Raw genomic sequence first — 72089 nt, 5'->3', positions numbered from 1 at the left:
CTAAAATAAATAAGCATTTGGAAAGCTACACAAGCAAAGTTAGTAATGATTTGTATGTATATGTATGTGCCAGTGTATATACTTTGTGTGTATATTTGTGCATGAGTGTGTATACATATTTAATGAAATAATAGAAGAAAATTTTCCCAACCTAAAGAAAGATATACCTATGAAGGTTCAAGAAGCATACAGAACACCGAATAGGCTGGATCAAAAAAAAACATCCCCTCGCCATATAATAATCAAAACACAAAATACACAGAATAAAGAAAGAATATTAAGAGCCGCAAAGGAAAAAGGCCAAGTTACTTATAAAGGTAAACCTATCTGACTTACACCTGACTTCTCTATGGAAACCATGAAAGCCAGATAGATGTACTGCAAAAACTAAGAGACCATGGATGCAAGACCAGACTACTATATCCAGCCAAGCTTTCGTTCACTATAAATGGAGAAAACAAAATTTTCCAGGATAAAAACAAATTCAAACAATACGTAGCCACAAATCCAGCCTTACAGAAAATTAGGAAAATCACTAACCAAGGAGTCCAACAATGCCCACAATAACTCAGTCATCTAGAGACCTTTCACCAGCGCAACTCAAAGAAGGGAAACACACAAACCCTACTACTAAAAAAGTGACCGGAGTTAACAACCACTGGTCATTAATATCACTTAATATCAATGGGCTCAACTCACCTATAAAAAGGCACAGGCAAAGAGATTGGATACGAAAACAGGATCCAACATTCTGCTGTTTACAAGAAACACACCTCAACCACAAAGACAGGCACCTACTCAGAGTAAAGGGCTGGGAAAAGGCTTATCAAGCAAATGGACCTAAGAAACAAGCAGGTGTGGCCATACTAATTTCTAACAAAGTTGACTTCAAACTTAAATCAATCAGAAGAGATGGAGAGGGACATTTTATACTCATAACAGGAACAATTCATCAGGATGCAGTCTCAATCCTGAATATCTATGCCCCGAATATAAAAGCACCCACATTTCTAACTCTTATGTATTGTTTTTGCCCAAGTCACTTTACGATGTAAAATAAATCTCTAGTCCTGAAAATTACTATTACAAGCTATTTAAATTGATAAAATTACAGGTTAATAGTTACATATTATAATCATACTTATGGTCATGTTAGGGAGTCTTTCAAAGTGAAACAAAAATACATTTCATTTCCATTCTTTTTCATGATAGGGTTCCTTTGTATTACTGTGGTTGTCCTGGAAATCACTTTGTAGACCAGGCTGGCCTTGAGCACACTGAGATCAACCTTCTTCTGCCACACAAGTACTGGGATTAAAGACATGACCATCACTCCCTGGCCAAAAAATACATTTTAAATAAGTCATCAAACATTTCCTATTCAAAATATGGCATTTAAGATGTTATGATTATATAAGGCTTTTATGGCAAGGCATGTCTGTTCCTGACAACACCAACCTATTTCAGAGATATGATGGCTATCATAGAAATGACTAAATGTAGTTAACTTTCTTGCTGGCAAGACTTAGGCACTGGCAAGAAACTGCCCTTTGAGTTGACTACTGACAGTAGACTGTCTAAATTAGATAGGCAGGACATGAAAGAAAGTGACAGCTGAGCATTGCCATGGCAAAGCAGGACAATCCTTCAAAATTCCTGCCTCACAGAAACTTGGTCAGATCTTCTAGGTGTATAGGCTAAAGTTAAAAAAGTCCAACAGTACAGTGGAATCTTGGGTGACTATCCAGGCTAAAATTGTTTTTTATTGAGGTATATATTTTTCTCTGCTCTCTTCCCTTCTTCCACTCTTCTACCTTCTGTAATGATCTCCATGCTTGCAATTAGTTCAGAAGTTTCTGTCTTTTTCTACTTTCCATGTAGATTAGATCCATGTGTATTTCACTTAGATTTCTCTTTGTTATCTAGGTTCTCTGGGGTTGAGAATTGTAGGCTGGTTTTCTTTACTTTAGGTCTAAAAGCCACTTATGAGTGAGGACATTGTATATTTTGTCCTTCTGGGTCTGGGTTACCTCACTCCATATGATGTGTTGATGCATAAATTTGCCTGCAATTTCCAAATGTCATTATTTTTTTTCTGCTGTGTGGTACTCCATTGTGTAAATGCAGCACATTTTCCTCATCCATTCTTTGGTCAGGGAGTGCTTGGGTTGTTACCAGGCTAATAGAAATAGTGCTGCTAAGAATATCGCTAAACACATGCCCTTGCAGTATGATTGAGAATCATTTATGTTATACCCAAAGTGGTATTGCTTGGTCTTGAGGTAGGTTGTGTCCTAATTTTTTTAGAAATCACCATTCTGATTTCTAAAGTGATTGTACCAGTTTGCATGCCCACCAGCAATGGAGATATTTTCCCTTCACCCCACATCCTCTCCAGCATAAACTGTCCTCTGTGTTTTTGATCTTGGCTATTCTTACAGGTGTAAAGTGGAATCTCAGAATTGTTTTTACATTTCTTTAATGGCTAAGGATGTTGAGCATTTCCTTAAGTGTCTTTCAGTCATTTTATAGTCATATGTTGAGACTTCTCTGTTTAAGTCTGTACAATTTTTTCCATTGGCTTATTTGTTCTTCTGATGACCAGTTCCTTGAGCTCTTTATATATTTTGGATATCAGCCATTTGTTTGAAGTGGGGTTGAAGAAGACCTTTTTCTATCCTGTAGGCTGCCATTTTATTAAACATTTTCTCTGCTTTTCAGAAAGTTTCAGTTTTAGGTGGTCCCATCTATTAAATATTACTATTAGTGTTCATGTTGCTGGGGTTATATATAGAAAGCAGTCTCCTGTACCAATGTGTTCAAGTGTACTTTCCACTTTCTTTTCTATGAAGTTCAATGTGGTTGTTTTTATGTTTTGATCAATTTGGACTTGAGATTTCTGCATGGAGATAGATAAACACTATATTTTCTGTTTACTCAGGTAGTACTATAACCTACTCAGGTCTCTAAAGGACTTAAATACTAGATAATTGTAGTTTTTTCTGTTACAAAAGTGAAACAACTCAGAAACTAGCATGAAATATGTAAGGTTAAGAGATATAAAAAGTTTATTTTAGGTTGGGATAAATAATGATTTAGGTACAACACTTCCTGTGCGCACCTGGATACCCCCCCCCTTGCTCCATTCATCCTTTTGGCCCTGGATCATTGGGCTACCGGTGGCCCTGTTTAGTTGCTGAGAAATCCCATCTGGATGGGTGAGTGTGTGCTATCCAGGGCCGGACTGTCCCAGAAGAGAGCACAATCCCCCCTCCCCCAGCTCCTTCTGCAGGGCTGTCTTTCTTTCTCACGACCGACCCCCCCAGCACGCCTCCCCAACCCTGCCCTGCTGTATGCTAGGACCAGTGCTCAAGAACAGTTTTAAGCTCCTACACAAAGGCTACCCACCCAGAGCGGTGAGTGCCTGCCTACCTGGCAGGCCTCAGGGTCCCATGTAAGGGAGCCCGGGCACCTTCAGCTCCAGCGCCAGGCTTCCTGTGAGCTCCTGGATACCGCCCCCCCCTGCTCCATTCATCCTGTTGGCCCTGGATCATTGGGCTACCAGCGGCCCTGTTTAGTTGCTGAGGAATTCCATCTGGACGGGAACGGTTCCTGCTTCTACACTGAAGAGATATACCCAGAGAGTCAATCACAACAAAGACTGGACCAAGACACCAGGCCTCTCCTGGCTCCATTTGAAGGAAGAGATGGGAAGGCACCAATGCAAGAATTCCTCCAACAACCTGAAAGGCAACATGACATCACCACAATCCAGGGATCCCGAAATAAGAAGAATTGCACACCCTACTCCAGAAGAATTAGAAGAAATCGACTCAAAAGTGAACTATATGAAAATAATAGAGGACCTTAAACAGGAGGTAAAAAACTGCCATAAACAATTAGAGATTACAAACAAAAAGATAGAGGAAATGAATTAATCGCTCAAAGACATGCAAGAAAACCAAGAGAAACAAGAAAAAGCAATCAAACAGGTTAGGGAAGCGGTTCAAGACTTGAAGAATGAAATGGAAGCAATGAAGAAAGCACAAACCGAGGGAAGAATGGAGATGAAAAATCTGGGTAAACGAACAGGAACTACAGAGACAAGTACTAAAAACAGATTACAAGAGATAGAAGAAAGAATGTCAGACACTGAAGATACCATAGGGAAAATAAACACACTGATCAAAGAAAACAGCAAAACCAACAAATTCTCATCACAAAACATCAGGAAATCTGGGATACAATAAAAAGATCAAACCTAAGAATAATTGGAGTAGAAGAAGGACAAGAAGGGAAGCTCAACGGTCCAGAAAATATACTTAATAAAATTATAGAAGAAAACTTTCCCAACCTGAATAAAGATGTACCTATGAAGGTTCAAGAAGCATACAGAACACCAAATAGGCTGGATCAAAAAAAAAAAAATCCCCTCGCCATATACTAATCAAAACACAAAATATACAGAATAAAGAAAGAATATTAAGGGCCGCAAAGGAAAAAGGCCAAGTAACTAATAAAGGTAAACCTATCAGACTTACACCTGACTTCTCTATGGAAACCATGAAAGCCAGAAGGTCCTGGATAGATGTACTGCAAAAACTAAGAGACCATGGATGCAAGACCAGACTACTATATCCAGCCAAGCTTTCATTCACTATAAATGGAAGAAACAAAATATTCCAGGATAAAAACAAATTTAAACAATACGTAGCCACAAATCCACCCTTACAGAAAATAACAGAAGGAAAATCACTAAACAAGGAGTCCAACAATGACCACAATAACTCAGACATCTAGAGACCCTTCACCAGTGCAACTCAAAGAAGGGAAACACACAAACCCTACTACTAAAAAAGTGACCGGAGTTAACAACCACTGGTCATTAATATCACTTAATATCAATGGGCTCAACTCACCTATAAAAAGGCACAGGCAAAGAGATTGGATACGAAAACAGGATCCAACATTCTGCTGTTTACAAGAAACACACCTCAACCACAAAGACAGGCACCTACTCAGAGTAAAGGGCTGGGAAAAGGCTTATCAAGCAAATGGACCTAAGAAACAAGCAGGTGTGGCCATACTAATTTCTAACGAAGTTGACTTCAAACTTAAATCAATCAGAAGAGATGGAGAGGGACATTTTATAATCATAACAGGAACAATTCATGAGGATGAAGTCTCAATCCTGAATATCTATGCCCCTAATATAAAAGCACTCACGTACGTAAAAGAAACATTACTAAAACTCAAGGCAGCCATCAAACCGCACACACTAATAGTAGGAGACTTCAATACTCCTCTCTCACCAATGGACAGGTAAATCAGACAGAAACCTAACAGAGAAATAAGAGAATTAATGGAGGTAATGAATCACATGGACTTAACAGACATCTATAGAACCTTCCACCCAAATAGGAAAGAATATACCTTCTTCTCTGCAGCTCATGGAACCTTCTCAAAAATCAACCACATAGTCGGTAACAAAGCAAACATCCACAGTTACAAAAAAATATTAATAACCACCTGTGTCTTATCAGATCACCATGGATTAAAGTAAGAATTCAACAACAATGCTACCCCCAAAAAGCCTACAAACTCATGGAAACTGAACAGTCCACTACTGAACCATACCTGGATTAAGGAAGAAATAAAGAAAGAAATTAAAGTCTTCCTTGAATTCAATGAAAATAAAGGGACAACATACTCGAACTTATGGGACACTATGAAAGCAGTGCTAAGAGGAAAGTTCATCGCACTAAGTGCCCACTTAAAGAAAACAGAGAAAGCTCACTTTGGAGACTTAACAGCCCACCTGAAAGCTCTAGAAAAAAAAGAAGCAGACTCACCTAGGAGGAGTAGAAGACTGGAAATAATCAAACTGAGGGCGAAAATCAACAAAATAGAAACACAGAAAACAATCCAAAGAATCAATGAAACAAAAAGCTGGTTCCTGGTGAAAATCAGCAAGATTGATAAACCCCTATCCAAACTAATCAAACGAAAGAGAGAGAACACGCAAATTAATAAGATCAGAAATGAAAAGGGGGACATAACCACAGACACAGAGGAAATTCAGAGAGTCATTAGATCTTACTACAAAAGCCTGTATGCCACAAAACTGGAAAATGTAAAAGAAATGGACACTTTTTTAGATAAATACCATATACCAAAGTTACACCAGGACCAGGTGAACAATCTAAACAGACCTGTTGGTCGCAAAGAATTAGAAGCTCTTATCAAAAACCTCCCTACCAAAAAAAGACCAGGACCAGATGGTTTCAATGCAGAATTCTACCAGAACTTCCAAGAAGAGGTAATACCTATACTCCTTAATGTATTCCACAATATAGAAACAGAAGGGTCATTACCTAATTCCTTTTATGAAGCTACAGTTACTCTGATACCAAAACCACACAAAAACTCAACCAAGAAAGAGAATTACAGGCCAATCTCACTCATGAACATTGACGCAAAAATCCTCAACAAAATACTGGCAAACCTAATCCAAGAAGACATAAGAAAAATTATCCATTATAATCAAGTAGGCTTCATTCCTGAGATGCAGGGCTGGTTCAACATACGAAAATCTATCAATGTAATCCAGCATATAAAAAAGCTGAAAGAAGAAAACCATATGATCATTTCATTGGATGCTGAAAAAGCATTCGACAAAATTCAGCATCCATTTATGTTAAAAGTCTTGGAGAGATTAGGGATACAAGGGTAATACCTAAATATAATAAAAGCTATATACAGCAAGCCGACAGCTAACATCAAATTAAACAGAGAGGAACTCAAAGCCATCCCGCTTAACACAGGAACACGACAAGGCTGTCCACTCTCGCCATACCTCTTCAATACAGTGCTTGAAGTTCTAGCAATAGCAATAAGACAACATAATGGGATCAAGGGGATTCGAATTGGAAAGGAAGAAGTTAAACTTTCGTTATTCGCAGATGATATGATAGTGTACTTAAGCGATCCACAAAACTCCACCAAAGAACTTTTACAGCTGATAAACAGCTTTAGTAATGTGGCAGGATACAAGATCAACTCCAAAAAATCAGTCGCCCTCTTATACACAAAGGATATGGAAGCAGAGTGGGAAATCAGAGAAGCTTCACCATTAACGATAGCCACAAACAGCATAAAATATCTTGGGGTGAATCTAACCAAGGAAGTGAAAGATCTATTTGACAAGAACTTTAAGGCAATGAAGAAAGAAATTGAAGAGGGTACCAAAAAATGGATGGACCTCCCTTGCTCTTGGATTGGGAGGATCAACATAGTAAAAATGGCAATTCTTCCAAAGGCAATTTATAGATTCAATACAATCCCCATCAAGATCCCATCAAAATTCTTCACAGATCTGGAGAGGACAATAATCAACTTTATATGGAAAACCAAAAAAAAAAAAAAACAGGATAGCCAAAACAATCCTTTACAGTAAAGGATCTTCTGGAGGCATTACCATGCCTGACTTCAAACTCTATTACAGAGCTACAGTAATGAAAACAGTGTGGTACTGGCATAAAAACAGAGAAGTCGACCAATGGAATCATATAGAAGACCCGGATTTTAACCCACAAACCTATGAACACCTCATTTTCGATAAAGGAGCTAAAAGTATACAATGGAAGAAAGAAAGCATCTTCAACAAATGGTGCTGGCACAACTGGATGTCAACCTGTAGAAGAATGAAAATAGACCCATATCTATCACCATGCACAAAACTCAAGTCCAAAGGGATTAAAGACCTCAATATCATCCTGAACACACTGAACCTGATAAAAGAGAAAGTGGAAAGTACCCTACCTCATATGGACACAGGAGATCGCTTCCTATGTATAACCCCAGCAGCACAGACATTAAGGGCAACATTGAATAAATGGGACCTACTAAAACTGAGAAGCTTCTGTAGAGCAAAGGACACTGTCACTAAGACACAAAGGCAACCTACTGACTGGGAGAAGATCTTCACCAACCCCGCAACAGACAAAGGTCTGATCTCCAAAATATATAGAGAACTCAAGAAACTGGACTTTAAAATGCTAATTAACCCAATTAAAAAATGGGGCACTGAACTGAACAGAGAATTCTCAACAGAAGAAGTTCAAATGGCCAAAGACACTTAAGGTCGTGCTCAACTTCCATAGCAATAAGGGAAATGCAAATCAAAACAACTTTGAGATATCGTCTTATACCTGTCAGAATGGCTAAAGTCAAAAACACCAAGGATAGCCTTTGCTGGAGAGGCTGTGGAGGAAGGGGTACCCTCATCCATTGCTGGTGGGAATGCAATCTTGTGCAACCACTGTGGAAGTCAGTGTTTCGGTTTCTCAGGAAATTCGGGATCAACCTACCCCTGGACCCAGCAATACCACTCTTGGGAATATACCCAAGAGATGCTCTATCATATGACAAAAGCATTTGTTCAACTATGTTCATAGCAGTATTATTTGTAATAGCCAGAACCTGGAAACAACCTAGATGCCCTTCAATGGAAGAATGGATGAAGAAAGTATGGAATATATACACATTTGAGTACTACGCTGCGGTAAAAAACAATGACTTCTCGAATTTTGCATGCAAATGGATGGAAATAGAAAACAGTATCCTGAGTGAGGTGTCCTAGACCCAAAAAGATGAACATGGGATGTACTCACTCATAATTGGTTTCTAGCCATAAATAAGGGTCACGGAGTCTACAATAGGTGAATCTAAAGAAGCTAAGTAAGATGGTGAACCCAAGGAAAAACATACAGTAATCCTCTTGGCTAAGGGAAATAGACAAAATTGCCGGGGAGAAAATTGGGATCTTGGGGGTGGGGTGGGATGGGGGTAAGGGAAGATGGGGAGAGAAAAGTTAGAAGGGAAGGAGGGGGGGGCCTTGGGGAAACAGGAGGATTTGGATAAAGGAAGGTTGGACAGGGCAGCACGGAACCACAATTCTTAGTTAAGGGAGCCACTTTAGGGTTGGCAAGAGACCTGACCCTAGAGGGGCTCCCAGGTGCCCAAGCTGAGGTCCCCAGTTAGTTCCTTGGGCAGCTGAGTATAGGGAACCTGAAATGACCCTATCCTAGAGCAATACTGACGAATATCTTGCATATCATTATAGAACCTTCATCTGGTGATGGATGGAGATAGAGATAGAGACAGAGACCCACACTGGAGCACTGGACTGAGCTCCCAAGGTCCCAATGAGGAGCAGAAGGAGGGAGAACATGAGCAATGCTGTCGGGACCATGAGGGGTGCACCCACCCACTGAGACAGTGGAGCTGATCTATTGGGAGCTCACCCAATAGATGGACTGTGACTGAAAAAGCATGAGCTAAAACTGGACTCTCTGAGCATGGCGAACAATGAGGGCTGATGAGACGCAAAGGACAATGGCACGGGGTTTGATCCTGCTTAATGTGCTGGCTTTGTGGGAGCCTAGCCAGTTTGGATGTTCACCTTCCTAGATATGGACGGAGGGGGGAGGCCCTAGGACTTACCACAGGGCAGACAACCCCGACTGCTTTTTGGACTGGAGAGGGAGGGGGAAAGGAGTGTTGGGAGGGGGAGAAGGGTGGGAGGAGGGGGAGAAGGGTGGGAGGAGGGGGAGGGAAATGGGAGGCTGGGAGGAGGTGGAAACTTGTTTTTTTTCTCCTTTTTTTCAATATTAAAAAAAAGTCTTGAATGTAACCAAACTCCAGATCCAAACAATCCATAAGTGCCTCCTATAATTTTATTTCTACAAAACCATTTTTTTCTGCTGTAGATGATAATTCTCTTTGACTTGTCACCTTTTATGGTTTGGTTCTAATTACTATTTTCAATTTTTTACTCCAATAATGGATTCCACATATAACCTCTCCAAATTTTTAATTTTTGGGCTCAAAATTTTATAACACTATTTTATATGCTGAATAATTAATACAATCACCTTTTTGTATATTTTCAGAAGTAATTCCCAGGGGACAAAGTTTGCTTTACTTCACCAAACATTTTCTTTAAAGTATTTACATTTGAATCAGCTAATGAAATTCCATATAATGTTGAAAACATACCTAACTTGAGTATAATTTCCATTGTAATAAATAACAAAGTACTAACATCCAGTACTTTATATCCTAATTGGTTTATAATAATAACTTTCAAGGACTAGAAATATTCATTACATGTTTAAGTGAGTTAAATTAGATAAAATGGTTTGAGTAAGAATATAAAAATCATAGACAGTATGTTTTGATAAAAATGTCAAGTTTATATCAAAAGGGAGCATCCATATCTATATCAATATAAAATATATAAATAAGTAGTTGCCTTTTTAAATTAATTTTAATGATCTACAGTTTTACATCATACACATATATGCCCCTTTATTTTTTTTTAGATTCAGTAATGTACACTTTTATCCTATCATTTCATTGGGTGCCTTTTGTAAGTGGATGTATATTTATGAATATATAGAGCTGGTTTTGGAGATGGACACTGGCTCTGTCCCTCTATAAATCCAAGCATGTCATTAAAATAAAAATTCAGAGTTTCTCTCTCAATGTCAGGATCATGGGACAGAAAGAAAAAAGAATTTAGAAAAATTTTCACTTTTCTACATTTCTACTTTCAAGTCTATTGTATATGTCATTGAATATATATGTCTGTATATGACTATAAATAATGTTTCAGTTTTCCACAATGAACAATGAATTTTCCTGCAGTAATTTCTGAAGTTTCAGGAAGAAGTTGGGGCCCCACAACAACAACTCAACCTGGTTGATACAATGGCATGATGATGATAGTGCTACTACCAGACGTGTTTCGCATACCACCTGCTCAAGATGGTTCCAACTTGGTTAGCTGAAATGGTCCACTTTTTACAATGTTCTGGACAGACCTTATAAGAGGAAGATCAGAAAACCTTTACAAAATACTCAGAGACTATTTCCAGTTATACCAGACAGTAATCTTGGAACTTAACCATCATTTTACTTTTGCAGGATCCCATAGAAAGAACATCGCCCCCATAACAGCTGGAAGTAATTCTAAAAGACTACAATCCCCTCTACCAACAAAGTTTGTCCGAGGGTTAGGGACATCATTTAGGGGTTGATTATAATTGGTATAGGGTTGCAGGTGAGAAGAGAAATTTTATGGGCTCAGGGATTTATTTTTATTCTTAAATTTTATGTATGATGTATGTATGATGTATGATGTATGTATGTCTCAATATTCTGCCTGCATATATGCTTGCGGGCCAGAAGAGGGCACCAGATCTCATTACAGATGGTTGTGAGCCACGATGTGGTTGCTAGGAATTGAACACTTGACCTTTGGAAAAGCAGGCAGTGCTCTTAACCACTGAACCATCTCTCCAGTCCCAGGGATTTCTTTGAAAAAAAGGGAAAATTGGATGGAATAATAGATTTGTGTGAGTTTACATACATTAATAATAATAGTGAGTAATAGAGTGAATGCTTGTGAGTTATAATTTATAGGCAATTGCTTTGATATAGATTTTTGTATATTGATATAATGTTAAATATTGAATATTGTATGCATTCATGCTTCTACCAATGCTTAAAACATTTTATATATTGACAAATATATTTATCAAATTGCAATGTACATTTCTTCCACTGATCAAGATATTTATTCATTGGTTACAATTTGAGCACATTGTCCTCATTTGTTGTACAGTTGCTTATTTACAATATTCTAATATGAAGTCTTAGTCTTTAAGTTATACAGGTATTAGAATTATAGATCAATAGTCATCTATGTTTGTCATACTTACAGTTAGAATAATCAGGTTTTTCACACACATAAAATATTTTTCATAGATAGGTAATCTTCAGCCACTTCAAAGAGCTGTAATATATGGAATTTAAATAACCTAGGGTACTGTTGAAGTGAGACACGATTACTACTGGTAGCATTGTCTATTTCCAGAGAATGTTGAGCACCGGAGACACTCAAAGCTTGTTTTCTTGTTGTCAAAACTGGCCTTTGGTCAAAGACATGTTCATGCCTCAACCTCTGACAAAATACATGGTATCCAAAAAATGGATAACAGTTCTGTTAAATCTTGACTGGCATTCATCTCAGAAACAAATATACCTACCTCTGTTTGCTGAGTATTGTTTTAAAGGCAAAATACACCAATATGCCCAGTTTGTCCATCTTTTTTTTCCTTTCTGTAGGCATTAATTTTCTCATGCATACAACATACTGTTGATCTTTTCTTTTTTTCTTCCCTGTGAATAGATACTGCTCTTATAAGGTGGTATCCTATACAAAGGACACAGAAATAACAGAATTGATTCTCCTTTTCAATTTCCTTCTAAAGTGACTGTCTATGTCATGGAACAAAAATGGGGAACACCAGAATCATAAAACTATACTTTCAAAGAAGTATGCATTTCACTGTCATACTTACATTGTACTCATGTATGGTATATTTTTGAAGGCAGTGACGTATGATGATGTGCACATCAACTTCACTAAGGAAGAGTGGGATTTACTGAATCCTTCCCAGAAGAATCTCTACAAAGATGTGATGCTGGAGACCTACAGGAACCTAACTATTCTAGGTGAAAAAGAATTTCTTTCATGTTTCAAAATATGGAGACAACTTTTCCTTGGTTTATGATTTTGTTCTGTAATTTTTTTAGAGAAAGAAGAATGAGGTGAATAACACAGTCACAATCCATAGGAGCACTTAAGATAATAAGCTAATTGTTGCACATTCTTAAATAATATGACATATATTCTGGTACTGTAGTATAGGATATATTTGGGAAGACCTTAACACCAAAGAGCATTGTCAATGTTCTAGAAGACATGCAAGGTAATTTTCTTGGGCAAGTTCATAACAATTTCCCTTGAATAGTTTGCAATGTGTTCTGGAACTTTAAAACAAAAGCAACAGTGTAAATAACCACAGCTTTAAATATATTGATGGTTATTAAGTTCTCACAAATCCATATACCTCAATTTCATGTATGTGAATTGCATCTGCAAAGCCTTCATTTAAGAAAAAGTCTAGGTAGCAATACCTAAGCAGATATCACCATTTGATCCATAGCACCATGAGAGCTATGTTGTAGAACTGCTGCTTCATTTGCTTCTTGCTATTCATGACAGAAAATGTATACATATTTCAGTGATGATGAGTATAGCTGCAAAACTTTCTACTAATTCAATAGCCCATGGTAAGCCTTGTATCACTCATATACTTTTTGTGACTGTGCTAAGTTTAATGAAATCAGACTAGTCAAGGGTCAAGGGGCAGTTGTTGTGGAGAAACCTTAATATCTATACCAAAAGTCTGTGAAAGTCGAACCTTGTAGATTCATTTTGGAAACCTTTTATACACTATTCTGTTGTAATCATTGGAGCGGCAGGGCTGCGTCCCCGGCACCCCCTCTGCCTGCACGGCTAGCTTTAGCTTATGCCCCGAAATAATTACACGGAAACTGTATTCTTTTAAACACTGCTTGGCCCCTTAGTTTCAGCCTCTTAACCCATTTCTATTAATCTATGTAGCACCACGAGGTGCGCTTACCAGGGAGATTCTAGCCTACGTCTGTCTGGAGTGGGAGAATCATGGCGACTCCTTGACTCAGCTTCCTTCTCCAAGCATTCTGTTCTGTTTACTCCACCCACCTATGTTTTAACCTATGAGGGCCAAGCAGTTTCTTTATTGCTTAACCAATGAAATCAACAGATTGATATGACACTCCCATGTCACTATTCTTTTTTCATATATATATACATATATATTTTTTATGTATATATATGATATGTCACTATTGACACAAGTGTATGAGCATAGGAATATGGAATAGAAATATGGAAATATTTAGCATACCTCTCTTTAAGAACAATTAAGAAGATAAACTGTAGTTCCTATGTAGAGTGTACATGTTTAATTTGATCCACAAATACAAAGTTAATTTATTTTCTATCATCATGGGTAATACATAAATACAAACTCACATTAAAACAAAAACAAACAAACAAACATGAGTTCTTGGTCTATGCAAATACTTCTGGGTGTCTTAGTTCACTTCCCAAATGTATAATGGTTCACAATATAGTAAAATTATGAATGGAGTAAAGTTGGTAAAGCACTCAGTATATGGAGTTCTCTTAAAATGTAAAAAATATCCTAGAAAATTATAGTTATAGTTATAGATGAAAACATAAACAATGACATAATGGTATTTTCATCACAAATATTTTTCTAGATGTAAAATGACCCCTAATGAGAGAACAAAAAATGATTTTAAACAAAGCTATAAAACCTTGATATTTGATTCCTTTTTACAATTTGAAAAAAAAGAAATTAATTCATGTAGATATGAGGTTCAACTTCTTTGAAGGTGGTAAAGCTTTTACATGTGTAAATTATCCTTGCAGGATTGAAAGAAATCAAACTGGAGAGAAGTTTTCAGTATATTCTCACTGTGGTAAAGTCTTGTTTTATAACTCTGATCTCCTAAGGAATGAAAAAACACATAGCAGAGAAATATGCTGTGAAATTAAGCAATGTGATGAAGTCTTTTCTTATCACAATCATCATGAAGTGCATAAAAGAACACACACTGGAGAGAAACCCTATGAATATGGTCAAAATGATAAAGACCTTCTTCCTCATGAAACTCATCTAAGTCATAAACGAACACATACTGGAGAGAAACATTATGAAAATAATCAATGTGTTAAAGCCTTTGCACATCTCAGTCATCTTCAATTGCATAAAAGAACACATACTGGAGATAAACCATATGAATGTAATCAGTGTGCTAAGGCCTTTGCATGTCACAGTGATCTTCAAAGGCATAATAGAACACATATTGGAGGGAAACCCTATGAATGTAATGAATGTGGTAAGGCCTTTGCACGACATAATCATCTTCAATTGCATAAAAGAACACATACTGGAGAGAAACCCTATGAATGTAATCAGTGTGATAAGGCCTTTGCAGACCCCGGTACTCTTAAATGGCTTAAAATGTAACATACTCTAGAGATACCTGTGAATGGAATGTGGTAAATTCTTTTTCACAATTATCTCCAAATACATAATATGAGCCCTTCTGTAGAGAAACCCTGAAGATAATTTGGATACTTTTCAAAAACATGAAAAAAATCATACTGTAGTTAAACTCTATAAATGAATTCAGTGTCATAATGTTTTGTACTTCATATAAGAGTAAGACTTTGTGTGTAGTCATCTAAGAAAACTTGTGCATATTATCATGATCTTTTGGACCTGAGGAAAAACTGGGAGCTTATTTTAAATTGTTCCTTCAGATGTTAAGCCACTTATAGTCAGTTAACCAAAATCAGTTATTGCATAGAAAAAAGTTTGATAATGTCAACAATTTGTTTATGCATCATTATAACTCTCTTTATTTTAGTTTGAACCAGCAAAGTAATGGATAAAACATTATTGGAAACAGGAGGGGTTTTTCAACTTTGGTCTTTAAACCAGAGCCAAAGGAAAGAACTTTGTCTCTAAATCTAGAACTAGATAAAGAAACAACATCTTCCTGAAAACAGCCAAAATATTAAAAAGGCCCAGTGAAAGAAACACAATTTGGCTCTCAAACCAGAGCTTTAAAATCCTAAAAGTTTCAACAATGTTTTTAAGCTCAAAGGATACCATTAACTGAAATATGAGAGACATGTAGAGTCAAATCTCTCATACATTTACTTGTATGTTTTGTATAAAAGTATCCTTAGAAGATGGGGATAAAATTATGGTTATCAGAAGATTGGGAGTGGTCATCAGGAAGGTAGGTAGGAGGTGATTACAAGAAATATTTTCTGAAAAAGAAAGATGGCTTGAAGTAATAAATGATGGAAAAATCACCCTTAACAGTGACTGCAAATAATATAAAATATTATGGAATTACCAACTAAAGAAGTGAAAGGACTATAGGAAAAGAACATTAAATCTTTGAAGAGGACAGCAGAGAATGGGAAGATGTCCCTTGCCCTTGTTAGGTAGAAATCAACATAGCAATCTACAGGCTCACTACCATTCCCATGTAAATATCAGAAAAATTCTTCACAGATCTCAAAATAAAAACACTCAACTTCATATAGAAAAGCCAAAAAAATTGCAGGATAGCCAAAACTATCCTATATAAAAATAATTTCTGCAGGCATCACATTCCTTGACTTCTTCAGATGAAAACAGAGCTGCAGTACTGACGAGAGCCTGGTGTTGGCACAAAAACAGATAGGAGGACCAATGGAACTGATGCTGGCTAAGACCCAGACATCACTCCACTCACCTACTACACCTGATTTTTGACAAAGCACCAAAAAATATGAAATGGATAAAACATATTTAACTAATGGTGCTGGCATAACTGAATATCAATGTGGGGAAGAATGAAAGTAGATCCACATCTATCATCATGAACAAACCTCGAGTCCCAATGGATCAAAGACTACAACATAATGACCTACACACTGAACTACATAAAACAGAATGGTGCCCGGGCGGTGGTGGCGCACGCCTTTAATCCCAGCACTCGGGAGGCAGAGACAGGCGGATCTCTGTGAGTTCGAGACCAGCCTGGTCTACAGAGCTAGTTCCAGGACAGGCTCCAAAGCTACAGAGAAACCCTGTCTCGAAAAACCAAAATAAATAAATAAATAAAAAACAGAATGGTGGAAGTACACTTGAACACATTGGTAAAGAGAACCAATTTCAAATTATAACCCCAGGCATCACAGACACTGAGAAAAATAATAAATGAGATCTCCTGAAGCAAAAGTTTCTGTAAACCAAAGGACATGATCAACAACACAAAAAAGCCAGTCTGTAGTATGGGAAAAGATATTCACCTACCCCACATTGGACAGAAGACTGACCTTCAAAACATGCAAAGAACTTAAATAATTGGTCATCAAATAAAAAATGGAGTACTCCAATGAAAATGGAGTACAGACCTAAATAAAAATCTTTTAACATATGAATCTAAAATGACTGAGAGACACTTAAGGAAATTTCCAAACTCTTTAGTCATTAGAGAAATGAAAATTAAAACAAATCTGAGATTCCCTCTTGCATCTGTAACAATAGGCAAGATCAAAATACTGATGACAACTTAAGCTGGAGAGGGTGTAGAGTTAAGGGAACACTCCTCCATTGCTGATGGGATTACAAACTGAGCCAGCCACTTGGAATATCAGTATGGTTATTCCATAGAAAATTAGAAAGTCACCTGACTGGTTGTGAGGCATGTCTTCATTCCCTGCACTTGGGAGGCAGAGATAGATCTCTGTGACTTCAAGGCCAACCAGGTCTACAAGAGCTAGTTCCAGGACAGGCTCCAAAGCTAAAGAGAAACCATGTCGTGGAGAACCAAAAATTAAAAAAAAAGACTGAAAGAAAATTAGGAAACAGCTTATCTTAAAACCCAGCCATGCCCTTTGAATATGTACTCAATGGATGCTCAATCATACCACAAGGACAAATGCTCAACTGTGTTCACGGCAACATTGTCAGAGCCAGAACCTGAAAACAACCCCTCCACTGAAGAATGGACAAAGAAATTGTGGTATATTTACACAATGGAGTACTACACGTGGATAAAAACAATTACGTCTTGAAATTTATGTGCATATTTATGGATCTAGAAAATATCCTAAAAGAGTGAGTTAACCCAGAACCAGAAAGAAAAATATATGTGCTCACTCCTAAGTGGCTTTTAGACATAAAACAGAGGACAATCAGCCTACAATTCACAATGCCCAGAATATATACAACAAAGAGGAAACAGACATACATAAATCTATTCTATATAGGCCATAGAGAAAGACAAGATCTTAGTAAATTTGAAACATGTGAATCATGGGAGAAGGGGAGGGGGGAGGAAGGGAGGATAGTAGACAAATATATAGTTGAATAAAAAACAATTAAAAAATCCTTGATACACAGCTGTTCCTGGGTGAATTATACAAAGTGATAGTATAAAATGAATAGCTAAAATATGGAACTTTGCTTAATTTTGTACCAGAATAAAATACTTCATCTTGCTAAGGCAGACTGATTTATGATATTTAATTTAAAAAAATCCTCACATTTTCCAAAAGAAAATTAAAGATTTGTACCATATCTCCCAATCTTCCCAAACCTATAATCACACATACAAACACACGAGACAGAAGTGTTTGATTTTACTTAATATAGCTACATTCATTCTAAGTTCATCATGTACCACTGAGTTCATGATTTAATGATGAATTTTGAAGGCTGTACAAGAGTGACAGACCCTGAACTATGTGAGTACTCATTGAATCTTTGACTTTTGAAAACACCAAGTTAGAGTGTAAGAATATCTTGGGCTTTTATAGGTCAGATGAGCACCTACAAAGCAATGGATCTTATATACAATATAGCTAGCATCCAGAATCAAGAGCTGGATTCAAGAAAGCAACCACACACTTTACAGATTCATTTACACTTGTAAGAGACCATGCCCAAGTGGATTGATATCTTAAAGCTATTGACTGAAGGAGCTCTCACAGCACCTACCCTTTTAACTTAATACGAAATTCCAAACCCTATAAAAAACTATGTACACAAGAAACAGATGTCAAAAGTAAAGTTAGAATTACAATTAGCATAATCAATATTTGGAAGGCATACATCCTAATGGTTTGATAAGCATTCTATCCTAAGGAGTCCATGTTGTAGTAGAAATGGCTTAACTAGATCATAAGAGGATGGTAAGTATGATTATCTCTTCTTCAACCCCATCAAAAGCCTGAGATTATCAATAATATTACTTGAGTAGGCAGGTAGTGCAGTCTAGAAGCTTCCAAAAAATGTAGTAGATGACAGAGACAACTGACTGAGCAATCAACCAAATTCTCATCACAGTGTTGAAGAATAAGACTTCATATCAGAATATAAAACAATCTTTAAAGAACTATGCAGTAAAGCAGGACAATGACCTCAAAAGGTAAACAATGTATAAAATTCTTGATCAGAGGTAGAGTTTTATAATGCAATATGATAAATATATCATAAAATTGTGTCAATAAAAATATGTTTTAAACAGAGGTAGAATCTTGCATATATACAATCTGACAAAATAACCTTGTATAGTTGTTACAAATATTCTAAACAAAAATAGAAACATTCTATATAATAAATATAATTTGAATTTGTGTCAATATACAAAAGTCTATGTTGCGGGAGGTCCTCCCACTCCTCCAGCCTATCACCGCTGAGGTACCAGCCCACTGGGGCGTGGTTTCTCTCCCTGTAAAAAAAGCGGCCACTTCCCTCCCCTCGCTCTCTTCACTTCCTGCTCCGCCTGCGACTAGACTCCTTTCCTGGTTGCGTAGAGGGCTGTTGCCTGGGACAGTGATCTGTAAGTTTTTTCCCCTTTAAATAAATACCACCCTAATAATCATAACCCCGAATTGGTGTGGCATTGTTTGTGACTTACGCCTTCATTTTTGGCACCCAACGTTTGGTTTTAGAACCTCTCCTTTCCCCACTCGCAGCCGCGAGTTCGGCTTGGCGGCCCCAAGTTCGGCTTGGCGGCTGCGGGCTTGGCGGGCGCAAGTTCAGCTTGGTGGCCGCGGGCTTGGCGGGCTCTAGTTTGGCTTGGCGGGAGCCCTCCCCTTCCTCAGCCGCCAGGGGCCTTGGACTCCCCACGTGGATTTAAACTCCACAGGCCCGCGTAGTCTCTGGCCGCGTGGTTTGCTCTTTTCTGAGTCATTTTTAAATCTCCCTTGCAAGTACAGCTCTTAAGTGGCACGAACCAGAGCACGTGGTTGCTGAAAGCTGCAACCCCTCAGGGTGACTCTCACGTGGAGGCATAAGCGGCTTCCAGATTGCTCTTCTCTACCCCTGGATTCTGGGTTTCTGGTTCCGTCTCAGGAATTGATTTAATTACATTTACTTTGTTGAGAAACTTGCATTTTCCAGTTTTTAACATCTACTAAGGCACTGAAACAGGACCATGTTTTCACCGCGACTCTGCAACAGCGCCACCTGCTGGATAATAGGTAATATTGCAGTTTTTGTTTCTAACGCAAATTTTACTGCTTTGTTTTCACTAATACAATGGATTAGTAAATTTATATTTACTAATACAATGAATTACATCATACAAGGTTTATATGATTATGGGGATACCTTAATTTGCTTGTTACTAGCCTTCAGTTTTCTTTTCCATATTCTATCATTAAGGAAGAATATGGCACTCCTAAGAATGATAGAATCTTTACGAACTAATAATGAACAACTAATTGACAGGATTAAAATTATTGAAAATCAGAGGTTATCTGAACAAGTGCATACTATGACAGACAAAATTGATTCCATATCCAAGGGTATTAGAAAGTTACCTGAAAGGGTTCAGGCTGTTGAATTTGACGTTCAGACTTTATCACAAAGTTTTGATAAGGTAACAGACAGAATGTACCTCCAAGATGGGAATCTACATGATATACAAGAAAAGTTTAAGGAGGACATGTTATCTTTGAAGGAAAAAATTAAAGCTTTGGAATCACAGGTGCAGAATGGGGACCAAAAAATTGATACCTCAGTGAAATCACTGGAAATATATACAGGTCAGGAGATTCAGGATTTAAGAGAGACAATGATAAAAAGATTTGAAAAGATTGGGGAAATTATTGCAGCTGGTGAACAGAGTAAGGAGGCACAAGGACAGGATACAAGGCCTCCACCAGCTATTAGAACTGGCTTACCCAGGGTTCTAGCGACATACCCTATACTTAATTCTGAAAAAGCATCAACTTCTAAAGGCTCAAAGGGAGTCAGAGAAGCTAGATGGACGCCAATAGCAATGAATGATCTGAAAGAAATTAAGCAAGCTGTTGTTAATTTTGGCTTGCACAATGCATATGTAAAGGAAATGATAAGGACTTGGGCTTCTAATGCTAGAGCTACTCCCCATAATTTCCATCAGTTAATGTCTGCAGTTTTAGATAATGGACCTTCCTTGATGTTTGGAATTTATTTCAGAGAAGAATCCAAACATATGGAACAGCAAGGAAGAGCAAAAGGTATTGAGGTTTCCCAAGATCAAATTCTTGGTGCAGGAGAATATGCTGATCCACAGGTCCAAGCTCTTTATGACGATGAAGTACTGTGTCTATGTCACCAAGCAGCTTTAAATGCTTGGAATAGGATACAAGATCCAGCAAAAAGGGTTGAATCATATACCAGAATTAGGCAGGGACAGAGAGAACCCTTTATTGACTTTTTGCAAAGATTAATTAAGGCTCTGGACATAGGGGTAACAGACCCAGAAGCTAGACGAATACTTCTTGAATCTCTAGCTTTTGAGAATGCAAACATAGAATGCAAAAAGATAATTGGGCCTTTAAAGTCTAGATCAGCACCTATGGATGAATGGATTCAGCATACGATGAATGTTGAGACGTTTAGCTATAATGATGAATCTTGGGTAGGAGAAGCGATTTCCAAAGCAATGAGGAGACATCAAACTGCCAGGTGTTTTAATTGTGGTAAATTAGGACATTTGCAAAGGAGTTGCAGGCAAAGAATTTCTAGGAATAATATCTCTTCAGGGAATGACAAAAATAGGAGACCTCGGCCTTCAGGTATATGTAGGAGATGCGGTAAAGGCAGGCATTGGTCCAACGAATGTAGGTCAACAACAGACAGACGGGGCAATCCGATATCATTGGGAAACTCCTTGGGGGGCCTCTTGCAGGCCCCCAAGCCAACAGTGGCCCAGTCATTCCCAGTCACAGTGGAGAACGTGCCTCACCAAGAAAATTAAAAGCTCCAATTTCTGCTGTAAAAAGTAATACTGGTCTAAATGAAGAATTACGTGTGGAGGATGAGTCAAAAAACCCAATAGGACAGAGTAAACGTATATTTTGGCAGACTCCTATTAATGATCAAAGACCAAAACTAAGAGTCTGTATAAATGGCACTTTTATTGAAGGCTTATTAGACACAGGTGCGGATGTAAGTATCATTACCCCAGAATCTTGGCATCCGAATTGGCCTCTTCAAGAGGTAGATGTTCAGTTCCTGGGAATTGGAACCCTATCTCGTGTAAAACAAAGCACAAGATGGGTTGAATGCATAGGGCCCGAAGGGCAAATAGGAAGACTAAGGCCATATATAGCCAATATTGCCATAAATTTATGGGGCCGTGACCTGCTACAGCAATGGAATACCCAGGTTAACATTCCTGTATTTCCAGGAACTCATAATTCTGGGAAGGATATGATGAGGTATTATGGAAAAAGGTCACCAGCCATTCAGGCTGTACAAGAACATACAGCAAATACCAAACCTTTAGAGGTACCAACGGCCCTACCTTTAAAATGGCTAACTGAGAGCCAATATGGACCAAACAATGGCCTCTAGCTGAAGATAAACTACAGGCATTGGAACAGCTGGTGCAAGAGCAACTAGATGCTCACCATATTGAAGAATCAACCAGCCCTTGGAATTCTCCTGTGTTTGTTGTAAAAAAGAAATCTGGTACATGGAGAATGGTGACAGATCTAAGAGCTGTCAACAAAGTAATTCAACCTATGGGCCCACTACAGTCTGGAATTCCTTTGCCTTCTCTGTTACCAAAAGATGGCCTCTTATAGTTATTGATTTGAAAGATTGTTTTTTCACTATACCGTTATAAGAAAAGGATAGAGAAAAATTTGCCTTCACAGTGCCTACTTATAATAATGCTCAGCCTAATAGGAGATATCAGTGGACTGTCCTCCCACAGGGTATGCTCAATAGTCCTACACTGTGCCAATATTTTGTAAGTAAGCCATTGGAAATAATTCGTAAACAATTCCCCAAGTCCATCATTTATCATTACATGGATGACATCTTATTATCTGATTCAAATAAAGATACTTTAGAAAGGATGTTTGAAGAAGTAAAGAAAGTCTTGCCTAGGTGGGGATTACAAATTGCCCCTGAAAAGATTCAAAGAGGAAATTCTATTAATTACCTAGGTTACAGAATAGGGTTAGAGAAAATTAAAACGCAAAAGGCACAAATTAGGAGAGACCGGTTAAAGACTCTTAATGACTTCCAAAGACTGTTAGGAGGCATTTCCAGTCTACGACCAGCTGTTGGGATAACACCTGATCTAATAGTTCATTTAAACAAAACCTTAGATGGTGATAAAGATTTGAATAGTCCAAGAGAACTGACAGCTGAAGCAGAAAAGGAACTGACAATGATTGAGGAAAAATTACAGGAGGCACATGTGGATAGGGTGAACCCAAATCTTAGCTGCATCCTAGTCATATTGCCTTCCAGAATTTCTCCTACAGGGATTCTAATGCAGAGGGAAGATATTATTTTAGAGTGGATATTTATACCTAATAAACCAAGTAAAAAATTAAAAACTTATGTGGAAAAGGTCTCTGAATTAATTATAAAAGGTAAGCTGAGACTTCGTCAACTAGCAGGTATAGACCCAGCAGAAATTATAGTGCCTTTTACTACTGAAGAAATAAAAAAGTTATGGGAAGACAATGAACCGTGGCAAAGAGCTTGTGCTAACTTTTTGGGAGAAATTAATAGCAACTATCCCAAAAGTGATAGACTTAATCTCATAAAAAGAACTTCTTGGATTCTTCCTAGAATTGTACGTGATGCTCCAATAACTGGAGCCCGTACATTCTATACTGATGCAAATAAATCAGGGAAAGCAGGTTACAAGTCAGATGAATTGAGTAAGGTGGAACAAAGCCCTTATAATTCTGTCCAGAAGGCAGAATTATATGCCATTCTTATGGTGCTAAGGGATTTTAAAGAACCTCTTAATATGGTTACAGATTCACAATATGCAGAAAGAGTTATCTTGCATATTGAAACCGCTGAATTTATACCAGATGACACAGAGTTGATTTCATTGTTTATCCAGGTACAAGACATAATCAGGAACAGGCTTTGTCCGATGTACATAACACACATCCGGTCCCATACAGGTCTGCCTGGTCCTCTAGCCCAAGGCAATGCTGAGATTGATCAATTATTGATTGGAAGTGTGTTGCAGGCCTCGGAATTTCATAAGAAGCATCATGTCAATAGTAAAGGCCTAAAGAAAGAATTTTCCATTACTTGGCAACAAGCTAAGGACATTATAAAGAGATGCCCTACTTGTTCTTTCTATAATCAAACACCGTTGCCTGCAGGGAGTAACCCAAAGGGTACTAAGAGAAATGAAATCTGGCAGATGGATGTGTTCCACTTTATGGAATTTGGTAAATTAAAATATGTACACCACACCATAGACACGTATTCAGGTTTTCAATGGGCTACAGCCCTGAGCTCAGAAAAGGCTGATTCAGTAATCACACATTTATTGGAAGTTATGGCCATCATGGGTATACCTGCGCAAATAAAGACAGATAATGGTCCAGCACATGTATCTAAGAAAATGAAACGCTTTTTTGATTATTATAATATAAAACACATTACAGGTATACCAAATAATCCTACAGGTCAGGCAGTTATAGAAAGATCAAATCGTACTATAAAGTATATGCTGAACAAACAGAAAGGGACTGAAAATACCCCCAGAAATAGATTACATAATGCTTTATTAACCTTGAATTTTCTTAACGCTAATGAGAAAGGAACGACAGCAGCAGAAAGACATTGGATAATGGAAAAGTCTGCTGAACTAAATCAACCGATTTATTTCAAAGATGTGCTGACCTCTCAGTGGAAGCCAGGAGATGTGCTACATTGGGGAAGGGGTTTTGCACTTGTTTCCACAGGAGAAGAAAAATTGTGGATACCATCAAAATTAATAAAGTTTCGATTTGAAGAGGAGAAACCTCTTGGAAAGGAGAAATGACAACTCATCCACAATGATGATATTCATACAGGTGGTAAGAAAAACATAGAATGGGGGCAGGGTTCTGTTCTTATCTCCACAGGAAAACACTCATCTTTGAGAAATTCAAGGGACCCTGGATGTTTGGATACTGACAGATGGAAAAATACCTGCCCAATAGGAAATATCAAGACAACTGAATGGATTGTGTAAGTAATATTAAACCATATTTCTAAATTTATAAAGCTGGTTTTGAAGTTGGACTCTGGCTCAGTCCCTCTCCAATTCCAAGCCTGTTAGTAAGAGAAAAACCCAGAGTTTCTGGAGTTTCTGTCTCATGTCAAGAGCCATGATATGGGACAGAAAGAAATATGAGTTTAGAAAACATCTTTGCTTTTCTTCATATCTATCATACTTTTCATTGAATATATCTATCATGTCTTTTATTGAATATATATATATATGTCTATATATGTCTATATGATGAATGTTTAAGTTTTTCATAATGAACAATGAGTTTTTCCTGAAGTGACATTTGAAGTTTCCAGGAAGAAGATGGGGCCCCATAACAGCAACTCCACCTGGTTGATATGACGTCATGATACTGATAGCGCTACTACAAGACCTGCTTTTGGTACCAGCTGCACAAGACAGTTCCAACTTGGTTAGCTGAAATGGTGCACATCTTATACAACATTTTGGCCAGACCTGCACAAAATACTCAGAGACTATTGGCAATTTTAAAAGACATTGATCTTGAAATTTAACCATCATTTCACTTTCTCAGGATCCCCCAGAAAGAACGTCGCCCCCATGACAGCTGGAAGTAATTCTAGAGGACAACGTCCCCTTTCCCAATAAAACTTGCCCTTGGGTTTAGGGACATCATTTAGGGGTCGATTATAATTAGTATACGATTGAGGGTTGGGGGAGGAATTTTATACGCTCAGGGATCATTTTGAAAGAAAAAAAAGAGGGATGATGGGATAATAGATTTGTAATTGTGAGTTACTGTTTTTAGACAAATACATTGCTATAGATTCTTGTGTATTGATACAAAGTTAAATTATATTGACTATTGTACGCATGCATGTTTCTACCTCTGTTTAAAACATTTTTTATGTATTGACATATATTGTATTGATATATATATATATATATATTGTATATATTTACCATATTGCAGTGTACATTTCTACCTCTGATTAAGATACTTATATAATGATTGTGTATTGATATATATTTACCTACTGCAATGTTTATTTGTACATTGTTTATATTTGGAGGTCATTGTCCTCATTTGTTTCACAGTCGTTTATTGTCTTAGTCTTTAAGTTAGATAGATATTGAGAATTATATAGACTAATAGTCATCTAAGTTTGTCATTTATAATAGACTAATCAGGTTCTTTAGATATATAGAGATTATACTCAGTATAGATAGATAATCTTCAACTTCTTCAAAGAGCTGTAGAAAATGGCCTTTAATCTAACTCAGAGTTTTGTGGTAGTGAGACACAATTGCTCCTGGCAACACCACTCTATTCCCGAGAGAATGTTGAGCACCAAAGACACTCCACCTGGAGCCTTTCTTTTTGGCAGAACTGGCGTTTGGGCAAAGAAATGCCCATACCTCAACAACTGACAAAGATACAGAGCATGCATCAATGGATAAAACAGGACTGTCATATCCTGCCAAGACAGGGTAAGATAGTTTTGAAAAGTTGCTTGCCTTAGAAAATGGTATGTCAGTTATGTTAGGCCTTAGCCAAAGTTGGTTGCTTCAATGCTGCTAATGTGACTTTGGGTGATTGCCCAGGTAGCTAGTTGTCTCTGTAATTTGTTGCATGTTTTGGAAGTTGTTTTACTGAACTTCCTAATTACCCAGGTAACATTATTTCCCTTCTCAGATCTTCGATGGGGTTGAAGACTATATAAATGTAGTTACTTTCTCTCATGACTTGGCCAAGTTATTTATTATACAAGACCTAAGCTAGTTAGAATAGGATATTTGTACTTATTGTATATAATTTCATAGTAGGTTTAGAACTCTCTTATTTAAACAAAAGGGGGAGGTGTTGCGGGAGGTCCTCCCACTCCTCCAGCCTATCACCGCTGAGGTACCAGCCCACTGGGGCATGGTTTCTCTCCCTTTAAAAAAAGCGGCCACTTCCCTCTCCTCGCTCTCATCACTTCCTGCTCCGCCTGCGACTAGACTCCTTTCCTGGTTGCATAGAGGGCTGTTGCCTGGGACAGTGATCTGTAAGTTTTTTCCCCTTTAAATAAATACCACCCTAATAATCATAACCCCGAATTGGTGTGGCATTGTTTGTGACTTACGCCTTCAAGTCTATACCAATGTAAATCCATAAATAATAGTTCACAAGTATTCCTTATATTACAAACTGTTATTAGTGTTAGAACATAATCTATTATCCATTTCCATTTCCCTCTTTTTGAGATCTCTGTGTGTACATAATTTCACCCAACCCTATATGAGTAATAATCAGCTCTGAAATGTTGTCCCTGACCGTGAAGACAAACTTTGTTGGGAGAGAGAATGGGTTCCTCTAGACTTGCTTCCAGATGTCATGGGGGCGATGTTCTTCCTATGGGATATGATAAAGGTAAAATGATGGTTAAATTTCAAGATGGCTGTTTTGGATAATTGCAAATGGTTTCTGAATATTCGATAGGGTTCTTCTGACGTTCTTATTTGGAATTCTGGCCAGAACATTGTAAGAAGGTGCCTCATATCTGCAGCTTGAACCCATAAATCAGTCTCGTAGTGCTATCAGCATCATGCCGTCATATCACCCAGGTAGAGACATTGTGGGGCCCCAATGTCTTCTTCTTGGAAGCTGTTCTTTGATGAAAATGTAAGCATTATTCATGTAGACATATATTCATTGAAAGATAAGATAAAGACAAAATGGGCATGAAGGAAAGTAAAATATTCCTTTAAAATTGATCTTCTTTCTGTCCCATACCAGAAGGCTGTTGACATGAGACAGAATTTTGAGTTTTTCTTTTAACATCAGGCTTGGATTTAGAGAAAGATAGACATTGTCTAATTCTAAAACCATTTCTGGTTCTGAAGTAGAGATGTAAACACAAAAAAGACATCTTCTAAAGTTGTAGCCCATACAAAGCACCTAACAGATTATCTCTCTGGGGGTGTGCCTCCTCACAGGTTTACAGGTCAGTATCTGCCCCCTTCCTGAGATATAAAGCATACAGTGTCACAAAAAGAACCAGAAGAGACAGATCAGCTACTACAGGTGAGGGAAAAATGAAAAATATTCCATATATTGAGAACAGTGTAAGCCATGGCTTAGAGGCTGCAGCAAAGTCAGCAGGACCTTTAGAGACATTCATCCCTGTGCCATCAGAGTAGGAACAGCACACATCTGCCCTAAGCCAGGAACTCTGGAAGGAAAACACATTGTGTTTTGACAGTCTTCTAAATAATACCAGTACGTGTGTAAGTTTTAGGACCTCTGATCCAGGCTACCAGTTCTCAAATGCTGTTTGCAAATGTGTGTTTCGATCTTCCCTAATCTCCCTGCCCCACAAACTCTTGTGTTCTTCTTGTGAGACAGTGATTATTAGCACTCATTCAAGAGCAATAGTTGCCTAGCTACCGAGCCCCTCCTTCCCTTCCCCCTTTCCAGAGTTCACCCTGCCCGAGCTCCTTTCTGAGGAGTATTTAAGATATGAAACTTGCTTCAATAAATGGATGCCTTGACAAAATACTGCTTGGCATCCATTTCTCTTTCCTCCCATGTCTTTCAGATAGTGCCTCTTCAAGAACCTGGAGTAACTTAGGACCTGCTGGGTGGGTGATAGGATTGGGTGAAATTACGTACACCCAGAGATATCAAAAAGAGGGAAAATGGAATTGGATAATAGGTAGATTACTTACTCACACTAATAATAACAGTTTGTAATATAAGGAATACATGTGAACTATTTATGGATTTACATTGGTATAGACTTTTGTATATTGACACAAATTTGAATTATATTTATTATACATAATGTTTCTATTTTGTTTAGAATATTTGTAACAACTATATAAGGTTATTTTGTCAGATTGTATAAATGCATGATTCTACCTGTTTAAAACATATTTTTATTGACACAATTTTATGATATATTTATCATATTGCATTATGTAACTCTACTTTTGATCAAGATTTTAATCCATTTTGAGGTCATTGTCCTTCTTTACTGCATAGTTGTTTAAAGATTCTTTTATATTCTGATATGAAATCTTATTCTTCAACACTGATGAGACTTTGGTTGATTGCTCAGTCAGTTGTCTCTGTCAACTACTATACTTTTAGGAAGCTACTAGACTGCACTACCTGCCTACTCAAATAATATTATTGCTCTTCTCAGGTCTTTGATGGGGTTGAAGATGGGATAATCATGCTTACCATCCTCTTATGATCTAGTTAAGCCATTTCTACAACAACATGGACTCCTTAGGATAGAATGCTTACCAAACCATTAAGATGTATTCCTTCCTTAATATTGATTATGCTTATTGTAATTCTGGTTTTTTGCTTTGGTTTTTTGAGACAGGGTTTCTCTGTGGTTTTGGAGCCTGTCCTGGAACAAGCCCTTATAGACCAGGCTGGTCTCGAACTCACAGAGATCCGCCTGTCTCTGCCTCCCAAGTGCTGGGATTAAAGGCGCCACCACTGCCCGTCTGCCTATTGTAATTCTAACTTGACATCTGTTTCTTGTGTACATAGTTTTTTATAGGGTTTGGAATTTCTTATTAAGTTAAATGGGTAGGTGCTGTGAGAGCTCCTCCACTCAATAGCTTTAAGATGTCAATCCACTTGGGCATGGTCTCTAACAGTATAAATGAATCTGTAAAGTGTGTGGTTGCTTTCTTGAATCCAGCTCTTGATTCTGGATGCTAGCTATATTGTATATAAGATCCATTGCTCTGTAGATGCTCATATGACCTATAAAAGCCCAAGGTATTTTTACACTCTAAGTTGGTGTTTTCAAAATTCAAAGATTTATTTAGTACTCACATAGTTCAGGGTTTCTCACTCTGACTTGTACAGCCTTCAAAATTCATCATTAAAACATGAACTCAGTGTTCCAAGTTTAGGAAGATCTTGTCTTTCTCTATGTCCTATATAGAATAGATTTATGCATGTATGTGTTTGTTTCCTTTTTGTTGTATATGTTCTAGGAATTGTGAATTGTAGGCTGACTGTCCTCTGTTTTATATCAAAAAGCCACTTAGGAGTGAGTACATATATTTTTCTTTCTGGTTCTGGGTTAACTCACTCTTTTAGGATGTTTTTTAGATCCATAAAATTGCAAATAAATTTCAAGATGTAATTATTTTTATCCACTGTGTAGTACTCCATTGTGTAAATATATCACAATTTCTTTGTCCATTCTTCAGTGGAGGGGTTGTTTTCAGGTTCTGGCTCTGACAATGTTGCTGTGAACACAGTTGAGCATTTGTCCTTGTGGTATGATTGAGCATCCATTGAGTACATATTCAAAGGGTATGGCTGGGTTTTAAGATAAGTTGTTTCCTAATTTTCTTTCATTATTTTTATTTAATTTTTGGTTCTCCAAGACATGGTTTCTCTTTAGCTTTGGAGCCTGTCCTGGAACTAGCTCTTATAGACCAGGTTGGTCTTGAAGTCACAGAGATCTCTCTCAGACTCCCAAGCACAGAGATTAAAGGCATGCCTAACAACCAAGAAGGTGGCTTTCTAACTTTCTACGAAATAACCATACTGATATTCCAAGTAGCTGGCTCAGTTTGTAATCCCATCAGCAATGGAGGAGTGTTCCCTTAACTCTACATCCTTTCCAGCTTAAGTTGTCATCAGTGTTTTGATCTTGCCTATTGTTACAGATATAAGAGTGTATCTCAGATTTGTTTTGATTTTCATTTCTCTAATGACTAAGGAGTTTGGAAATTTCCTTAAGTGTCTCTCAGTCATTTCAAATTCATATGTTAAAAGTTTTTTATTTAGGTCTGTATTCCATTTTTTCTTGGATTATTTGTTCAAAAGATGACCAATTACTTAAGTTCTTTTTTTTTATTTTTTTATTAAAAAAAGGAGAAAAAAAAACAAGTTTTCACCTCCTCCCAGCCTCCCATTTCCCTCCCCCTCCTCCCACCATTCTTCCCCTCCTCCCCCTCCCCCCACTCCTTTCCCCCTCCCTCTCCAGTCCAAAGAGCAGTCAGGGTTTTCTGCCCTGTGGGAAGTCCTAGGTCCTCCCTGCTCTGTCCATATCTAGGAAGGTGAACATCCAAACTGGCTATGCTCCCACAAAGCCAGCACATTAAGCAGGATCAAAACCCCGTGCCATTGTCCTTTGCGTCTCATCAGCCCTCATTGTTCACCATGTTCAGAGAGTCCAGTTTTATCCCATGCTTTTTAAGTCACAGTCCAGCTGGCCTTGGTGACCTCCCAGTAGATCAGCTCCACTGTCTCAGTGGGTGGGTGCACCCCTCGTGGTCCCGACTTCTTTGCTCATGTTCTCCCTCCTTCTGCTCCTCATTGGGACCTTGGGAGCTCAGTCCAGTGCTCCAGTGTGGGTCTCTGTCTCTATTTCCATCCATCACCAGATGAAGGTTCTATGGTGATATGCAAGATATGCAAGTTAGAAGGGAAGGAGGGGGGGCCTTGGGGAAACAGGAGGATTGGGATCAAGGAAGGTTGGACAGGGGAGCACGGAACCACAATTCTTAGTTAAGGGAGCCACTGTAGTGTTGGCAAGAGACTTGAACCTAGAGTGGCTCCCAGGAGCCCAAGGCAATTTCCCCAGTTAGTTCCTTGGGCAGCTGAGTATAGGGAACCTGAAATGACCCTATACTATATTAATACTTAAGTTCTTAATATGTTTTCAAGATCAGTCTTCTGTCCAATGTGGGGTAGGTGAATATCTTTTCCCATACTCCAGGCTGCTTTTTTTGTATTGTTGATCATGCCCTTTGTTTTACAGAAGTTTTTGCTTCAGGAGATCTCATTTATAATTTTTCTCAGTGTCTGTGATGCCTGGGGTTATAATTTAAAAGTGGTTCTCTTTACCAATGTGTTCAAGTGTAATTCCAATATTCTGTTTTATGTAGTTCAGTGTGTAGGTCTTTATGTTGTAGTCTTGAGTTCTGTTCATGATGATAGATGTGGATCTACTTTCATTCTTCCCCACATTGATATTCAGTGATGCCAGCACCATTTGTTAAATGTTTTCTTCATTTTTTATTCTTTGGTGCTTTGTCAAAAATCAGGTGTAGTAGGTGAGTGGAGTGATGTCTTGGTCTTAGCCAGCATCAGTTCCATTGGTCCTCCTATCTGTTTTTTGGCCAACACCAGGCTCTCTTCAGTACTGCAGCTCTCTTTTCATCTGAAGAAGTCAGGGAATAAAATTATTTTTTATATATAATTGTTTTGACTATTTTGCATTTTTTTGGTTTTCTATATGAAGTTGGTGTTTTTATTTTGAGATCTGTGAAGAATTTTCTGATATTTACATGGGAATGGTAGTGAGCCTGTAGATTGCTATGTTGATTTCTACCTAACAAGGGCAAGGGACATCTTCCCATTCTCTGCTGTCTTCTTCAAAGATTTAATGTTCTTTTCCTACAGTCCTTTCACTTCTTTAGTTGGTAATTCCATAATATTTTATATTATTTGCGGCTACTGTTAAGAGTGATGTTTCCATCATTTATTACTTCAAACCATCTTTCCTTTTCAGAAAATATTCCTTGTAACCACCTTCTATCTACCGTCCTGATGACCACTCCCAATCTTCTGATAACTATAATTATATTCCCAACTTCTAAGGATACTTTTATACAAAACATACAAGTAAGCGTATGAGTGATTTGACTTTTCATGCCTCTCATATTTCAGTTAATGGTATCCTTTGAGCTTAAAAACATTGTTGAAACTTTTTAGGATTTTACGGTTGTGGTTTGAGAGCCAAATTGTGTCTTTCACAAGGCCTTTTTAATGTTTTGGCTGTTTTCAGGGAGATGTTGTTTCATTATCTAGTTCTAGTTCTAGATTCAGAGACAAAGTTCTTTCCTTTGGCTCTGGTTTGAAAACCACAGTTGGAATACCCTTCCTGTAACCAATAATGCTTTATCCATTACTTTGCTGGTTCAAACTAAAATAAAGAGAGGTATAATCATGCATAAACAAATTGTTGACATTATCAAACTTTTTTCTACACAGTAACTGATTTAGTTAACTGACAATAAGTGGCTTAACATATGAAAGCACAATTTAAAATAAGGCCCCAGTTTTTTCCTGAGTTCCAAAAGATTATGATAATATGCACAAGCTTTCTCAGATGACTACACACAAAGTCGTACTCTTCTGTGAAGCACAAAACAATATGACACTGAATTCATTTATAGAGTTTCACTACAGTATAATTTTTTTTCATGGTTTTGAAAAATACACAAATTAATTCAGGGTTTCTCTACAGAAGGGCTCATATTATGTATTTGGAGATAATTGTGAAAAAGAATTTACCACATTCCATTCACAGGTATCTCTAGAGTATGTTACATTTTAAGCCTTTGAAGAGTACAGAGGTCTGCAAATGCCTTATCACACAGATATCATTTCTAGGGTTTCTTTCCAGTATGTGTTCTTCTATGCATTCGAAAAGCACCATGTTGTACAAAGGCCTTACCACACTGATTACATTCATAGGGTTTCTCTCCAGTATGTGTTCTTTTATGCAAAAGATGATTATGTCATGCAAAAGGCTTACTACAGTGATTACATTAATAGAGTTTCTCTCTAGTATGTGTTTTTTTATGGCTTTGAAGATTGCTGTGGCGTGCAAAGGCCTTACCACACTGATTACATTCATAGGGTTTCTCTCCAGTATGTGTTCTTTTATGCAAAAGATGATTATGTCATGCAAAAGGCTTACTACAGTGATTACATTAATAGAGTTTCTCTCTAGTATGTGTTTTTTTATGGCTTTGAAGATTGCTGTGGCGTGCAAAGGCCTTACCACACTGATTATATTCATAGGGTTTCTCTCCAGTATGTGTCCTTTTATGGTATTGAAGAGCAAAGTTCTGTGCAAAGGCCTTACCACACTCATTACATACATAGGGTTTCTCTCCAGTATGTCTTCTTTTACGGTATTGAAGAGCAAAGTTCTGTGCAAAAGCCTTATCACACTCATGACATACATATGGTTTCTCTCCAGTGTGTCTTCTTTTATGATCTTGAAGATTACTCTGAGTTGCAAAGGCCTTACCACACTGATTACATTCATAGGGTTTCTCTCCAGTATGTGTTCTTTTATGGTATTGAAGAGCAAAGTTCTGTGCAAAGGCCTTACCACACTCATTACATACATAGGGTTTCTCTCCAGTATGTGTTCTTTTATGATTTTGAAGATTACTCTGAGTTGCAAAGGCCTTACCACACTGATTACATTCATAGGGTTTCTCTCCAGTATGTGTTCTTTTATGGTATTGAAGAGCAAAGTTCTGTGCAAAGGCCTTACCACACTGATTACATGCATAGGGTTTCTCTCCAGTATGTATTCTTTTATGGCTTTGAAGATTACTGTGTTGTGCAAAGGCCTTACCACACTGATTACATTCATAGGGTTTCTCTCCAGTATGTGTTCTTCTATGCAATTGAAGATGATTAAGTCGTGCAAAGGCCTTACCACACTGATTACATTCATAGGGTTTCTCTCCAGTATGTGTTCTTCTATGCAATTGAAGATGATTAAGTCGTGCAAAGGCCTTACCACACTGATTACATTCATAGGGTTTCTCTCCAGTATGTGTTCTTCTATGCCTTTGAAGATCACTGTGACATGCAAAGGCCTTATCACACTGATTACATTCATAGGGTTTCTCTCCAGTATGTGTTCTTCGATGTTCTTGAAGAGCACTGTAGCGTGCAAAGGCCTTACCACACTGAGTACATTCATAGGGTTTCTCTCCAGTATGTGTTCTTTTATGGCTTTGAAGATTACTGTGGTGTGCAAAGGCCTTACCACACTGATTACATTCATAGGGTTTCTCTCCGGTATGTGTTCTTTTATGCAATTGAAGGTGATGATGACGTGCAAAGGCCTTACCACACTGATTACATTCATAGGGTTTTTCTCCAGTTTGTATTCTCTTATATGTTTGAAAAACAGTACATTGTGCAATGGCTTTGCCACCCTTATTATATTCATAGGATGTCTCTCTAGTATATATTCTTTTAATCTTTTGAAGATGACTCTGATCAGGAAAGACCTTACCATGCAGATTACATTCATATGATTTCTCTCCAGTATGTGTTCGTTTATGACTTTGATGATTTTCATAAAGAAGAAAGTCTTCATCATCTTGACCATACTCATAGGGATTCTCTCCAGTGTGTGTTCTTTTATGCATTTCAAAATGATTGTGATAAGAAAAGACTTCATCACATTGCTTAATTTCACAGCATTTTTCTCTGCTATGTGTTTTTTCATTCCTTAGAAGATGAGTGTTATAAGACAAGACTTCACCCCAGTGAGAATATACTGAAAACTTCTCTCCAGTTTGAGTTCTTTCGATCCTGCACGGAAAATTTACACATGTAAAAGCTTTACCACATTCAATGAAGTTGAACCTCATACCGATATAAATTAATTTCATATTTTTTTCAAATTGTAAAAAGGAATCAACTATCAAGGTTTTATAGCTTTTTAAAATAATGTTTTGTTCTCTCATTAGGTATCATTTACATCTAGAAAAATATTTGTGATGAGAAATTCCATTGTGCCAGTTTATCTTTTCATCTATAACTATATCATACTTTACTTTTCTAGGATATTTTTTACATTTTTGAAGAGAACTGCATGTACTGAGTGCTTTACCAACGTTACTCCATTCATAATATTGTGAACCACATTTGGTAAGTGAACTAAGACACCCAGAAGTATTTGCATAGACCTAGAACTCATGTTTGTTTGTTTGTTTTTGTTGTAATGTGAGATTGTATTTGGGTATTAACCATGATGATAGAAAATAAATTAACTTTGTATTTTTGGATCAAATTAAACATGTACACTCTACATAGGAACTACAGTTTATCTTCTTAATTGTTCTTAAGGAGAGGTATGGTAAATCTTTTTGTATTCCTATTCTCATATACTTGTGTCAAGAGTGACATATCATATATATGAAAAAAAGAATAGTGTATAAAAGATTTCTAAATGAATCTACAAGGTTCGACTTTCACAGACTTGTTGTATAGATATTAAGGTTTCTCCACAACAACTGCCCCTTGACCCTTGACTAGTCTGGTTTCACTAAACTTAGCACAGTCACAAAAAGTATGAGTGATACAAGGCTTACCATGGGCTCTTGGATTAGTAGAAAGTTTTGCAGCTATACTCATCATCACTGAAATATGTATACATTTTCTGTCATGAATAGCAAGAAGCAAATGAAGCAGCAGTTCTACAACATAGCTCTCATGGTGCTATAAATCAAATGGTGATATCTGTTCAGGTATTGCTACCTAGACTTTTTCTTAAATGAAGGCTTTACAGATGCAATTCACATACATGAAATTGAGGGATATGGATCTGTGAGAACTGAATAACCATCAATATATTTAAAGCTGTGGTTATTTACACTGTTGCTTTTGTTTTAAAGTTCCAGAACACATTACAAACTATTCAAGGGAAATTGTTATGAACTTGCCCAAGAAAATTACCTTGCATGTCTTCTAGAACATTGACAATGCTCTTTGGTGTTAAGGTCTTCCCAAATGTATCCTGAAATACAGTACCAGAACATATGTTATATTATTTAAGAATGTGCAACAATTAGCTTATTATCTTAAGTGCACCTAAGAACTGGGACTGTGTTATTTACCTCATTCTTCTTTCTCTAAAAAAATTACAGAACAAAATCATTAACCAAAGAAAAGTTGTCTCCATATTTTGAAACATGAAAGAAATTCATTTTCACCTATAGTAGTTAGGTTCCTGTAGGTCTCCAGCATCACATCTTTGTAGAGATTCTTCTGGGAAGGATTCAGTAAATCCCACTCTTCCTTAGTGAAGTCAATGTGCACATCATCATAGGTCACTTCCTTCAAAAATATACCATATATGAGTACAGTGTAAGTATGACAGTAAAATGCATACTTCTTTGAAAGTATAGTTTTATGATTCTGATGTTCCCCATTCTTGTTCCATGACATAGACAGTCACTTTAGAAGGAAATTGAAAAGGAGAATCAATTCTGTTATTTCTGTGTCCTTTGTATAGGATACCTCCTTATAAGAGCAGTATCTATACACGGGGAAAGAAAAAGAGAAAAGATCAACAGTATGTTGTATGCATGAGAAAATTAATGACTACAGAAAGGAAAAAAAAAGATGGACAAAATGGGCATATTGGTGTTTTTTTCCTTTAGCACAACACTCAGAAAACAGAGGTGTAGCCGGGCGGTGGTGGCGCACGCCTTTAATCCCAGCACTTGGGAGGCAGAGGCAGGCGGATCTCTGTGAGTTCGAGACCAGCCTGGTCTACAGAGCTAGTTCCAGGACAGGTTCCAAAGCCACAGAGAAACCCTGTCTCGAAAAACCAAAAAAAAAAAAAAAGAAAGAAAACAGAGGTGTATATATTTGTCTGTGAGATGAATGCCAGTCAAGATTTAACAGAACTGCTTATCCATTTTTGGATACCATGTATCTTGTCAGAGGTTGAGGCATGAACATGTCTTTGCCCAAAGGCCAGTTTTGAAAACAAGAAAACAAGATTTGAGTGTCTTCGGTGCTCAACATTCTCTGGAAAATAGATCACTGCTACCAGTAGTAATTGTGTCTCACTTCAACAGTACTCTAGGTTATTTAAATTCCATATTTTACAGCTTTTTGAAGTGGTTAAAGATTACCTATCTATGCAAAATATATTCTTTATGTGTCTAAAAAACCTGATTATTCTAACTATAAGTATGACAAACACAGATGACTATTGATCTCTAATTCTAATACCTATATAACTTAAAGACTAAGACTTCATATTAGAATATTGTACAATAAACAACTGTACAACAAATGAGGACAATGGGCTCAAAATGTAACCAATGAATAAATATCTTGATCAGTGGAAGAAATGTACATTGCAATTTGATAAATATATTTATCAATATATAAAATGTTTTAAGCAGAAGTAGAAGCATGAATGCATACAATATTCAATATTTAACATTATATCAATGTACAAAAATCTATATCAAAGCAATTGCCTATAAATTATAACTCACAAGCATTCACTCTATTACTCACTATTATTATTAATGTATGTAAACTCACACTAATCTATTATTCCATCCAATTTTCCCTTTTTTTCAAAGAAATCCCTGAGCCCATAAAATTTCCCTTCTAACCCACAACCCTATACCAATTATAATCAACCCCTAAATGATTTCCCTAACCCTAGGACAAACTTTGTTGGAAGTCTTTTAGAATTACTTCCAGCTATCATGGGGGTGATGTTCTTTCTATGGGATCCTGTGAAAGTAAAATGATGGTTACATTCAAAGATTACTGTCTGGTATAATTGCAAATAGTCTCTGAGTATTTTGTAAAAGTTTTCTGAGATTCCTCTTATAAGGTCTGTCTAGAACTTTGTAAAAAGTGGACCATTTCAGCTAACCAGGTTGGAACCATCTTGAGCAGCTGGTATGCAAAGCAGGTCTGGTAGTAACACTATCATCATCATGCCATCCTATCAACCAGGTTGAGTTGTTGTTGTGGGGCCCCAACTTCTTCCTGGAAACTTCAAAATTACTGCAGTAAAATTCATTGTTCATTGTGGAAAACATAAACATTATTTATATAGTCATATACAGACATATATATTCAGTGACATGTACACTAGGGACAAAAATAGAAATGTAGAAAAGTGAAAATTTTTCTAAATTCCTTTTTCTTTCTGTCGCATGCTCCTGACATGAGAGAAAAACTCTGAATTTTTATTTTAACGACATGCTTGGATTTATACAGGGACAGAGCTAGTGTCCATCTCCAAAACCAGCTCTATATATTCATAAATACACATCCACTTACAAAAGGCACCCAATGAAATGATAGGATAAAAGTGTAGATTACGGGAATCTAAAAAGAATAAAGGGGCATATATGTGTATGATGTAAAAGTGTAGATCACTAAAATTAATTTTAAAAAGTAACTACTTATTTATATATATATATATTTACATTGATGTAGGTATGGATGCTCCCTTTTGATATAAACTTGACATTTTTATTAAAACATCCTGTCTATGAGTTTTATATTCTTAAACTATTTTACCTAATTCAACTCACTTAAACGTGTCATGAAAATTTCTAGTCCTTGAGAGTTATTATTATAAACCAATTAGGATATAAAGTACTGCATGTTAGTACTTTGTTATTTATTACAATTGAAATTATACTCGAGTCAGGTACGTTTTCAACATTATTTTGAATTTCATTAGCTGATTCAAATGAACATACTTTAGAGAAAATGTTTGGTGAAGTAAAGCAAACTTTGTCTTCTTGGACATTACAAATTACTTGTGAAAATATACAAAAAGGTGATTATATTAATCATTCATCATATAAAATACTTTTACAAAACTTTGAGCCCAAAAGTTAAAAATTAGGAGAGATTATTTGTGGAACCTTAATAGTTTTCAGAAATTGTTGCAAGACATTGATCATCTATATCCCAATACTGGAGTAAAAAATTGAAAAGAGTAATTAGAACCAAACCAAAAAATTTGACAAGGAGTTAAATAGTCAAAGAGAATTATTATCTAAAGCAGAGAATAAATAGTTTAGTGGAAATAAAATTATAGGAGGCACTTTTGGATTGTCTGGATAAATTATAGGAGGCACTTATGGATTGTCTGGATGTGACGTTTTGTTACATTCAAGACTTTTTTTGATACAAGTTTCTCTGTAGCTTTGGAATGTGTCCTGGAACTACCTCTTCTAGACCAGGCTGGCCTTGAACTCCACCTGCCTCTGCCTCTGCTGGGATTAAAGGCTTGAGCCACCACCTCCTGGCCTTCATTCTAGACATCTTATGCTCTATGCATTCCCTATAGGAATTTTACTGCAGAGGAAAGATATTATCTTATAATCGATATTTTAAACATATAAACATACTAAAAAAATAAAAAGTTATGTGGAAAAAAATCTCAGTTGTTTTGTTTTGTTTTTTTTTTTTTTTGGTTTTGTGAGACAGGGTTTTTGTGTGGTTTTGGAGCCTGTCCTGGAACTAGCTCTTGTAGACCAGGCTAGTCTCAAACTCACAGAGATCCGCCTGCCTCTGCCTCCCAAGTGCTGGGCTTAAAGGCGTGCCCCACCACTGCCCGGCTCTGAGTTGTTTTTAAAAAGAAAACTGAAACTTCATCTATAGCAAGAATTTACCAAGGTTAAATTGTAGCATGTTTTACTAATGTAGAAATTGAATCATTACGGAGAGGAAGTGAACATTGGCAAAGAGCTTACAGTAATTTCTTGGGAGAAATTAACAACAAATATTCCTTTAGCCATAATATTAATGATCATATAGAGAAGTAACTAATTCTAGGGAAAGGTTCCATCTAGCTTCCTATATTTAATTTTGGGTTTGAGTCTCTATCTGATATCTAGGCATACATAAAAAACACTCATTTTTTACCTCTTACAGATCGACTGCATATGACAATTAAAATGCTTAAGTTTTTTTGCAATGAAATATGAGCATGCATTACAGTGACCTGTGAAGTCTCCAAAAGAAGTGTGAGTCATGCAAGGAAGATTTCAACTGCACTATGTAATTGTTTCACCATCTAAACATCAGGTTTGGACTACAAACTGCTCGGGACAATATCAATATGGTACAGTCAGATGATTGAGACTGTTGGGAACATATGTTTTAATTAAGCAAACAGTTCATTTTGGAGGTTTGAGGAAGAGATGATGGGCAAAAACACAGACAGGTTGAATGACGGAACTGAATCAAAGACCCTGATATTAATCCTCACACCTATGAACACCTGGTTTTTGACAAATAAGCTAAAATTATACAATGAAAAAAGAAAGCATCTGCAACAAATTGTTATGCCGTAACTGGATATCAACATGTAAAGGAGTACAAATAGATCCGTATCTATCACCATGCACAGTACTCAAGTCCAAAGGGGATAAAGGCCTTAATGTAAATCTAATCACACTGACACTGATAGGAGAGAAACTGAAAAGTAGCCTTCCAAGTATGGAACTAAAGACCACTTCCTGAATATAACACCTGTAACACAGAATCTGAGAGGAACAATTAATAAATGGGACCTTCTGAAACTGAGAAGCTTCTGCACAGCAAAGGACACAGTCAGTAACACAATAAGGCAGCTTATTTAATTGGAAAAAAATTTCCAATCCCATATAAGATAGAGGACTGATCTCCAAAATATATAAAGAACTCAAGAAATTAAACATCAAAATTTCAAATAATTCTATTAAAAATGGGGTACAGAACTAAACAGAGAATTTTCTATAGAATAATCTCAAATGGCCAAAAGACACTTAAGGAAATGTTCAACATCCTTAGTCATCAGGGAAATGCAAATCAAAATGACTCTGCAATACCACCTTACACCTGTCAAAATGGCTAAGATCAAAAACACCAATGACTGCTTATGCTGGAGAGCATGTGGGAGTAAGGGGAAGACTCTTCCATTGCTGGTGGAAATGCAAATTGTACAACCACTCTGGAAAACAGTATGGCAGTTTCTCTGAAAATTAGGATTCAACCTACCTCAAGACCCAGCAATACAAATGGTGTGAACTCCTTTATACATTAATATTGGTTGTAAAGTAAAGGATATTCATGCTACAATCCATAGACACAGAGAGAGTTAGTTAACAACAAAGGATCAAGGGAGGGATACATTGATCTCCCTGAAAGGGGCACTAGAATTGGTCTTCTGAATTGAATGGTGGTAGTTGAGTATGGGAACAGGAGAAATCAGGATCAGGGTGCTTGGATGTAGGGAGAATGAGGAAAGACTACAGGAATTGGGGAACATTATGGAGTTGTTATGGTACATAGTACAGTAAATACTCATTAGATTGTATGAAAATGCCACTAGGAAGGACTTTTAGAAAAGAGGGATGAGAAACTTGTGGAGTCTTCTCTAATCAAGGAAAGTATTCAATGTTGGGACTGGGACACCACCCAGCAACAGTTACATCTACATCTAGTCCTGCTTGCAAGATATGTTGAGTTATTTGTTCCCCAGAACTTGTAGGAGTAAACAACAAATAACTCGTGAAACTTCAGGCCCATTCCATTAGAGGAAGACAATGCCCATCCTAATTGGATGTCAAAGACCTGAAGCTCACTACACTAAAATCTATGATAGAACCAAACAAGATAGGAAAAAAAGTCCATGAAATGATTTCTCATGATATTCTGCTATTCTCATAGAATGGTGCCTCAGCCAATTGTTATCAAACTGGCCTAATCCAGGAACTCAAAGCAAAAGGGGCAGACACAGGTAGTCAAACAATAAGAGGAGCTAAGGAGACCCTGCTGCCAATGGGGAGGAAGTACCATAGCAACTGCCTCCCACCTTAGTTGAGGACACTAGGTTAACACAGCCCACAGAATCAACTAAGCAGGGGTTATTGGTGCTCACAGAGACTCATAATCCTATCGGGGCCTGTGCTAAATGCTTTGCATATATGTTATCAGTTCATACTTTGGTGTTTTGTGGGACTGCTAAGACTTGGTGTGTGTATATGTGGGGTGTACTTTAACTCAATTGACAGCTTTTGAGACCACTTTTCCTCATTCTGGGTTTCTATATCCAGGCTTTATATGGATTCTGCATAGTCTTACTTTAACTTGTTGTACCATGTATGTGGGCTGGTTTTCCATGTCTAGTTGACAATGACCTAGAGACATCAGAGATAAGGGAGCCTCAGAAAAAAAAAATGCTTCCACGGGATTCAGAAATGAGGCATTTTCTCAATGACTGATTAATGCCAGAGGGCACAGCCCATTGAGAGTTGTGTCATCCCTGGGCTGGTCCTGGGTTCTATAAGAAGAGAGGATGAGTATAAGTCCTATGAAGTAAGAAAGTAAGAAGCACTCCCCCATCACATTTGCATCAATTCTTGACTCAATGATCCTGCCCTCCTTAAGTACTTCCTTGATATTCTTTAATAGTGAACAACAATATGGAAGTATAAGCCAACTAAACTTTTGTCACCCAATTTTGCTTTTTGGTCATGGTGTTTCAACACAACAGCAGAATCCCTAACTAAAACAAGACACCATGTTTTGTTGATATGTATGAAATTCTAAAGGTAAACAAAGAAGAGAGATTTGGGGGAAATGTCAGACTGAGATGAATGGAGGAAGGAAGCACTGCAGTCAAGGTAAAAAAAAAAGAAACAAAAGACTAATTAAAGAGAGGAATGAGGACAAGTGAGGGAAGACTGGGTCAAGGAAAGATGAAAATTCAGCAGAGTGAATGCCAAATCCTGTGGTTCTCTCTCAGGTACATGGGGTTACATATTTTGTTTGGTTGGGTTTTTGTTTTTGTTTTGTGTTTATTGGGACAGGGTTTCTCTGTAGCTTTGGAGCCTTTCTTGGAACTAGCTCTTGTAGACCAGACTGGCCTTGAACTCATAGAAATGCACCACCAGTGACTGGCTAGGCTTTATTTTCCAAGGGCTTACTTAATTAGCTCTATCCTTACTGAAGCATTAATCTAATTGATATTTAAAATAAAAACTCAGACAAGGCAGTTGTGGCACCCACCCTTAATTCCAGCACTTGGGAGGCAGAAGCAGGCAGATCTCTGTGAGTTCAAGGCCAGCCTGGGCTACAAAATGAGTTCCAGGACAGGCTCCAAAGCCACAGAGAAACCCTGTCTCAGAAAAACTAAACCAAACTAAACTAAACTGAAATAAAATAAAAGAAAATAAAATAAAAACTCAGGAGTCAGATAGCAGGATAAGAACTTGAAAGATCAGAAAATCAATTGATCAGCCACTGGTGACTACTACCTCTTCAATTTCTCCATGCAAGAAAAGAGCCCATATCTTCTCTCAAGCCTGCCTTAATAATCCTGATTCCTACCTGGACAAAGACCTCCAAACCTCTAGGGTTATTTTCCATCAGGTTGTTGTTAGCTCTGTCCCTCACTCCAAGCAAGCTTTATTATGAGAACATGATCAAAATGTCATAATTTCCCCTTTCTCACTAAATAAAAAGTGAAGGATTTAACTAACACAGTAAAGCTATATACAAAATATACAACAACTATGTACAAATATATATAGGAAACAATGACCAGTCCATTTGTGATTGGTAAATTTAGAGAAAATACTTTATTATCTATCCTATCTAGGTAAGTCCAAAGTATTGTACCTAAATCATTTTTTATCACAACCTAAAATAAACTTTTTATATCTCTTAACCTTACATATTTCAAGCTAGTTTCTGAGTTGTTTCAATTTAGTAACAAAGAGAACTACAATTATCTAGTAATTAACTCCATTAGAGACCTAAGAAGGATATAATACTGAGTAAACAGAAAGTATAGTGTTTATCTATCTCCATGCAGAAATCTCAAGTCCAAATAGATCAAAACATAAAAACAACCACATTGAACTTCATAGAATTGAAAGTGGGAAGGACACTTGAACACATTGGTACAGGAGACCACTTTTTAAATATAACCCCAGCAGCATGAACACTAATAGCAATATTTAATAGATGGGACCACCTAAAACTGAGAACTTTCTGAAAATCCGAAGAAATGTTCAATAAAATGGCAGCCTATAGGATGGAAAAAGTTCTTCTTCATCCCCACCTCAAACAGAGGGCTAATATCCAAAATATATAAAGAGCTCAAGGAACTGGTCATCAGAAGAACAAATAAGCCAATAGAAAAATAATTGTACAGAATTAAACACAGAACTCTCAAGAGATGACTATAAAATGACTGAAAGACACTTAAGGAAATGCTCAACATCCTTAGCCATTAAGAAATGTAAAAACAACTCTGAGATTCCACCTTACACCTGTAAGAATAGCCAAGATCAAAAACCTTTTGAGAGTTTATGCTGGAGAGGATGTGGGGTGAAGGGAAAACTTCTCCATTGCTGGTGGGCATGCAAACTGGTATAATCACTTTAGAAATAGAATGGTGATTTCTCAGAAAATTAAGACACAACCTACCTCAAGACCAAGCAATACCACTTTTGGGTGTATATCTAAATGATTCTCAATCATACCCCAAGGACATGTGTCCAGCTATATCCATATCAGCACTATTTGTATTAGCCTGGTAACAACCTAACCACTCCCTGACCAAAGAATGGATAGGAAAATGTGTTGCATTTATACAATGGAGTACCACACAGCAGAAAAAAATAATGACATTTTGAAATTGCAGGCAAATTTATGGATCAAGAACACATCATACTGAGTGAGGTAACCCATACCCAGAAAGACAAATATACAATGTCCTCACTCATAAGTGGATTTTAGACCTTAAGCAAAGAAAACCAGCCTACATTCTCAACCTCAGAGAACCTAGATATCAAAGAAAAATCTAAGCCAAATACACATGGATATAATCTACATGGAAAGTAGAAAAAGACAGAAGAGGAAGGGAGGAGAGCAGAGAAATGTATATATGTCAATAAAAACAATTTAAAAAAAACAAGAAATGATATAAACTACCGACTGCCTGGACAGTCACCCAAGATTCCACTCTACTGTTGGACTTTTAACTTTAGCCTATACACCTAGAAGATCTGACCAAGTTTCTGTGAAGCAGGAATTTTGAAGGATTGTCCTTCTTTGCCATGGCAATGCTCAGCTGTCACTTTCTTTTGTGTCCTGCCTATCTAATTTGGACAGTATACTGTCAGTAGTTAACTCAAAGGGCAGTTTCTTGCCAGTGCCTAAGTCTTGCCAGCAAGAAAGTTATCCACATTTAGTCATTTCTATGATATCCATCATTTCTCTGAAGTAGATTGGTGTTGTCAGGAACAGACATGTCTTGCCATAAAAGCCTTATATAATCATAACATCTTAAAAGACATATTTTGAATAGAATGCCATATTTTGAATAGAAAATGCTTGATGACTTATTTAAAATGTATTTTTGGCCAGGGAGTAATGGTGCATGTCTTTAATCCCAGTACTTATGTGGCAAAAGCAGGTTGACCTCAGTGTGCTCAAGGCCAGTATGGTCTACAAGGTGATTTCCAGGACAACCAGAGTAATACAAAGGAACCTTATCGTGGAAAAAATGAAAATGAAATGTCTTTTTGTATCACTCTGAATGCCTACATAACATAAGTATGACTATAATATGTAACTATTAACTTGTAAATTTATTAATTTAAATAGCTTATAATAGTAATTTTCAGGACTAGAGATTCATTTTACATCGTAAAGTGACTTGTTGGGCAGAAAAACTTACATAAGAGTAAAAATGTAAGCCGGGCGGTGGTGGCGCGTACCTTTAATCCCAGCACTTGGGAGGCAGAGGCAGGTGGATCTCTGTGAATTCGAGTCCAGCCTGGTCTACAAGAGCTAGTTCCAGGACAGGCTCCAAAACCAAAGAGAAACCCTGTCTTGAAAAACCAAAAAAAAAAAAAAGTAAAAATGTATGTTCAGTATGTTTTATCAAAAATAACCTTGAATTTCCATTAATATACAAAAATATGTTAAATAAGATTAGAAACATCTACAATATAACAAAAATAATCTCAAATATGTATTAATATACAAAAATCCATACTAATGTAAAATATTTAATAAAAATAGTTTTTTATTTAAAGTCAAATTAGTAATCTATCATTTATCCTATATTCTCTATATCTTCCAATTTTCTTTTCAGAACAAGATAATTAAATGTTATCTCCTTTGTTTATATTTTTTACCATTACCCATAGTAACTTGTTACCACCTCCACCTCAATGATGACATAAATCATGACCTAATGGATGACCAAACTGCTTACCCCAACACTTGGGAATATGGGAACCATGCTTTTAAAATTATTTTTGATGTCTGTGAGCAATGACATCTATAAGGGTCCCTGAAATAAACCCAGGATAATTTCAATTCATGGGAGAATTGCCTGTATTATCTCCTGTCCAGTCTTTGTGTAATGGGAAAGTGGAGGAATTATCTCAAGTTCTGGCTAGTGTAGTGTATGAGGACCATCTTAGATAGTAATCTTGGAATTGTCCTGAATAATTTATAGCCCAAAGCTGACCTTTGGAGGAGGGTAGTCAGTTTAGTGGCATTACCACACTCAAGAAGGATTCAATGGTGTGGGGCCCTATGCCCGTCTTTAATATTTTAATGGTTACCACTAAGAATAATGTGGTTTACTATAGAAAACCTTTTAAGTGCCGTATGGAGTAAAGCTCAAAGCAGTTAAAGGAGCACAGATTTTTATTTATATACAGAATTCAAAAACTTAATTTTAAGTTACTTGAGAGAGATTTAGACCCAAAATCATGAATGGGAATTAAGAAGAAGCCTTTTATTTAAATTAGATTTTAGATGTAGTGCATACTGATCTTATTCATAAATCCTGTAGTCAGATAGTAGGGCTGAAAGCTGAAAGATCAGAGAAGCACAGCATCTGGCCACTAGATTTAGCTCTATAAAATTCCCAGTCCAATGTGGGAGCCCAGGTGTGACTCAGTTTCCATCTGGAGTCTTCTCAGACTTAAAGATTCTATTTGAGTCTGAACATGCCTGCTGTTCTTCTTCTAGTAACCTTGAGGGCTGTGAAGAACATCTGTGTTATCCAACAGAGAAAGCATTTTGCCCAGCTCAAAGAGCCCATTTTTTCTATTAATATTTGGGCTAGTGTAGGCCAGCCAGGGGCACCCCTAGTTAGTGATTAGAAGCTGCTTAGCTGAATCAGATAATGCCCAGGTTTGAGCTGCCTCCAAGCACAGTGCAGGGAGGTGGGGAGCTGACTGTACTGCTTTTTGATCTGCCTTTTGACTGTGTTTAGTATATATGCTGGCTGAGAAATAAACTCAGGCTGCTTTCTATTGACCTTTCATCCTCTCAGTCTAACCTATGATTCTGTCTTCAATTCTCTTAATCTAACTTTTCCTTTGCCTCAGCATTCCCTCCAAGGGAAACTCTAGATAAATGTTGTTAGAATCACCAAATGGGGTATCCTGTCTCTGTAAGTCCTCAGAGTGAATGCTGCTTCTACAAAACACTCAATCCTCAGCTCCTTTCTCATACCACTTTATATTCCTCTCTCTGCCCAGGCATGCAACTCCTTAGTGATAGGATTAAAGATATGAGACACCAGCATTGACTCTACAACAAACTAGTGTGACTACTGGGATTAAAGCTATGTGTCAGCCTTGCCTGTGGTGTAAGTCTGGCCATGGCATCTGTTTACTTTATGATCTTCAGGCAAGCTTTATTGTTAAAAAGTAAATGAAAAAATAAAATTCAATAATTAGAAGCAAGCATCTGACATCAAGAAGAGAAAAGTAAAACTGTTAATCACCAAAGACTATAAAAAATATTCTGAGTACAAACTGGAGAAGGTCCATCATTTTCAAAAACAATAAATGATATAATTAAATTATGGTTCACAAAATCAACAATATAGATGACACCATTGACAAAACAAGGCACAAACACAAATCTACACACACACAAACACACACACACAAAATATATATATATATATATTATACATAATTAATTCTTAAAGAAGAACAACAAGGTTCTAATCTAATTCACTGAATCACTGGCCATCACGCACCCTGTACACTCCTGTTCTCTCCATTACCAATAATAGAAAATGGGTTCGGTGAAAAGGGCTGTTTCACCAAAATTTACAATATTCACTTGAAGTCTTCGGATGTTTTTCCTTTACAGAAAATAGATTTGATTACTGAAAGCATTTCATTCTCTTTTGATAAAGAAAATGATGTGTTAGGATCACTTACCATGTTGTTTCCTACAATTGGTGATGGAATCCAAGTCTGCATCACAGTGAGGAAATAAAATCTTTTTAAATGGAATTTCAAGAGAACAGATTTTTAAAGAATCAGTTTACATGTAAATCAATTTGATTTACTCTAACTACTTGGAGTTCCAAGCACTTCTGAAAATAAAGTTACTGCTATTTTTTGTATATGTTTTTGTATTTTTTGGGTATGATATTTTCTGTATGATTGCTGGAAGTGATCAAAGCTTCAGGGAGTCAGGGAGATAGAGGAAGAGAATGAGAAGTTAAAGGAGCTACAAAATGAGGTAGAGAAGCAGATGACTAAGAGTACAACCCCAGGCAATGCGGGTTCAGTGATCACGTCTCTTGAGGAGAAGATGGAGGCTGATGCCAGTTCCATCTATGTTGGCAATGTGGACTATGGTGTAACAGCAGAAGAGGTGGAAGCTCACTTTCATGGATGTGGTTTCATTCAACTGTGTTACTACAGTCTGTGCCAAATTCAGTGGCCCTGCCAAAGGGTTTGTATATATAGAATTCTTAGACAGAGTCAGTGAGAACTTCCCTGGCTTTAGATGATTCCCTGTTTAGAGGGAGACAGATCAAGGTGATTCCCATCAGCACAACAGACGGGTTACCCGTGTGCCCAATACTGTGCCCAAACTACCAACTAAAACAGCTCCCAGTCTGGATTGGACAGTGGTTTAAACAGCTGGCCCTTGCATCAAAAAAAAAAAAAGATATAAAAAAAGAAAAGAAAAACAGAAGGTGGAAATTTATTTTTAAAAAAGATATACTGGGACATAACATCACCCAGCCCAGCCTGTCTGGGCACTGGGTCCGAATCATCGGGGCACCCAAGCGGGCGGGACTCTCTTTGTTTCTATGGCCTGCCTGCACCAAGCAGGGTAGGCGCTTTGTTTGCGACCTGCCCACCAGGATGGAGGCCTGATCTCTAGGCGCCAGGAACCCAGCGTTGGGGTGAGTTTCTGACCCTGCGGCGCCAGCCCGGGAAGGGGAGTTCAGAGCTTCCTTGGCCCCCTATCCTTCTTGAGCTCTCGGCAGGGCCCCCACTCCCTGCATACCTCCTCTTTCTTCCTAGCCCACCCAGCTCCCATCCAGAACCCTCCCCACCTCGGCCCCACTGTCCTCTTTCTGCAAACAACATCACCCAGCCCAGCCAGTCTGGGCACTGGGTCCGAATCCTCGGGGCACCCAAGCAGGCGGGAGTTCCTTTGTTTCTTTGGCCTGCCTGCACCAAGCAGGGTAGGCGCTTTGTTTGCGACCTGCCCACCAGCACGGAGGCCTGATCTCTCGGCGCCAGGAGACCCAGCCTTGGGGAGACCCAGCATTGGGGGGAGACAACGTTGGGGAGATCCAGCATTGGGTAGGCAAGGAGACCTGATCCGGAAAAGAAGATCCATAAGGGAGCATTTGGAAGAAGAGATGGGTAGACGCCAAGGCAAGAATTCGCCCAACAAGCTGAAAAGCAACATGAAGCCACCAGAAACCAGCGACCTCACAACGGGAGGACATGAACACCTTAATCAAGAAGAAGTAGAAAAGGTTGACTTCATGAAAGTGATTGACGCCCTTAAACAGCATGTAAAAAATGCCCTTATAGAAATGGATGAGAAATATAACAGAAAGTTTGAAGAACTGAATAAATCAGTGAATGATACCCTAGAAAACCAAGGAAAAACAATCAAACAGATAATGGAAACGGTGCAAGACGTGAAAACTGAAATGGAGGCAAAGAAGAAAACACAAACAGAGGGCCGGCTGGACATGGAAAATTTAAGTAAACAAACAGAGTCTACAGAAACAAGCATAACCAACAGAATACAAGAGATAGAAGAAAGAATCTCAGATTCTGAAGATACCATAGAGAAAATAAACACTCTGACCAAAGAAAACAGCAAGTCCAACAAACTCTCATCAAAAAATATTCAGGAAATATGGGACACAATAAAAAGACCAAACCTAAGAATAATAGGAGTAGAAGAAGGAGAAGAAGTGCAGCTCAATGGTCCAGAAAATATATTTAATAAAATTATAGAAGAAAACTTTCCCAACCTAAAGAAAGATATACATATGAAGGTTCAAGAAGCATACAGAACACTGAATAGGCTGGATCAAAAAAGAACATCCCCTCGCCATATAATTATCAAACCACAAAGCATACAGAATAAGGAAAGAATATTAAGAGCTGCAAAGGAAAAAGGCCAAATTACTTATAAAGGTAAACCTATCAGACTTACACCTGACTTCTCCATGGAAACCATGAAAGCCAGAAGGTCCTGGATAGATGTACTTCAGAAACTAAGAGACCATGGATGCAAGCCCAGATTACTATACCCAGCCAAGCTTTCGTTCACTATAAATGGAGAAAATAAAATTTTCCAGGATAAAAACAAATTCAAACAATACGCAGCCACAAATCCAGCCTTACAGAAAGTAATAGAAGGAAAATCACTAACCAAGGAGTCCAACAATGACCACAATAACTCAGACATCTAGAGACCCTTCACCAACACAAATCAAAGAAGGGAAACACACAAACTCTACTACTAAAAAAATGACCGGAGTTAACATCCACTGGTCATTAATATCACTTAATGTCAATGGACTCAACTCACCTATTAAAAGGCACAGGCTAAGAGATTGGATACGAAAACAGGATCCAACATTCTGCTGTTTACAAGAAACACACCTCAACCACAAAGACAGGCACCTACTCAGAGTAAAGGACTGGAAAAAGGCTTATCAAGCAAATGGACCTAAGAAACAAGCAGGTGTGGCCATACTAATCTCTAACAAAGTTGACTTCAAACTTAAATCAATCAGAAGAGATGGAGAGGGGCATTTTATACTCATAACAGGAACAGTTCAGCAGGATGAAGTCTCAATTCTGAACATCTATGCCCCTAATTTAAAAGCACCCACGTACATAAAAGAAACATTGCTAAAACTCAAGGCAGCCATCAAACCGCACACACTAATAGTAGGAGACTTCAACACTCCTCTCTCACCAATGGACAGGTCAAACAGACAGAAACCTAACAGAGAAATAAGAGAATTAATGGAGGTAATGAATCAAATGGACTTAACAGACATCTATAGAACATTCCACCCAAATAGGAAAGAATATACCTTCTTCTCTGCAGCTCATGGAACCTTCTCAAAAATCGACCACATAGTCGGTAACAAAGCAAACATCCACAGTTACAAAAAAATATTAATAACCACCTGTGTCTTATCAGATCACCATGGATTAAAGTTAGAATTCAACAACAATGCTACCCCCAAAAAGCCTACAAACTCATGGAAACTGAGCAGTCAACTACTGAACCATACCTGGATTAAGGAAGAAATTAAGAAAGAAATTAAAGTCTTCCTTGAATTCAATGAAAATAAAGAAACAACATACTTAAACTTATGGGACACTATGAAAGCAGTGCTAAGAGGAAAGTTCATAGCACTAAGTGCCCACTTAAACAAAACAGAGAAAGCTCACATTGGAGGCTTAACAGCCCAACTGAAAGCTCTAGAAAAAAAAGAAGCAGACTCACCTAGGAGGAGTAGAAGACTGGAAATAATCAAACTGAGGGCTGAAATCAACAAAATAGAAACACAGAAAACAATCCAAAGAATCAATGAAACAAAAAGCTGGTTTCTGGAGAAAATCAACAAGATTGACAAACCCCTATCCAAACTAATCAAACGGCAGAGAGAGAATTTGCAAATTAATAAGATCAGAAATGAAAAGGGGGACATAACCACAGACACAGAGGAAATTCAGAGAATCATTAGATCTTACTACAAAAGCCTATATGCCACAAAACTGGAAAATGTAAAGGAAATGCACACTTTTTTAGATAAATACCATATACCAAAGTTAAACCAGGACCAGGTGAACAATCTAAATAGACCTGTTAGTCGCAAAGAATTAGAAGAGGTTATCAAAAACCTCCCTACCAAAAAAAGCCCAGGACCAGATGGTTTCAATGCGGAATTCTACCAGAACTTCCAAGAAGACCTAATACCTATATTCCTTAATGTATTTCACAATATAGAAACAGAAGAGTCATTGCAAAATTCCTTTTATGAAGCTACAGTTACTCTGATACCAAAACCACACAAAGACTCAACCAAGAAAGAAAATTATAGACCAATCTCACTCATGAACATCGATGCAAAAATCCTCAACAAAATACTGGCAAACCAAATCCAAGAACACGTTAGGAAAATTATCCATTATGATCAAGTAGGCTTCATCCCAGGGATGCAGGGCTGGTTCAACATACGAAAATCTATCAATGTAATCCAGCATATAAATAAACTGAAAGAAAAAAACCATATAATCATTTCATTAGATGCTGAAAAAGCATTTGACAAAATTCAACATCCCGTTATGATAATAGAATTGGAGAGACTAGGGATACAAGGGTCATACCTAAATATAATAAAAGCTATATACAGCAAGCCGACAGCTAACATCAAATTAAATGGAGAGAAACTTAAATCCATCCCACTAAATTCAGGAACACGACAAGGCTGTCCACTCTCGCCATACCTCTTCAATATAGTACTTGAAGTTCTAGCAATAGCAATAAGACAACATAAGGGGATCAAAGGGATTCGAATTGGAAAGGAAGAAGTTAAACTTTCGTTATTTGCAGATGATATGATAGTGTACATAAGCGACCCCAAAAACTCCACCAAAGAACTTTTACAGCTGATAAACACCTTTAGTAATGTGGCAGGATACAAGATAAACTCCAAAAAATCAGTCGCCCTCTTATACACAAAGGATATGGAAGCAGAGAGGGAAATCAGAGAAGCTTCACCTTTCACAATAGCCACAAACAGCATAAAATATCTTGGGGTAACTCTAACCAAGGAAGTGAAAGATCTATTTGACAAGAACTTTAAGGCATTGAAGAAAGAAATTGAGGAGTATACCAGAAAATGGAAGGACCTTCCTTGCTCTTGGATTGGGAGGATCAGCATACTAAAAATGGCAATTCTACCAAAGGCAATTTATAGATTCAATGCAATCCCCATCAGGGTCCCATCAAAATTCTTCACAGATCTTGAGAGGACAATAATCAACTTTATTTGGAAAAACAAAAAACCCAGGATAGCCAAAACAATCCTATACAATAAAGGACTGTCTGGAGGCATTACCATCCCTGACTTCAAACTCTATTACAGAGCTACAATGATGAAAACAGTGTGGTACTGGCATAAAAACAGAGAAGTCGACCAATGGAATCGTATAGAAGACCCGAATTTTAACCCACAAACCTATGAACACCTCATTTTTGATAAAGGAGCCAAAAGTATACAATGGAAGAAAGAAAGCATTTTTAACAAATGGTGCTGGCATAACTGGATGTCAACCTGTAGAAGAATGAAAATAGACCCATATCTATCACCATGCACAAAACTCAAGTCCAAATAGATTAAAGACCTCACTATCAGTCAGAACACAGTGAACCTGATAGAAGAGAAAGTGGGAAGTACCCTACAGGAGATGGGCACAGGAGATCGCTTCCTATGTGTAACCCCAACAGCACAGACTTTAAGGGCAACATTGAATAAATGGGACCTATTAAAACTGAGAAGCTTCTGTAAAGCAAAGGACACTGTCACCAAGACAAATAGGCAACCTACTGACTGGGAGAAGATCTTCACCAACCCCGCAACAGACAAAGGTCTGATCTCCAAAATATATAGAGAACTCAGGAAACTAGACTTTAAAATGCTAATTAACCCAATTAAAAAATGGGGCACTGAACTGAACAGAGAATTCTCAGCAGAGGAAGTTCAAATGGCCAAAAGACACTTAAGGTCATGCTCAACCTCCTTAGCAATCAGGGAAATGCAAATAAAAACAACTTTGAGATATCATCTTACACCTGTCAGAATGGCTAAAATAAAAAACTCAAATGATAGCCTTTGCTGGAGAGGCTGTGGAGGAAGGGGAACACTCATCCATTGCTGGTGGGAATGCAATCTTGTGCAACCACTTTGGAAATCGGTGTTTCGGTTTCTCAGGAAATTCGGGATCAACTTACCCCTGGACCCAGCAATACCACTCCTGGGAATATACCCAAGAGATGCTCTATCACATGACAAGAGCATTTGTTCAACTATGTTCATAGCAGTATTATTTGTAATAGCCAGAACCTGGAAACAACCTAGATGCCCTTCAATGGAAGAATGGATGAAGAAAGTGTGGAATATGTACACATTAGAGTACTATGCTGCGGTAAAAAACAATGACTTCTCGAATTTTGCATGCAAATGGATGGAAATAGAAAACACTATCCTGAGTGAGGTATCCCAGAGCCAAAAAGATGAACGTGGGATGTACTCACTCATAATTGGTTTCTAGCCATAAACAAGGGTCACGGAGTCTACACTTGGTGATCCCAAAGAAGCCAAGTAAGAAGGTGAACCAAAGGAAAAGCATATAGTTGTCCTCTTGGCTATGGGAAGTAGACAAAATTGCCGGGGAGAAAATTGAGATCTTGGGGGTGGGGTGGGATGGGGGTAAGGGGAGATGGGGAGAGAGGGGGGAGAGGGGGAGAATGGGGGGGAGCTTGGGAAAGGGGGAGGATTGGGATGAAGGAAGGTTGGATGGGGGAGCACGGAAGCACGGTTCTTAGTTAAGGGAGCCACCTTAGGGTTGGCAAGAGACTTGAACCTAGAGTGGCTCCCAGATACCCAAGCCGAGGTCCCCAGTTAGTTCCTTGGGCAGCTGAGGATAGGGAACCTGAAATGACCCTATCCTAGAGCAATACTGACGAATATCTTGCATATCATCATAGAACCTTCATCTGGTGATGGATGGAGACAGAGACAGAGACCCACACTGTAGCACTGGACTGAGCTCCCAAGGTCCCGATGAGGAGCAGAAGGAGGGAGAACATGAGCAAAGAAGTCGGGACCACGAGGGGAGCACCCACCCACTGAGACAGTGGAGCTGATCTATTGGGAGCTCACCAAGGCCAGCTGGACTGTGACTGAAAAAGCATGGGATAAAACTGGACTCTCTGAGCATGGCCAACAATGAGGGCTGATGAGAACCCAAGGAAAATGGCACGGGGTTTTGAACCTACGTAATGTGCTGGCTTTGTGGGAGCCTAGCCAGTTTGGATGTTCACCTTCCTAGAAATGCACGGAGGGGGGAGGACCTAGGACTTACCACAGGGCAGGGAAATCTGACTGCTCTTTGGGCTGGAGAGGGAGGGGGAGAGGAGTGGGGGGAGGGGAAGAAGGGTGGGAGGAGGGGGAAGGAAATGGGAGGCTGGGAGGAGGAGGAAATTTGGTTTTTTTTTTCTCTTTTCTCAATAAAAAAAAGTTAAAAAAAAAGATATACTGGGCTGGAGAGATGGTTCAGGGGTTAAGAGCATTGCCTGCTCTTCCAAAGGTCCTGAGTTCAGTTCCCGGCAACCACATGGTGGCTCACAACCACTTGTAAAGAGGTCTGGTGCCCTCTTTTGGCCTGCAGACATACACACAGACACAATATTGCATACATAATAATAAATAAATACATAAATAAATATAAATAAATAAAAATAAATACAAAAGATATACTGTGGAAGGGGGAGAATCCCATAACTAACTGAGGAGGAACCTGCTCTGGGCAGTAGGGCAGGCCCAGGGAGGATTGACATATTCCCTATGGAGATTCGATATGGACACTTCTCAAATGTGCAACCTGCTCCCTATTTTCCTGCTCCACTTCACTCTCTTTGAGCATGCCCAAGGGTAGGTGGGCACGGATGGTAGGAGGCTTTTTTTAACCTAGAGCTCTGGAGGGCACCAATCTGTTCATCTTGTTTCCTTCCCTCATCTTCTTTCTGCTTTTTGGAGTCCCGGCCTGTTCCTGATTTACCAGGTCAAGGAATAGGCTACCCTTCTTTCCTTGGGGTTCCTGCCTCTCCAGTTTGTCTGCTGCATTTTTTTGGTGGCATTTTGTTTATTTTTCTGTCTTGAGTGTCTTTCTTTGCAGATTTTTGTAGCGGGAAGAACTCACTCACAGTGGATTCAGTGTAAATTCCACTTACCCCTGGGGAAATACACTACTATGTTTTGGGAAGTTTTGCACTGTGGTTTTTGTTGTTGTTTATCAGGTGTTGTTGTTTTGTTTTATTTTTGTTTACATTTTTCCCTTTTATTTGGAGGGAATGGGAAGAATTGGGAATAAGGAGGTGGGATTTGCATTTCCCTACCACAGGGCAGGGAAATCTGACTGCTCTTTGGGCTGGAGAGGGAGGGGGAGAGGAGTGGGGGGAGGGGAAGAAGGGTGGGAGGAGGGGGAAGGAAATGGGAGGCTGGGAGGAGGAGGAAATTTGGTTTTTTTTTCTCTTTTCTCAATAAAAAAAAGTTAAAAAAAAAAGATATACTGGGCTGGAGAGATGGTTCAGGGGTTAAGAGCATTGCCTGCTCTTCCAAAGGTCCTGAGTTCAGTTCCCGGCAACCACATGGTGGCTCACAACCACTTGTAAAGAGGTCTGGTGCCCTCTTTTGGCCTGCAGACATACACACAGACACAATATTGCATACATAATAATAAATAAATACATAAATAAATATAAATAAATAAAAATAAATACAAAAGATATACTGTGGAAGGGGGAGAATCCCATAACTAACTGAGGAGGAACCTGCTCTGGGCAGTAGGGCAGGCCCAGGGAGTAAGACAGGATTGACATATTCCCTATGGAGATTCGATATGGACACTTCTCAAATGTGCAACCTGCTCCCTATTTTCCTGCTCCACTTCACTCTCTTTGAGCATGCCCAAGGGTAGGTGGGCACGGATGGTAGGAGGCTTTTTTTAACCTAGAGCTCTGGAGGGCACCAATCTGTTCATCTTGTTTCCTTCCCTCATCTTCTTTCTGCTTTTTGGAGTCCCGGCCTGTTCCTGATTTACCAGGTCAAGGAATAGGCTACCCTTCTTTCCTTGGGGTTCCTGCCTCTCCAGTTTGTTTGCTGCATTTTTTTGGTGGCATTTTGTTTATTTTTCTGTCTTGAGTGTCTTTCTTTGCAGATTTTTGTAGCGGGAAGAACTCACTCACAGTGGATTCAGTGTAAATTCCACTTACCCCTGGGGAAATACACTACTATGTTTTGGGAAGTTTTGCACTGTGGTTTTTGTTGTTGTTTATCAGGTGTTGTTGTTTTGTTTTATTTTTGTTTACATTTTTCCCTTTTATTTGGAGGGAATGGGAAGAATTGGGAATAAGGAGGTGGGATCTGCATTTTGTTTATTTATTAACCTCAATTACAAGAGATGTGTTTTTTTTTAAATAATGTGTCATGAGGAAAGCTGTTTATGAAAAAAAGAAAAATGATTTAAAATTTATTTTCTCCTACATGGATTATGGCCCAAGGTGTGAATTACGCTCCATCTACCTGCCCAACACAATACACACCTGAGAAATCTCTGCAGATCAGAAACTCCTTTGTTCCCTGGAACAAGCTTCACTGGATCACACCATTGCAGCTAGTGGCAGCATCACATTAAAAGCCTTCTAATCATGCATTACTAGAAGATCAATATCATCATTTCCTACCAGTTCCTAAACTATTTGTAATCTTTATAACACAAATCTGAAATTGGAATGCAATATTGAGAACTTCTGGAATCTAGACCTTCAGTTTTCTAATCTCTCTTCCCATTGCACACAAAGAGCAGTGTCCATGTGTGTAAAAGACAATCACCATCATATCCTGAATTTCCAGAGACTCCCCTGCCCCAATAAATTCATATACAGGGAGACTCAGAGGACAAGGGACACTGCCAACATGAACCACATGGACCAACATAACTACAGTCTGCCTCATGATCAGTCCAAGGCACAGCAGAAATGACAGTTCAATAGGCCTGATTGCCCAACAATCACCACGGTATAGCTTGTGATCTTCCTTACTACTCCTACTGCAGAGGCAGAATAGAATCATGGAAAGAACCCACAAAGTGTCTGCTACTAGTACTCCCGATTGCTAACCCTTCCCAGAATTCCTCACAGGCTAGGGCCACCTATATGGGCCTCACATTATTAGCAGCTCCTCTATAGGAGGATCAGAGATCAAATGACTCAGACAGCAAATTCCTTCCAGTTCTGCCCTCCCAGCCCAGCATACAGTGCCCTAGTTTAGAAAGTTTGTATTTAACACATAATTCGACTCTCCTACACCACATCCTGTTTCCAAAGCACAGGGTCCTCTGTGTGCACATTGCATTGCACACTCACTTTCCAGTGCAGCCATCCCATTGCGTCAGAGATGGGAAATCCTGAAGACAAGCACAGGTCACATTCATAAAGTAATCACTGTTCCTGTATAACTGTGGTTACTTTGTAACTGTTGTTAAAGAAAAACAAACCATGAATTAGAAAACAATCTGGATCATGTTAGGGCTTGGAGGGAGCAAAGACAATGTGAATATGATGTAGTTTTAATCTCAAAAATTATTTTGAAAAGTTGAAATAGGCTAAAAGCCATGTCCTCCAGAGACTAGGGATTTGTATTAGAGCACAATAAATATTTGTCATGTATTTTCCCTAAAGATGAAGGTCTGAATCCAGAAAAGTAACAGTCCTGTTAAGCAGGGACACAATATTTTACCCAGATCATCTATTTTGGATGAACTATTGTAATATTGCAATTAGGGTCAGCCCCACACCCAGATTGCCATTGTCTGTGAACTGCAAACAATGGTCAATCACGATAATAATACAGCATCGCAACTGATCAATCAGGGCTACCTGATTCCATGTAAGTAATCTCAGTTGAAGGAGGAAAGCTCTCACCCTCAGGCCCACCTCTCACTTCCTGCACTGTCTCCACCAGCTTCAAAGTTTGTCAATGAGTTCAACTCTTATACCAATCCCTCTTCATTTCTAAGTCCCCAATAAAAGCCAGAATGATTAGCAGACACTCATTAACTGCTCTGTTTTTCTTTCTCACTGACTAGAGAAGGACAAACCTGGAAGGAGTTGCAGGACTGTCTTCCCAGAACCGGCAACAGAGGCATGATTAGATGTTCAAAATAATTCTCAATTACATAGCAAGAGGCAAGCCTAAAGTATAGGAGACATTGTTCTACATAGAAATCAACATAACTTGAAAGAAATGAAATGAAACTCTCAATGACTTAGAAACAATGGAGAACAGAAACAAATAGAGATAAGAGAAGCAATAAACATAAAGAAAGTATTTGAAACTTATGCCAAAAAGTGATTTTTAAAGTGATGATAATAATGCACTTTTAGCTGGACAGTGGTGGTACACGCTTTTAATCCCAGCACTCAGAAGCAGAAGCAGGCGTATCTTTGTGAGTTTGAGGTCAGCCTGGTCTACAAGAGCTAGTTCCAGGACAGGCTCCAAAGCTACAGAGAAAGCCTCTCTCAATACACCAAAAAATGCACTTTTGAGATTAAATAAAATTTTCTATATTGACTTTAAAAAAGAGTAGGCTAAGAGAGACTTACATACAGTCTTAATCTACATGGGAAGTATAAAGTATAAAAAGACAAGATCTCCTGAGTAAATTGGGTACATGGGGACCTTGGGAGAGGGTTGAAGATGGGAGTGGAGAGGGAGGAAGTGAAGCATTGGAAATTGTAGAGATCAGTAAATTTCAATTAAAAAAAATATCGATCATATCTGCAGAGGATGGTTCCCTAATTGCAAATTCAATGTTCCTTGACTCAAGATAACCTTCCTAATCTGGACACCCATACAATCTGGTCTGTGTTCATTCACATGACATTAATTTACACATGCTGGGCAATTACAAACCTCTCCTGCTACCAAGGTCAGGCCCTTTTTCATAGTGGTGGCTCCAACAGCTGATTGCCTATGCTGTGCCCCCTGAAGTGCATGCAATAATCTATTCTTCCTATTGTGGTCTGAGGACAGAAGAAATGCTCCATATGCAAATCCTTTTCCTGTGACTGTGTTGGCAGTCAACTACATGGCTCAAATGCATTAATTTATTTTATTTTATTTAATTTTAATGTATTGGTTTTGAGACAGGGTATCGCTGTAGCTTTGGTGCATGTCCAGGAACTAGTTCTTGTAGACTCTGCGTGCACCACTACTGCCAGGCAAATACATAATTTTAATACTGGAACTGGTACAGTCATTTAAGAACTTTGAAGGCGTAATATAGAGGACACTCAAGGTTGCCCAGGAAAGCAACAGACAGGGACCAAGGCCACCTGAGTCAACACAACAGAAGTTGTCTCAGAAACAATATTTCTATTGGGATGGAAATGCAGCTCTTCTAGAATTAATATGACTTTCTACTGAGAAATCACAAAACACATTTAGAAGATTAATAAAGAAAAGTCTCTTTAATGATCTCTGTCCAATGCTCAAGGGGAGCTAGGTTAGACAGATTTTGCATTCAATATATGCCGTTATCCATAAGTATCCCTTAAGATAATGATCCAGATTATAGTTTGAACAATTGAAATAGAAACAGGCAACTTGTCAGTCTAAATATTTAGGCAAAAGTATTCTCAGAATATTCTCTTAAGTATGCCAATGACATGTTACAGCAGGTCATTCTTAACTGACAGGGTTCTAAGGTGAAGATCATGAGAGAGGAGAAAAACTGGACTGAACGAGTAAAAGATAAAAAAGATAGGGTGGGGAGATGTTGCAGAAGATATATCCCATACCCAGTAAGATTCTGAAGAAAAATAGCATCTTAGTTGGGCAGTGGTGGGGCACTCCTTTAATCCCTGCACTCGGGGATTTTTCGAGATGGGGATTTCTCAGTAGCTTTGGAGCCTGTCCTGGAACTCCTGTAGACCAGACTGGCCTTGAACTCAAAGAAATTCACCAGCCTCTGCCTCCAGAGTGCTGGAATGAAAGGCGTGCACCACCACTGCCTGGCAACGACTTTTTATTTTTAAATCAGTGCTGGCTTCTTTGAAATAGTTTGGAGTCAAATATCTAAACAATCTGAACAGTGTATACCTGGGCATTCTAATCTCTACCAGGCCTAATTAGCATATACTTAAAGTCTGGTGTTTTAGATGCAGTTCTCCCTCTGCTAAATTCTACTTTGTGAGACTAATTATTTTTTAAGCATTGGTCAATCTATTGTATCACCAATTCTACTCTTCAACATTTTGGTACAGTAGTGGAAAGCTACACAACACGTGAGATGCCTTTGATAACCTCCACAAATTTAAATATAAATTCAGATTATATTTAAATCTTAAATGCAAAGTGCTAGATGTCGAGAAGATATTGGAGAATCTAGGCTTCTCTGAGTTTGGCAACTTGGCCATGAATGCATGAACCGTGTTGAACTTGACTAGGAAAGTGTATTTACACACAACTTCCTGCTCCCAATACTCTAAGGAGATGAAGCCACAGAACAAAGTTATTCAGAGGCCTGCCCCTAGGTTCAGGAGTTAGCAGGGACCATGAGGAAGTTCACATACAGGGAATATGGCGACAGGTTCCCACCCAGACCCATGGAGAAAACACTATAGTGTTTTCCGCCCCTCACCCTCTGCTCCTCCACATCAGGAGACAGCATTCCCTCACTCACCATGTTGTGCTTCTCCATTTTGCCAAAGTTCTCAGCGCATCGTCTCCCTGCAACAGCAACTGCACCCGGGAACAGGAATCCACTGGCACAAGCTCCTCTCAAAGCCAAGACTGAAGATGGCTGCCAGGAAGAGGCCTGCACTGCTTCTGACTGGAAGGTCACCTGGAGTACATGATTGGCTAGTGAGTCCTGAGTGACAAGAGTACCTCCCATCGGGATACAGTGTGCTTAAAGAGACAGAATACTGGTTCCTGTGCAATCCATTCCCCCTAATAGAGAACTTCTCCAGATCTGAGAATATATATATATTTCAATAGCACTTTCCCAAGGCTACTAAAGCAATCAATGTCATCTTTTTGCACTCCTAGGAACGTTCCCTTTTTCTTCCAGCACACTATGTGACTTGTATGGTACACTGTGCTAGGTGGGTGGTGTAATTTCCTCTTCGACAACACTGTGCTAGGTGGGTGGTGTAATTTCCTCTTCGACAGAGGTAAGGATGCCTAGAATACTAACAATTAAAGAGAGTTTTAAAGTTACAAAATGAAATATTTGTTCTGTGTCTTCATTCTGAGGTCAGATGAACTGAAGTTACTTTTTACATGGTTTTCACAGGGATTTTATACAACAGGAAAGAGAAAAGCAGAAACCAGATCTCGATCTAGATGATTGGTCTTTCCCCCATCAGAAAGCTGGATAATTGTTCCATTGCTTTATGGGTTTTGTTCCTTGAATTCGAAGCAAACTCCGGGCAAATGAATAATAATAAAAAGAGTAGTGGTCATAGAAATTTGAATATGTAGAGAATAATGGAGCTAGAAAGAATGTCTTCATGAGCACTGTTGTTAGCCAGCACATCTCCCTCCATAGTCAGGTGAATAAAATATGCAACTGGAGTATTCAAGATTCTCTACATCAACAGGACTGATAGAATGAATCTCAACATGTATGTAAAAAGTGGGCTTATTAGAATGTCTCACAAGCTGTTGTCCAGGTAACTTAAGAATAGCTGCCTACCAAAAGCAATTGAAGAATCCAATAGCTTGCTTCTCAGCCTTTTGTCTAAGGTCATGTGAAGAATCTTGTAGTTGTTCTGCCCACAAGGCTCTGTGACTCAGCTGGTTTTAAGTATTCATCAAAATTACAATGCAGTAGGCTCTAGTACTAGTAAAGGAATGAGCTTGGTAGCCAGAGCTAGAGCACAGAGGCAAAAAAGATACTTTTCTTCTTCAAAATACTTTATATGTGACTGCTGCTACCAGAATGTAAGATGCTGATTAAGTTGGGCCATAGTCTTTGTTGGATTCAGTTGTTTTTGTGTGTGTGATTTCAAGACAGGATTTTTCTGTGTGGTTGTACAACTCATTCTGTAGGCCAGACTGGTCTCAAACTAGAAAATCCCACTACCTCTGCTCAAGAGTGATGGTGATAGGACTGTGCACAGACGTGGGTGGGAGAGATGGCTCACTGGTTAATTGTGAACAAACACCAAGCAGCTTAAAGTGAGTCCTATCATCTCAAATTATACAGACTAATGGAGGATTTTCCCATTTCAAAAACCTTTAAGTAAAATCTCTCTCAGGTATAATCAATTCTTTGTGTATCAGATAATCCCAGAGGTAGTCAGTTTTAACTACCAAAAATATCCAGACATTTCAACAACCAAGACAGAAAAAATGATAAAAAAAAAATTCTTGCCTGCAGGAGGCACAAAGAGTGTGGAAGTTGTTGGGGTTTTTTTTTTGTTTTTTTGGTTTTCTGAGACAGGGTTTCTCTGTGGCTTTGGAGCCTGTCCTGGAACTAGCTCTTGTAGACCAGGCTAGTCTCGAATTCACAGAGATCCGCCTGCCTCTGCCTCCCAAATGCTGGGATTAAAGGCGTGAGCCACCACCGTCCAGCTTGGAGTTGTTTTCAAAACAGTATTGTTCCTCAACAAATGAAGCATGGAGATTTTATGTAGGGAGTCTGAACATGCTCATGTATCATCTCCCTTTCCTTAAGCATGCTCAGTTAACAAGTCCACTTCTAACCATAATCACAATGTAAAAGCAGAGACATTTAGGGACATTCTTAAATCAAAATCATGTAGGAACAAATGTAAATTAGACAAATGACGGAAAGAAATGCCTCTGGCATGTTCATACTGTACCATAAGGTCTTGCTTGAAATTCAAGTAGACGACACTGTGAAAAGTCGACTATCAATCTTGATGCTTATTCTAAAAGATAACTTTACCAACACCATAATTTTCACAAACACAAAAAAATAGAGAACACAAAACCAGAAAACATCAAGGAAAAGTCACCTAACAGCCCTGTATACAGTGCTTCTGGAGGAACAGTTATAATGATCTCTATTAATCTCTGAGAAGGCTGACTAGGTGGAAGACCACAGCCACTACACAGTCTACAAACAAAAATTTACACAACCCAGGAAAATAAGAAACCTGAATAACATCCAAAAAAGGAGAACTGGAGAATTGGAACAATATTACCTCTTAAATTCATTCCAAATATCTGTCGCTGCTGCCCAGAAAAGCATTTGCTAAATAAATATACTCAAATATGCAAGCACATATTATTAATTCAATTCACTGGGAAAAACCGAACATTTGACGGTAGGTCACCGAAATTACTTGGCACAAGTGAGAAATGTTAAGTCTGGAACATAGCCCAAGGCTCTGACATTCATCACCGCACCCTCTGGATGAGGAGTTGCATTAGCCTGGACTACAAATCCCAGCATTCCAGGTACAACCCCCTCAGTGAGGGGTCAGGACCTCTCCAACAGTGTATTTAGGTGTGATCCTAGAGGAGAAACACTTAGTTCCCAGTTTGCATGGGCTCCTCCCTCTCGCCCCCCCCCCTCGTCCTGTCTCCCAACATAGGATCGGTCATCAGAGGGCTCTGTACTTAATAAAATGGTAAGCATTTTGATTTGGATTCATTTTACCTAATTGGACTATGGGCTAGGATTTTTTTCTTAACATGAAGGAAACAGAGCACACAATGAATACTCTTAGGAGTGTATTAGAAGGGATGTGCACAGGCCTGGGAAGATGGCTCATCCAGCTTTTACAAGCTGTCTGGTGTATGCACACAGGGGTTGACAAGGCTACATCATATGCAGATGATAGGGCTCATGCAAGTAGAGAAGGGCTTAGCTGAGTAATATGTGGATCATGCAGGAGGGAGCCTTTAACATCCCTGGGTGCCTGAGGGCCTGTCTGACCCCTAGAACCTAGGAGTATCAAATATATGTGGCTTAAATCATTATAGTCACCACCTTATCAGGTGATGTGAAATGCCCATCATGAGCTGGGTATTTCTGGATCTATCAAGTTACAAAGTAGGACATATACAGCTGCAACCTGCTATCAAATGGAAGTGGTATATTACAGATCAGGACCAAGGAGGTCCTGAAGACACAAGGAAGGTTCATGACACAAGGAAGGTTCACTTCCAATGGTTTCTACTCCTGTTACTATGCATTCTGTTGTCAATAATACACCTATAGTCTATTCCCTATAATTGGTTGAATGAGAAAGAGATGACTAGGCCCTGGCTGATGGTTCAATACATCATGCAGGAACCACTCAGAATTAGACAGCTGCAGGATTACAATCCCTGGCTGAGACAACCCTGAAAGATGCTTGTGAAAGGAAATGTTCCCAGTGGGCAGAAAATCAAACAATACACATTTGAATGTGGTTTATTTGGAAGGAGAGATGGTCTAATCTACAACTAGCAATGAACTGATTGATGGACTTTATCCAGTGGTTTGACTGGATGCTGAGAGATTAGTAAAGAGCATGATTAGAAAATTGGTGATTGGGCTGGAGAGATGGCTCAGCAGTTAAGAGCATTACCTGCTCTTCCAGAGGTCCTGAGTTCAATTCCCAGTAACCACATGGTGGCTCACAACCATCTGTAATGAGATCTGGTGCCCTCTTCTGGCCTTCAAGCATACACACAGAAAGAATATTGCATACACAATAAATAAATAAATATTTAAAAAAAAGAAAAAAGAAAATTGGTGATTGAAGACATCTGAGGAAGGAGAATGTGAAGAATCTCTGTGAAAGGGAAAGGAGTATAAAGACCTTTGTATTCCTTATAAATGCTGATCAAAATGTTCATTCAGCTGAGGAGGAGTTCAAAACTCATTGAGACACATTGACTCTTCCATGTACAATCAGCCTCTTTTCCCATTTATTCATGTCAGTGTCCAATGGGCCCATGACCATAGTGGCCACATTGCCAAAATGGGAGATAGGCATGGGTTCAAGAACATGGACTTGAACTCATCATGGCTGACTTGGCTACAGTTTTGCTGAGTTGCCATATTACGCATTAGCACAGACCAAAACTTAGCCCCATGTATGACACCATTACAAGAGTGACCAGCCACCAACCTACTGGCAGGTTGACTACACTGGAAAACTTCCTCTGTGAAAAGGACATTTGGGCTTCAAATGCTCTTAAACCAACAGACTAGAGAAAGAATAACAACTTTAGGCAAGGTGATATATCCAGATTAGCATGGGGAAATTGGATTGCTCTTCACAATAGAGACAAGAAAGACAATATGTCCAGAATGCAGGAGATCTTTCAGGGCATCCCCTTGTCATACCAGGGCTTGCCATTAAAACAAATGAGAAACAAAAGCAGTATAATCCAGTAAGTATGACAAACTTCACATGCCCATCAGGAATGAAGGCATGGGTCACTTCTCTAGGAAAAGACCCAAGACCTTGTGAAGTGCTTGCAGAGGTCAGGAGAAATACAGAATGGGCAGCAGAGTGTGGCAGCTCTAAATACCATCTAAAGTCACGTGACTATTGCAGCAATGAGAACTTTAACTGATATGAGTGCTTCTGTTGTATTTTGTTGACAATGTATTTGTAAAGTTATTTCTATGTCCTTTAAATTTCCTTATCATATGTTGCAACATCAATTAAGAGAATATTTGTGGTTATCAGAACTTTGAGATACTAGAATGATATCCTCCATGAGACCTTGCCAATATTCTAAATATATAATCACTTGTATTTGACATAATTATGTTATGTTTAGTCATAATTACAACCCGGTTATTGATTTTCATTTGGAAATTAATAAGGTGATATGATTGTATGTCATGTTGACAATGAATTGATTATGACAGTTGTTCTTGGTTTTCAACTGTATTATATCGGGAATGAACTACAATTCAAAACTGGAGGGCACAGTTGTGATCTGTACCTTAAGGGAGGAGGACCACAGGCCAATGATCCAAATAGTAAGGATGAATGACACTCAACGTTGATCTACACCTTGAAGCTAGAAGGCACAACTTCAATTTGTGTCACACCATGCTGGAAGGACAATGGAAGAAGAAAGATGGGGTATTATTTCTCTCTACCAGGGAGCCTTGAGTGCCAGCCTCGGTACCCCCAGAATGCTTAGAATTGGATGTGTACAACAGGCAAGTATCTGAGTGTAAAAGTTAAACTGAAGTACATTACCACTGCATCTTCTTTATTTTTCATGTAAGGGGAGAGAAATAAAGTGAAGAAGGGAAAAAAAAGAAAAGAAAAGAAGAAGAAGGAGGAGGTGAAGGGGAAGGGAAAGAAGGACAAGGGGAAGGGAATCAAGGGGAAGGGGAACAAGGGGAAGAGACTAAGAGGAAGGAAAAGGAGAAGGAAGGAGAGTAAGTGGAAGAAGTAGAAGTAGTGAGGAGAAGAAGAGTAAGAGTAAGGGCTGGTCTCCATGAGGTTTCTAGTCTTTACAGACACTGTTGGAATATTCCCCAAGCAAGAACAATGATAATAGGCATATCAGAATGACAAAAACAGGTAGAACCAGACAAACCAGTACTCCTGAACAGGTGACCTGAGCCAAGAAAGAAAGAGCTAGCAGTCAAGGGGAATACCTGACATTCCAAACCATTAGATAAAGTTAATAAACTTGCCTAAATCCTGGATTCACCCATTCTCCTTATCTAATCTCTTTGTGATAACCAGTTTTGGGACTGCCCAGATTTGTTTTTTAGTAAAGGTGGGGCATGCTGTCTTACTGCTCAATGCCTGCCTTCTATAGAAATTTCTATGTGGTCTGTTAGAGGGTAAATTTGTGGGACTGACAAATGTCAATTTGACTGTTAGAAAAAGGAATGAATGTTATCACTCTAAAGCCCACTGGTGTGGGGAAGCAAGGTCACACCATTGCGCTGCAGAAGTCACACTGCTGAGGTGTTTGGGGAAGAATCATGGCTCCACAAAGTTAACACAGAAAGGTATGACAGTGACTTTTCCAAAAGAGAAGTGTTTCCGCAGCTCAGCAAAATAGCTTGTTCCATGTTTGGGTGGATGTATTCACTTCCTGTGGATCTGCCTAGTGCTCTGTCACATATGCATTTCCTGTATAGTCATGGGGTCTTCAACATCTCTGCATTCCCTTACCTCGTCAGCACAGGTATTCCTTCATTGTCATTGAAGTCTACTTCTTTGAGATTCCAGCATATACACAAAACAGCTGAGAAAACCCGGTCTTGTCGGTCTGAGGTAGATTCCTGAACCTTCCTTTCACTGACAGCCATTTTTGGACTGCACTCTGAAAGTTATTCCCCCAAAAATCTTCATATGATCACAGATGATAGATAGATAGATAGATAGATAGATAGATAGATAGATAGAAAGATAGATAGATGGTAGATAGGTAGGTAGATAGATAGACAGACAGACAGAAAGGCAGATAGATAGATAGATAGATAGATAGATAGATAGATAGATAGATGAATGGAGAGGGATTTGGTCCATAAGTCTATGACTCTAGAGAACGCTAACTAATATACTGTAACTTTTAGTCAATTAAATTTTTAAACTTTTAGTTTCTAATTTTTCAATTTATACTCTGTTGGACTAGAAGCCCAATCATTAGGGAGGAGTTGCTCCAGACACCACTCACAAAGCCTCAATTGATATAAAAGCAAGAGGATTTTTATTCTGTCATGACAGGACCCTTCAAGTTCGGGATATGAAGGACCTCTGATACCTGATACAGTCCATCTTTTAAAGCAAAAAGCCACAGACACAAGGGGGGAACCTGTAGGTTGTTTTCCACCTTATTGGATTGGCTTATTCAAAGGGTTACTAGCAGTGATTGGTCTATTCCAGGGCAGGAGAATAGCTGCGTGGTCAGGTGATAAGGGAGAGCATCTCTGTGGTCTTCCTGACCTTGTTCTAGGGACTAAATCAACACATCAGGAACTGAGTCACCATCTGTGGGTTGTCTTTGCCTCAATTCCGAGAGTGGAGTTATGTTTGAAGATTATTAACAAGGACATAGGAAGATAAGCAGTCCAGCAAGTGTGTGTGTGGGGGCGACTGTCCCATTTCCAAGAGTGAGTGTAAGGTTTTAGAAGAATGTCTTAGGGTTGAGGGGGCTTAGAAATGCATTTAGAATCTTTCATTCCCTTCTCTTGTTTTGTCAAATCCCAATCTTGGGATTTTCTGAGGTCTCTCTTGAGAGCCTGATATTGTTGAGTCAGTACTAAAACTTGGGTAATATTGAGTTGTTCACAAATGAACGTCAGGAGTTGGTATTTTCTACAGACCTGGGACTCGAAAGAATCTAGCTGGGGTTTTTAGGGCAGGAGCTGGGAAATGGCAGGGCCTTAGGGCTTGGTGTGGTGCTTGGGGCCCCTGCAGGAGGGGGCTAGTTCAGCTCCCCCCACCTTGTCAAGTTTGCTTGCATCCCCTCCCCCCAAACAAATATATCAGTCATAATGTCTACATGTAGGGAAGAGTCCTGGGGAGAGTTCATTTGGTATTTTTTTAAGAGTTCTTAGTTTAGCTTTGGGTGTGCTGAAGCTTTTATCTGGAGGGTCCTGAGTCGTCCTGTGGAGGTGTCAGCATTATGTGAGATGTGTTGATCCAAATCACAATGTCATCTACTTTGAGAGCAGTGGTTGTCATAAGGAGTATGGTGTAGGGTCCCTTCCAGGAAGGTTTAAGGCTCTGGGACTGATGGCTCCAGACATATATGGAATCACCAATGGATGACCTCTGGGTGTCTGGACTGGTAGCCAGCAGCCAGAGGCTTCCACACTGGGCTTGGATGATCAGGAGGGCTTTAGGTGGGCAGATAACAGTCTGGGAAAACAGCATCAGGATTATATACCTCATTTGCCTTAGTGAGCAGTGGCAGCCCTCACATAGGATCTCATAAGTAGTGAGTTTAAATAGCCCAGGGGTGTTTTGAAGCCAGAACAGGACAGAGGGATGGAGGTCTATCCAGTCATTTTGCCAGTCTCTAGGGCCAATTTTTGTTAATTTGTAAAAATTTTCTTTTAGAATTTTATTTATCTTATCTATGTGACATGACCTTTGGGGTTGGTAAGCACAATTTTCAATTGATGCCCAATGTCTTGGCCACACCCTGATCTACCTGGGCAGCAAAGGCAGGTCTATTATTGGACATGATTACCTTGGGCATTCCAAACCTCAGGAAGATTTCTTTTATGATCTTCTTAGCCATTACATTGGCGATCCCAGTAATGGTCAATGTATGATGGCTATCTTCTTTGTCAACTGTGTGGCCTCGAGGAGGCTCAAAATAATTTCCGCAGATGTCAACAGTCCTCTTTGTCTGTATATTGCTCCATGTATGTGGGTAGTGGCAAAAGCATACCTGCCGTCAGCGTAGACATTCCCTCTACCATCTGTAGAGCTTGTATCAAAGCCACAAGTTCTGCTTTCTGGTCGGGCCAATGTCCCTTCAGGGAGATTACTGGCCCAGATCATTTGCTTCCTGTCCACCATTGCTGCCCCTGCCTTCCGCTTACCTTCAGTCTTGTATACCTGCTTGGCTCAGACCCCAAGCCTTGTGCCCCAGGCAAGCTTCGCCATCATTTCCGGCTCTGTCTGGCACAGCTCAGTCTGCCATTCTGCCAGTCACATGTCCTTTCTGCAGATGCTGGTAGGATCCATAGTCCATCGGTGTGAGCAGGGCACAGGAGCAGCAGCCCAGTGCAGGAGGGCACCTGTGGTAGCATTGGGAGTGCTCTATCACAGTCTGACATGGGTCAGGGGAGCGAGACTGCAGGGTGAGCAGCCAGGGCTCACGCAGGCTTTAGGGCAAGCATGGCACCAACGCACTTGCTAGGAGGCAAGGAGTTCTCTGGTGGTGTGGCAGGGGAGGTGGTCATCCTCGTGAGGAGGGTGTGGTGGAGGTTGAGGCAGACAAGCAGCCTGCATCTCCTACAGATCTGAAAACAGCAGGGAAAGCAAAGTCCCTCGTTTGGTCAACAAAAGGCTTTGATAATACATTTAGGGGTGATCAGGGAGGAATGAGTCATTTATTTGTTCTTGTCCCAAATTTATAGTTCGTAAGGTGTCCATTTTGTTCAACAGTTGTTTTAGCACAGAGTGGTCAGTCCCTGTGTCCCTTAGAAAATCTATAGAGGAATCTAATTCCTTTTTCTTGCCATAAGCACATTGGCCTTTTTCCAAGGAGTGCCTCTGTCCATCTTCATTTGTCTTTGATCTTCTGTTGCCCAGGCTCCCTATCTGTCTGAGTCCTCTTTTTTTTTCTAGTCAAATTTCTTTCTTGCTTATGATCCCTCTGTTTTTTTTC

At 38.7% G+C, this 72089-nt stretch overlaps 1 pseudogene; it reads right to left on the bottom strand.

The window, feature by feature from the left end:
* Positions 1-33633: 33633 nt before the first annotated feature.
* Positions 33634-69051, bottom strand: LOC121458675 (annotated as a pseudogene).
* Between the last annotated feature and the right edge of the window lie 3038 nt (positions 69052-72089).

This window comes from Microtus oregoni, unplaced genomic scaffold (assembly GCF_018167655.1).
Source record: "Microtus oregoni isolate MIOR12 unplaced genomic scaffold, Mior012 000018F_ref0000195, whole genome shotgun sequence".
Classification (NCBI taxonomy): Eukaryota; Metazoa; Chordata; class Mammalia; order Rodentia; family Cricetidae; genus Microtus; species Microtus oregoni.
The sequence above is the reverse complement of the archived record's forward strand: the minus strand, read 5'-3'. Positions and strand labels throughout refer to the sequence as shown.